The sequence below is a fragment of the Centroberyx affinis genome, unplaced genomic scaffold (assembly GCF_046629955.1).
Source record: "Centroberyx affinis isolate AG114_WGS23_722 - 3 ecotype Tasmania unplaced genomic scaffold, CSIRO-AGI_Caff_v1 ptg004190l_1, whole genome shotgun sequence".
In the NCBI taxonomy this organism is placed as follows: Eukaryota; Metazoa; Chordata; class Actinopteri; order Beryciformes; family Berycidae; genus Centroberyx; species Centroberyx affinis.
The window spans coordinates 362,779-434,867 of record NW_027281942.1 but is presented as its reverse complement, the minus strand read 5'-3'; the positions used below and the strand labels follow the sequence as shown (position 1 = coordinate 434,867).

General features: G+C 39.8%; 3 protein-coding genes across 3 annotated transcripts in view; 2 read left to right on the top strand and 1 right to left on the bottom strand.

Annotated features, from left to right (window-relative positions):
• Positions 1-12,935, top strand: part of LOC139664021 (solute carrier family 35 member F5-like) — a 14,008-nt gene extending 1,073 nt beyond the window's left edge. The window contains exons 3-16 of the mRNA XM_071542825.1: positions 251-316; positions 869-1,013; positions 2,324-2,473; positions 2,749-2,811; positions 3,080-3,161; positions 4,057-4,247; positions 5,815-5,896; positions 6,436-6,523; positions 7,048-7,112; positions 7,254-7,358; positions 8,790-8,949; positions 9,166-9,256; positions 10,402-10,556; positions 12,541-12,935. Of these exons, the coding sequence (XP_071398926.1) occupies positions 879-1,013; positions 2,324-2,473; positions 2,749-2,811; positions 3,080-3,161; positions 4,057-4,247; positions 5,815-5,896; positions 6,436-6,523; positions 7,048-7,112; positions 7,254-7,358; positions 8,790-8,949; positions 9,166-9,256; positions 10,402-10,556; positions 12,541-12,622 (1,449 nt within the window). The 5' untranslated portion in view covers positions 251-316; positions 869-878 and the 3' untranslated portion in view covers positions 12,623-12,935. The remainder of the gene's footprint in view (positions 1-250; positions 317-868; positions 1,014-2,323; positions 2,474-2,748; positions 2,812-3,079; positions 3,162-4,056; positions 4,248-5,814; positions 5,897-6,435; positions 6,524-7,047; positions 7,113-7,253; positions 7,359-8,789; positions 8,950-9,165; positions 9,257-10,401; positions 10,557-12,540) is intronic.
• Positions 12,936-18,873: 5,938 nt separating this feature from the next.
• Positions 18,874-48,956, top strand: gpr39 (G protein-coupled receptor 39). Its single transcript, XM_071542830.1, has 2 exons — positions 18,874-19,657; positions 48,460-48,956. The coding sequence occupies exons 1-2, from the start codon at positions 18,874-18,876 to the stop codon at positions 48,954-48,956; spliced, it is 1,281 nt and encodes a 426-aa protein (XP_071398931.1).
• A 2,489-nt stretch (positions 48,957-51,445) lies between these two features.
• Positions 51,446-68,639, bottom strand: LOC139664015 (ly6/PLAUR domain-containing protein 1-like). The gene is made up of 3 exons (XM_071542820.1): positions 68,591-68,639; positions 66,632-66,766; positions 51,446-51,687 (listed from the first exon to the last, which is right to left on the bottom strand). Exons 1-3 carry the CDS (start codon positions 68,637-68,639, stop codon positions 51,446-51,448), a joined length of 426 nt encoding a protein of 141 aa, XP_071398921.1.
• Between the last annotated feature and the right edge of the window lie 3,450 nt (positions 68,640-72,089).

The following is a 72,089-nucleotide window of genomic DNA, read 5'->3' as shown; positions in this document are numbered from 1 at the left end:
TCTCTTTGAATAGATCTGTGTTAGTATGTAAAATGTTGTCCGTTATGTTCTTCGTTAAGTTCTGCTTGCATGTTACGATTAGTTATAACATGCTCTAGCCTGTAAGTTATCTTATCTGTCTGGGCACCAAAGTAAGTCCTTCTGGATTTTCACCTCAATGGCAATGTTCAGTCTTGCATAATAATGTGAGGGCTTTGAGAATAGATTGTGGACCATTTGTGCTGAGGATGGCTGTTGTTTTCACTCTCAGACTCCAGCCTGACTGAAGAGGCTTCACAGAAGTTCCCATAGAAGAATCCTTTCGAAGGATTTACAGGTGCTGCCATATTTGAACTACAACTTAAAATATTTACATTTCTGTCCTACAGTGAATGTTGTGGGACAGGTTCTGAAACGCCCTTGATATATTTACAATCCTGTCTTCATTTACATATACATCACTTCTGTCGGAAAGTCATTAACAGTGTCACAACACCACATTGTCATGAATTTCTGCGGAAAATGCTGAGTGCGATAGTGCAGTTCAGGTTAAGGTCCCCATGAAATGAACTCCCATTACTTTTACTTCCTGGAAACTGCAGAGTATCTTTCATGGTGACCTCATGCTGCACCAGTAGGCGTAAATATACTGTAAATTTCTAATATCAGATTTTTGATCAATCCTGCCCCTCCGCACCCCTAAAATTGCCTTTCTCTCCCTGACTCATATTCCATTGGTTTAGAATGATCCCTCACTACATTATGTCCAGCCCCAACATCCTGTTTCAACAGGAAATGCATCAAATCAAGGAAGTAAAGATGCCATTTCCTGGGGTCTTTAATTAGAAAATGTGTGTGTGTGTTCATGCATGCGTGTGCTCTTCTCTAGCAGTGTCCAGATGGTGTGGGTGTTCATCATGAACCGGATGGGCTCTCAGAGCAGCTCGGCGGCCCAGCGGAGGCGCATGGCCCTGGGGGTGGTGATACTCCTGCTGGTGGATGTCATCTGGGTGGCTTCCTCTGAGCTGACCTCAGTAAGGACTGTCTCACAGTCAGCCAGCTTACCTCCCCCCTGCTGGGTTCTTTTGGGCTGCAGTACACGATCACCACAGCAGCTTGGGGACACCTAGCTTTTGAAAATGCTTAATAAATAAGAATGTTTTCTTTGTTGGTTTGCAACTTAACTTAACACCATTAAAGACTAACTAGGTTTAGTTTGAGAAAAATCACACTAAAAAAATGAATTAAACTATACTGTATGTTCATCAAATAAAAAACCTCCTTACCAACTGTAAATGCTGCACACACATCCTTAAAGGAATAGTTCACCCAAAAATGAAAATTCTGTCATCATCTACTCACCCTCATGCCAAATGAAACACAGGTGAAGTTTGTCCATATAACACACAGGGAGGTTGCCAGCACAACTTGGTAGCAGCCTTCTCCAAAACAACTGAAGTCAATGGGGACCTGTTCTTTAGAGTTCCAAAAAGACATGGAGTTGTGCTGGCAGCCTCCCTGTGTGTTATATGGACAAACTTCACCTGTGTTTCAACTGGCATGAGGGTGAGTAGATGATGACAGAATTTTCATTTTTGGGTGAACTATTCCTTTAATGGGAACAGTCAGTTTTTCCAGGCGTTCCTCAGAGACGCTCTGCCTTCTGCAGGACGTCCCAGAGGTTTGTGGTGCTGGTTGGTAGACAAAACTTCATACCTCTTCATACCAAAGAAGACACTTTGATGAACATGAAGTGTGAGTGTTGAATAAATCTATCCAAAGTATTAGTAAATAGCTATTTTACATTAATAAAAGCATTGTAGGCATTTTCCCCTTACATCTTAATTGAAAAATAACAGAGAAAATAAAATAGTACTTTAAAAATTTAGAAAAGGCAAGGTGTCCCCAAACTTTTGATCAGCAGACTAGGTGTGAGGTCGATCATGTGCACGAGGCTTTGCATGTTTGAACCTGGTTCATGACCTACTGGTTCATGACCCCAGCTTTGTTCCTCTCTCCACTACATTCAATCCAGCAATGAAATGCAAAAGAAAATCTTAATACAGACAGGAGTGTCTATGATGCAAAACTGAGGTTGCGCATATTTGAATTGAGAGTGCAATCCCTCTGATAGCGCCCTGTGGAACTGAACTTCAAGCTTGGTGGAATGAAAGATGTCAAGCAGACCAGTGTTTTCTTTTTGTAAACAACAGAAGAAAAGCTGAGGAGGATGTAAATATGAGGCAGAGGTGTTCCTGGCCTGGACTTTCCAGCCCAGAACACATGTAGGTTAACTAATAAAATGATTATCCTAATAGCTCTCTTTTGTTGTTTGTTCCCTCAGTACATTTTCAAGCGGCAGGAGTACAACAAACCCTTCTTCAGCACGTTCACCAAGACCTCCATGTTTGTGCTGTACTTGCTGGGCTTCCTGCTGTGGCGGCCCTGGAGGCAGCAGTGCACCGGCACCCTGCAGCGGAGGCACTCTGCATTTGTAAGTAGTCATGTCACACTTCCACCACAACGGGGCACTATGCTGTTAAGATAGGATGAAACATTTATGATTCCTGTGGGGAAATTTGGTAATTGCAGCAGCAAAAATAAAACAAAACAAAACGAATAACACATATAGAAGATAATACAACAAAAAATAACTCAGTGAAGACTAAAACAACTGCGTGTTTGCATTGAGAATTTCAGTTATGTATTAGAAATCTTGGTTTGTTTTCAGTCTGTGAGCTCATCAGTTTTAATTGCACCTTTCTACAGTTTGCTGATGCTGAGGCCTACTTTGCCCCCTGCACCACTGACACCAGTGTAAACAACTCTTTGGTAAGTATTTTAATGACAGTGATAATGAGGGTTATACCAATCTGTTAGTTGAAGGTACTACAGGTGTTATAGTAGCTCATGAGTTCAGTAGATACATGTAGTTCTTACCATTTTCCAATTTGACAGTGGAGAGAGACAATTATGTAAACATTAACATCATAACCTGCTAACAAAAATACAAAATAGATGTTCAGATTTGGTTCGCCAACAATCTACAACTCTTGAATTTAATAATAGATGTCCGTCTTTGTCTCACTCCCTGGTGCAGAGTGAACCGCTGTATGTTCCAGTGAAGTTCCAGGATGTAGCTGCTGAGCACTCGCACTGTTTCAGCACAGACTGTGATGCCTGTGAGTACATGGACGAGTTTCTTCTGCTTTAAAAATAACTTGAAGCCAAATAATCTCAGGGAATAACACATTAGAAATAGAACGAAGACCCTGTTTTCGGTTGGTATTGACTTTGTATCATCTTCATCGTCTTGTATCAACAACATATCATCTTTTGAATCTACTAATACTTTATGAATGGGTGGAAAGCGTTGCATTTTGAATGATCTGTGATAGATTACGTCTCTGTCGTTATCAATTATACACCACTCCAATAAGATACAAGCTTTGCACAGCAGAGGGCAGCGGTGAGCTATGAGAATAGATTGGCTCCCCGCATAATCATTGTTCACAGCCAATGGGAAAGCTGTATATGGCATGAGAAACCTCTGTCTGACCTTTTAAGCGACCCTCAGGCTTAGTTCCCCCTCACATACCATCATAATAAGAAACGAGAGGATTACGCTCTCCTCTGTCTAGTCTGCACTCACCAAGCAATGATCACATTTGATGATATTTTGGCTTCCAGGTTCCCACACTTTTGTACAACGCATTTCTAGAGAGCTGTAATTGAACACTATATTTGGAGCTGGCTGATAGGCAATATGGCTTACGGAGCCCAAAGAAAAGGTTTTGAGACAATAGATTAGGGTTTTTATTGGGTTTGAATTTCAAGGGTGCATATGATTGTAACCTGTACTGAAATTGACTGGCTTTGCGTTCAGCGCAACCATGCATCAGCAGCTGATAAGCGTGATATTCTGTGGAGTACAATGCATGGACGGTCTTATTGCAAATGCAAATGGGGAGTCGGAATTGCATATTGCTTATTCCATGCTTGGGCATTTTAATAAAACATTTTCTCTTTCCCTGCCTCCATCTACTCACTCCTGTCTCCATTTCTTCCTCCCAGCAGCTTCCAAAAAGCAGCGGGTGCGTTTTAGTAATATCATGGAGGTGCGTCAGCTGCCCTCCACTCAAGCCCTGGAGGCCAAGCTGTCCCGCATGTCCTACCCGGCCGCCAAGGACCACGAGACCATGCTGCGTACCGTGGGCAAGCTGACTGTCACTGACGTGGCCAAAATCAGCTTCTTCTTCTGCTTTGTGGTGAGTAGGGGCCAGCTGTCGTTGGACGTGGACTGGTTAGTTTTAATTCTGATTCGTTGCCCCAAAATATGGACATAATCGTGTGCCGCTGATTTTGTTGCTGCAGGATTGATGGAGATTTTATTTTCATTAAAAAGTAGTAAGAGAGAGAGTATTAGCAGAATACAACTTTTGGCCTCCCATCTTAAAAAAACTGCACTACTGCTGAGCAAAGTTAGTCACTGAAAACCGCAGTGTCCTTTCCAGCAAGTGCACAAGGACACATGTACAACACAACCAATGAAGGCTGTAAGATTGCATGCAGTAAACTTTTTAGCCAGTTACAGAAGCAGTTTCACCCGGGTCCTTATAACTGTTTTTCTCTGTCTCTGCCCACTCTGCTCTTTGGTTTACATTTTGCAGAGAAAACACACGGCTGGTATCAGATTCAGTCAGCAAGTGGATTATAGTTTCAACAACAGCCATTCAAAGCATTTTCATGCTAAGAGCTGTCAAATAAATCAGATAAATCATCTAAGAAGATACCGACTTGGTAATCCACAACTGAGAAGATTTTTGGATTAAAAATTTTGTTCAGAAATGAACATTCAGTGCCGTTGGCAGGGACATAACACTACAGAAAATATGGATCCTGCCCATGATCCTGCCATCAATATATTATGCAGTATATTAATTAAATAATAGCAAAATTACTATTCTACAATTCACTCGGGACTCCTGGTGGTCTACTTTTAGAACCACCGTTCTGCAAAAAACATAGTATGGATTTGGGAAAATGTTATGAATTTTATGATTGATTGTTGATCAGTTACATCGAGGTAGGCTGTTTTTCTTAGGTTTTCTGTATTTAATGTTATTAATACAACAAACATTTAAAGAATTGTTACTCACTATAAATAAAACTTTTCCCCTCTTAGTTTTTGTATCTTGCTGGCTTCACTTCTCGTAAAGCTTAATTAACATCATGGCCCTCTGATCATTCTTTTTGTCCTATTTGCAGGCCAGTTGGCGTAGACTGTTTGGCTGGTGCTCTGAAAAATTGGCTTAAGTTTTTGGCATATATGAATTTTGTAAATGAGCAGAAAGTAACATTTTATGCATGCAGAAAAGCAAGTCATTCATCTCTAAACTTTCAAGAGGTAAACAACTCTTAATTTCCTGACTCTTTGTAAGCAACAAGTCAGAACCTCTGGGAGATGTCAAAGCAGAGTTCTGATGCACGTCTGAAAGTCTTTAAAAGAACTGAAAGTGCATTTGATCGCTTCAACATTTTGAAGAGTTTGGGGATTACACTCCAAAGTTTGGAAAAGTGTTCAAAAATATTGCTGCTTTGTCACAATATACAGGTGACTACACATTATACATAGTTTTCACCTATTGTGTTTTTTACATGATTGATTTGACATCTTTTAAATGTGATGGCTAAACTTCAACAATAGATTGTGTTCAAATCCAGATTAGAAATTGAGGTCTGGGGAAAAAGTATGGTACTTTAAATGGAAGATTTGTAGGAAAGCTGTCAGAGGTTTGTCACACTTGCCATCCACTGCCTCTGTCCCTCTTACAGTGGTTCCTGGCGAACTTGTCCTACCAGGAGGCGCTGTCCGACACGCAGGTTGCCATCGTCAACATCCTGTCATCCACCTCAGGTGACTGGACAACAAATAGATACAGTAGAACTTCTGCACGCCTCAAAGTCCCAAAAGGGCTTTTAACTCTGGCCCAACTGCAAAGATAACTCTAGGCTAAATGTGTGCTGTGTGAAAAGCCCTCAAGACGGGTACGGAAGAGAAGATTGAACGTCGACAATTGAATGGAAGAAGCTCTCACACACTGTCCACATCACTTGCAGTTAAAATCGGTTTTATTGGCAACAGCGTTTCGGTACAAAGACCGTCATCACGCAGGTTATCCTACCCATCCTAGCCATCGTAATTGCAAGTGAAGTGGACAGTGTTTGGGTGCTTCTTCCATTCAGTTGTCGCCAAATAGGTAACAGAACTTGGTTTAAAGGAAATTGGCCGCTTTCCCCTCGTTTATCTCTGGATCTTGACGGTGATGTTAGCCATCATATATGCTTTGTAGCTCGAGTACTATATACTGTATCTGCTGCCTTGGCTGTTCAGTCTTTCAACAGTCTTTCAGTGTTGTCTGACTCATCTCTGGTCCTTCACCTCTCCCTCTTCAGGTCTGTTTACTCTCATCCTGGCAGCTATATTTCCAAGTAACAGCAGCGACCGCTTCACCTTGTCCAAGCTGTTAGCCGTGGCTCTGAGGTAAGAGCTTTAGAATGAAAAGTGCTGACAGGTGAGGGAGCCGGGCGTGCTCCGTTTATATTTGCATGGAGTTTATGTATTGTTTTTTTACGCCGTTGATGTCTGCCTAATGTGTCTTCATGCTTTAAATCAACCAGTGTTCAATCTGATCATGATCACCATATGCATCAGCCACAGAGGCTGTAGTTCAATTTCACTTGAAGGAATATGTTTTTTGTTTGCAGCTGTGTTGAGAAAAAAAAAGTGGTTATGTGAACAATAAATGAAGAGTTCTTTTCCAAAATGTTGTATATTTATTTTGGGAAACCAGCAGAAATTAAGCATTCATTATCTCTAAAATAAAGAGGATCCTGGCTTTAAAAGTATTATTTTGGCAACCGAGGACCTACTATCCTTTAAAAAGTCCTATAATTTTATGCTGTCTCTGTCTTTGTTTGAGTAGGTGTCATTTTTTTTGTATGTAAGTATGTAACCTTCTGACTTGAATGGGTCAGTTTATCGAGTGTCTCTTCTCTTTTGTTCAGCATGGGAGGTGTTGCCCTCGTTAGTTTCTCCAGCATGGACAATGCTGACGGGAAAGGCATCATAGGTAACCATGAAGTTTCAATACAGACACCTGTCAGTCCTTCTCACCATTGTTTGCCCTGTTCCCTAGCATGGCTGTGAGTGAAAAGAGTTTGAACCATTATGTTTTTTTATATAATGGCATCGAAATCTTTGTTTTCTGAAGGTTCTCTGTGGTCGTTGGCTGGCGCTGCGCTTTACGCAGTCTACATTGTAATGATCAAGCGAAGGGTGGATCGGGAGGATAAGCTGGACATTCCCATGTTCTTTGGTAAGCAGATGTTAAAGTCATAAATTATTTTTTAAGTATATATCAACTACAGCTGTACAGCAGTCACATATCATGTATATCATGATTTTAGTTTACATGTTTCATGTCACTTTCAGTTAGAACAAAAGTTGTAGTTGTATTGTCAGTATGTTGATAAAGAATGCAATAAAATAATTCTTCCCCAAATTATCAAGATTGATAATCATGACCCAGGATGATAATTTTAGTCATATTCATGCAGCCCTGACCTATTAGCATGTATCACAATATCATCTGTATCATGTTTTCATGAAGTTTGCTGCAAACTGAAAACATGATACAGATGATATTGTGATACATGCTAATAGGTCAGGGCTGCATGAATATGACTAAAATTATCATCCTGGGTCATGATTATCAGTCTTGACAAGTTGTCAGGATCGTTTCAACCTTCTTTGACATAATCCTAAAAATCATACTTTTTGAACCAATTCTGGATGATATCATTAGATTTAGGCTCCCTATAATTTGATTTTTTTTTATCAATTATGCCTTCAAACAAAGAACCCTATTTGATTTTTTGGGGTCTCCTTACAATTATGCAAAATTATGTACTTGACATACTAGACATTCGTACTTTCAATTTTATAGCCATTCCATAACATATTGAGTTTGATGGTTATATAGCAGCTGAAAGACAACAAGCTCTGCTTTCTTCACTATGAATGCACACCGCACTCCAACACTCTTCATATCATGCAATTTGAAAATGTCACTCATCTGAAATATCAAATTGGACTTATATGCTTCTTCATTTGGAGGCTTCAGTTATACTTAAAGTTAAACCACTTCAATTTATAGAGGCTTTGCAGTTGCGTCACAAATGTCCTTGCAGCTACGTCTGATGTCATCATCGAGGTGAAGTGGAGAACTGTCTGAACACAAGCAACAGCTGAACATATAACAACCGGGTTAGAAAAATAGAGATATCTAAAACATATAGCATAAGTAAAAGTGAATGGCCTATGGTAGATTTGTTTCTAAAGTCTGATTACTGTGATAGAGTAATCTACATTGTCTAAACCCCTCCCCCTGCGGTCCAAGTCTCTGCTCCAAAGCACGAGTTGCAGCTTGACAAGAGTCAGCTCGATAAAACTAAACACTTTTTTGGCTTTGTTAGCTAGCTAACTAGCCAGCAGGCTAATTTAGCAAAGGAACCAATGTTAATATTAACAACCTGACGACATCTAAACACAAAATCTATCAGATGCATCAGTGGCAGCAAAATTAGTTCCTAGTCAAAAACAGCACAGAAATGAACCATTTCTTTTCCATATGGTTGGGATGGTCAAGTCACAAGTTTATAAATGCAACCAGCTGTTGCAACCGTCACTCTGGTCGTCAGAGTCTGGTCGTACCTCTGTTGACCTGGAGCTGCTGTGTGTCTCTCAGGGTTTGTGGGTCTGTTCAACCTGCTGCTGCTGTGGCCCGGCTTCCTCCTGCTGCACTATACGGGCTTCGAGGCCTTTGAGCTCCCCAGCCAGCTGGTGTGGACCTACATCCTCATCAACGGCCTCATCGGGACCGTCCTCTCAGAGTTCCTGTGGCTTTGGTGAGCACCCCACCCATAATCTATTGGAACATACGCCAAATTGTCACAATTTACATTTTGCAAGTACCTAAGCACTTGAGTATAACAAACTACTCTTAGTTGAGCAGTTTTCTATGTATGTGCTCTCACTCTGACTTTAAGCTAACAGAATTTCAGCTTGAGTAAAATATTTCAGTAATGTTTCAATACTTTGACGATGCGGCGTTCTGTTCACAGGGGCTGTTTCCTCACCTCATCCCTAATAGGAACTCTGGCCCTGAGCCTCACCATCCCTCTCTCTATTATGGCAGATATTTGCATGCAGAAGGTAAGTTTCACAATTGGGCTCAGATTTGGAAAGGTTTTTTTTCTTTACATTTTAATCGGAAAGTGAGATTCACGATAATGCCCTCAAGTTTTTTTTTCATCTTGGCCATGGAGAAAACGTGGATTTTTGTTGCAAACATGTTTCTGCCAGCTGCTTTGAGAGATGTTTGTTTGGTTAAGTGTTCACTATTTATGTGATGACCCTGTTTGGTTGGCATTGGTGAGTCTCCAACTTAAAGAGGAAAGGTCTGAGCAGATTATGTAAAAAAAAAAAAAACACAGGTTCACTTTGGCAGCAATTTCAATTTTGCTTAAGAAATGTTTATTGCTTTTAGTCAAATTGTATTCTTTTCATCCAGTTTTTGTCCTATCAATTTAAAGGATAAGGCTGTTTTTTTTTAATGCATTTCTTACCGTCAACAAATCCTATGAAAATAACAAAATCAACAATGCGTTTGCTCTACTCCCGTTACTTTCTGACTTCCCACATACCGTTTTTAGCCTTCAACCCGGGAGTCATTGGCTCCAATTGTAAGCTAAAAACCTTGAAATACAACTCACAAAGACATAGTTTCACTTTTAAAAATCGCTAACTATTACCATGAAAAGTCAGACTGTTGTAGTTATTACCAAATCAAATTCTTCTACTTTCCTGATATCGAAAATGTGTTTACAGCCGGCTTATTAAGTTGTTTGAGGAAAAAGTCGGCCGGCCCGGTGCATTGTGATGATGAAATATGCTGCCAGAGCAGCAGCATGGCTCTTTGACGTGTTTTTAATCGTTTTTTAATACAATGGAGTTCTATGGCTGCTGGGACATGGCTGCATTGGGCACCGGCTACATGGACGAGATTTGTTGGCAATTGCTGATTTTGTTATTTTCATAGGATTTGTTGACGTAAGAAATGCATTAAAAAACACCAGCGTTAACCTTTAAGTAATGTCAGTCCTATTCCAATCTCAATCTGCCCTGAATCTGCAGGTTGGCAGTTTTACTCAAATTAAAGTAGGAAGAGTAGAGTAAATTGTTGTTTATTTAAGGAACAATCAAGTTACAGATTTAAATTTTCTTTACTACACCCAATCTCTGAAGTACAGTAATTAGATTAGTTGTAACTAGTTACTTTCCCCCCTCTGTGCGGGCAGGTGCGTTTCTCCTGGCTGTTTTTTGCTGGAGCCGTCCCCGTCTTCCTCTCCTTCTTCATCGCCACGCTCTTATGTCACTACAACAACTGGGACCCCGTCATGGTGGGGCTGAGGAGAGTATTCGCCTTCATTTGCCGGAAACATCGCATTCAGAGGTACAGAACAGTTCAATGTGGTGTAACTCAAACTCCATGGCGGCCATGTTGGAGGTCCTCAGCTCTTGGCAACAGTGGCTGTGAACGGCTGATTGTGTTTCTAACTTGCCCGTCTCAACAGAATTCAATAGACATGGTTAATTTCTGTGCTGTTTTTGACTGGGAACTGATCATTTGGCCACTGATAAAGTATCAAGTGGAAGCTAGGGTTAGTAGTGCCGGCTACTAGTTGCATGTTGCAACCTAACTCTGCATTGGAGTAAAGACTAAGACCAGAGGGGCTAGAGTTAAAGACAGTTTCCTAACCACATTTTGGACACAAATCTGCCTTATCAGAGTATTCACTCTTACTTATATCTTTGCTGAATTGACCTACAGCCACACCACTGCAATCCTTGGGTAGGCTACCTCTCTTTTTCTAGACTGGTTGTTAAGTATTTAGACAATATTTGCACACAGCCTGTTCTCCACTGGACCGCCATGAGAGCAGCAGCCGTGGTTGCCAGGAGATTTGTGACACAACTGCAAAGCCTCTATAGCATAGCCTACTGTTAAGAGTGTAAACATGTAAACAGACAATGTAATGGAGAAATACAGCAGGAACCTAATTATAATGGAAAAATACAGCAGGACCCTTGTCCCTTTCCTGACCCTGTCCTGACCAGATGTCAATTCAAAGAAGCTTTATTCAAATCAGAGAGGCTTTATTGGCATGACCATATTGCAGTACAGTATTGCCAAAATGTCCCCATATGTGACATGCAAAACCTTGTTCCTGTCCTGATTGGATGTTCCTACATGTGATGTGCGACAGAGACTTTATTACATTTTCAGATTTTATTACATGTTTGACCCTGCCTCGACCTCACCATATGAATAGTTGTTTTGTACTTCTGTAATGCAATAGGCGTAGGGCTGGGCGATAATTCAATATTATCGTTTATCGTCTTTCCGTGGAATCATATCGTGATGATATGAAGATATTTTAATATCGTGACATACATTTCTGCTGTCTAAATTGATGATGACAAGCACATTTTTCTTAAAAACTCTCATAAAATGAGGTATGGTATATATGGTATATTATTTGAATATTTCAGTTTTGTTTGACACCACACCTAACATCACCATTCGGTTCAATGAGATGAACATTAATTTGATTATTTAACGTGATTTTGCATACAGGAACCATATCGTGATATATATTGATATTGAGAAAAATCCTTGTGATTATCATGATATTGATTTCAACCATATCACCCAGCCCTAAATAGGCGTGGAGTATGGGTGTTAAGGAACGGCGAAATGTATAAGAGGGAACTGAGAGAAGAGGAAGTTGCTCACTCAGCCTGAAACTCTGTTGAAGGTAGTTTGTGCCCACCTGCAGGTGTAACGAATAAACCCAGAAAGGACACTCTCTTGTTTCTCAACTCTTTTTTATTACAGAAAACTTCTACCACAGACACACATACAAAATAGGGGGGAAAATACTGGGTGAGATATTCAATTCGGGGTGGGATGAAAAATGCTATTAAAGGGATTTATATCCAGTCTTCTAAAGTTTTGATTAAAATGACTTATTAAAATAATTTAAGAATGAATGCTCTATCATTACAAAGTGAATTGCTGTTTAAGTACATTCTGGCTTGACTGATTAAAAATGAATTGACCCCAACCCTGACGCACTTACGTGTACACACACACACACACACACACACACACACACACACACACACACACACAGAGAGCCTTTTCTCCTCTGACATTCTTACAAGGACAATGGATTTCACTGAAGCTTATAGCCTTGCTAAGTTAAGTCTGTAATCAGATGCACATGCTTGACTGCCTATCCTCTGCTTGGCAGTTATGTTCTCTATTCTTCAGTGAATGCTTGTTCCCATTTAGAGGAGGATGATTATCTTAATGATAGTTGTCAAGATGATGACTGTGATGATGATTGACACCCTCATCCCTCCGCCCCCAGATTGCCAGAAGACAGCGAGCAGTGTGAAAGCCTTATCCCCCTACACACCGTCTCCCCTAATGAAGGAAGCTTCTGTTCGTGATGCAACAACCAATCACAAAGTAAGTGCTCGCCCAGCCCCTCCTGTGTGTTTGTGTATGTACCTGTCATTGTTTGTTTGTATGTGAATGCTAATGTGAATATACCTTAATCGGCTTGGTTGGTTGAATCTGAAAGCTTGAAAACTCTGAAACTATTTATCATCTTTGCCTCTGAACCATAAATGTTCAGAGAAGAAATGAGTTTCAGATGGAAAAGAGTTTTGCTCCAAAATGAGATATCAATCATTTGAAAAAAGTGACAACTTCTATTACAAAATAATTCATAAAAACACAAAATTAAAACAAATTATGGTTCTTTTTGAAGGATAGAGGACAAACAAAGTCCTTAGTTGACAAAAACAATAACATTTTCACAGATTGCATCCTCTATATTTTATAAATGTATAACAGTGAAATTCAGATTAAGTTTTTTTTCCCCCCAAAACAGATATATAGGGTCTTGGAAGGGAACTTTTTAAAATGCTGTCAAGGCTCATACCAAGGCTTTCCTCCCCACTTCCGCTGAGTGTTGTTTCTCTTTGAACATCTGTCACGCATCTATCGGACCTCAGTGTTTGGACATGGCGGTCAGCGAGAGAGACCGGACACGAGCAAGACAGGATGGTCATCACGTAAATATTTTAGATCAGGGTTTGGCCACCCACTCCACAAAGTCTGGACTCATTTCAGCATAGTGGCCTGTCTCCTCACTATTCATAGGGTTAGTCAGTCTTTTCTCATCTGCCACCCACAAAGCAATCGGCAGCAGGGCAGAGAGAGATTTTGAAATCAGCATGTGGTTTCTAACAGAAGTGTCAGTTGGGGGATGAACACTGTGCAATTCAAGACAAATTTAAGCCTGTCTGCTGGTTATGTAGCTTCTAATCAAGTCGAGGCCTATGTGTGTGTATGCGTCTGTGTTTGTTTCTGTCTGCTTCATATCTGTTAGTACTGTAAATGCCGGTCCGATTCCATTTCCTCACCCTGCTGTTTGACTCGTTTTGTCTCCCAAGGTGGCGAACGTGGAGCTCGATGAGGTGACAATCTGGAAGTTATCAAAACAGAGACGTTGAACTACCCCAGTGCCTCTTATTAAGCCTATTTATTTTCTACAGTGTTGAGATGACCCATCCATTTCTACAAGTCATTTTTATTTCACGAACTCCAGTCCCGGTCGACTGAAATTCTCCGTTTTGTGTTTTTTTTTTTTCGACGTTGCTGTGTGAAGAGGAACTTTATGGTACATCAAGGTGCTGGACTTTATCAGTGGTTATAATAGCGTCATGTGACCAGTTGAAATGGTACAAGTTGAACCTGATGAATAACACTAACAGGGGGAGGAGCGTGTGTGTTTCTTCCTGGATCTGAACCAATGGAGAGGAGTTCTTCCGGTGGTTTTTTACGGAGGGACGGGTTCTGGACATCGTCACGTTTGTTCGTAGGCCTTATGAAGCCTCGCTGCTTGTTCATAAGTGGACGTGTGACGCAGGCACAATGCAGATTCACAAATTTTATTACATTATGGACCAGTCAAATAGATACAGAAGATTTTGCTTTTCATTTATACTGTCCAGGTATTGATCCTGATCAATTTTTAAATGAACAAGCCTCTTTTCCCAAGCACAGAACAGACCTAGTCCTACGTTTTCTCCTGGCAGTATTTGTATCACCAAGGGAGGTTGTTACCTAAGTACCTCCTTGAATTTTATACTCTGGAACCAGGCTGTCGGTAGTTTCAACACCTGCACCCATAAAAATCCTACATGACAATCTTGTATTTTCCTTTTTTTTGTAGAAAACTATTCCAATTTGAGGTGTCACAGTGATTTCTAGAAGAGAAATTGTCTTGTCTTCAAATCGGCTTTGCAAACGCACAACGCAAGGTGACACACATGACAACTACATGACACGGCAGTGATTTGATAACCAATAATCTGTTAGAATCAGAAAGGTGTTGGTGTCTGAGTCACTGCGGCTGTGGCAATCCGGTGACAAGTTCACGGCAGCCAGCCTGGGCACCTTGGGTAATAATCCAAACTGTTGAGAGCGACCTCGGCCATGATGGGTGAGATATTTTTCCACTTCCCTCAGTCCTCCAGGTGATACTTATACTGTCTGGAGGGATTTTAATATCTGTCAGCAGAAAATATCCATCAAAGTTGTTTTTTTTTTTTTTGTACGTCTGGGACTAGGCTCGATTTATTTGTCAAGGAAACCGTTGTGAGTCTGAAGTTGGACATGAAGAGAATTAGAAGCGTCACATCCTACGGACCAACGCTTTTTAAGAACCACCCTCTTGTTTTCTCCCGGTCCCGCCTCCCTCCGTCTGACAATGCTGGATCATAAAGACAAACTGTGATTAAGACAATTTTTACACGTGTTTGAATGTGAACTAACAAAAACCCTTCCACTATAAGCTACAAAACGCTTCGCTGCAATATCGGTTGTCGGCTTGAATGAACAGTTTCTGTTTTTCAAAATGGGTGTAAATACTGTACACAATGAAACATTAACAAAGTAGTTATGTTTTGTTTGTGGATTTCAGATGACCACTAAAGATTCCTATTCTGAGATTTTATTGTTTTGTCATTTTATATTTTATGTATTCAGTGCAAACACTTAGCAGTCATTTAATTGACAGAGAAACGGTTTGTGTTATGGCCAAATTATCTTTTACTTGCAACTGAGATTATATGAACGGTTGTATATTATGTTCATTTTCAGAAAAACAGCAATCATTCACTGTGTATGTGTGATTTCATATGATGAAAAAGAGCATTTCTTTTACCTCATTATTATCCTAAATGTCTGTCATATAATCAAGGATGCACACTACAATTGAAGGCGAGTTATCAATGTTATTCCACTCTTGCTGTTAACTGTCAAATCTGTATACATCTTTATGGAGTGTTTTTATTGCACTCGCCGTTGACTGGAGGCTGTTTATGACTGGAGTTGAGTGGAGGAAGTAATAGCGCTTCTGTAAACTGAAAGTAAGAGATTGAGCACTTAAAGTGACAGCTATAACCTTGTCCAGTCCATTTTCATTATTTTACACCCTATGTTTTTGCCAATCAATCCCAATGTCTGTTATGACTGAAGTTACAAAGGCTTGAGTGTTTTAGGAAGTAGAGATTGACACATGGCAACAATCCCCATGTTTGGATTAGACTTCAAAGAAAATGATTGAAATCTTTTATCAGTGGTGCTTATGGAAATATCGATATGATTTGAAGAGATTTTACTTTGCTTTCTCAGGTACTTTAATTTCTTTGTCCTTAAAGTGTCATTAATGAATTTTTATTTTTTAAAGATTTGAAAGAAGGCCAATGGTGATAGTAGCTTCCTGTCTATCAACTTAAGCTCTTGATTACTCTATTACATTACATAAGTTTGTTTTCATACTTACACTGCACTATTAAAACAATACGTCTTTTTAAACCTGTCTCAAACGGCATTATTCTGTGCTACTTTATCACATCCTTTTTAAAGAGACGCCTTAAATGTGGAAAAGACAGCCATGCTTCTTTCTGAGATGTTGCATTGTAATGAGCTTCATATTATGGTCATGCTATCATAAAGTTTACCTTTATCCCCCAGAAAAACATCCTATGGTTTCAGACACCTTTCCATCTTTTTCACTTCAGTCTGTATGGAGCTGTAGATGGGTATTAAGTTATAGATTAGGGCTGAAACAAGCTGCTATTTCTTCATTGTGGATGATGGAGACAGGGACAAGTTCATTAATAAAGGCCAAACTGTTTTAGAGTATAGAAGTAATATGTTTGCCTTTAAACGATTAAGCATTCGTACTTTCTACTTTGTTTTACATTAATCTTCAGGGAGTGTCCCGTCCCACACGACCAGATGATCCAGATATACACACAAGACAAAGTGAAACTGGTGTGAAATTTGCTGACCGACCTTAAACAAAAACAAGTGTGCAAGCGCATCCCCTGCAGCTACCGATACGGCCTATGACCTGGAATAATCGCATACCAACAAAACTAGACTTTAGGAGACGAAAGGTGGTGGAAAAATCTGCTTGTCTTGTGGCCACGATAACTCTAAAAAGGTCTTGCAGAGTATTTTTTGTCAAAATACAGTACATTTTCCCTGTGGCATTTCAAGTAGCTGCTGTGCAGACCTCCTAATGTGTCAAGTGGCAACTCAGGCGAAGGACTCAGTCTCCTTGTCATCCTTTAATTTCCTTCATTTGCATTTACATATTTATATAAAGAGAGCAGCAGCAAAGTAAGTAAGTAAAATGGGTGATCATTACCTGTCTAATGCTAGTCTATTTTCAATGGCTCTATTGGCCTACTGCAGAGAATTAAGCATTGGCTGCAAATGTCCAACAACTACTACTAATAAATAACTACTTTGGGAGTTAGAAAGATGGACCTTGCCTAACACTGTTTACAGCCCAGCATATAAAGCAATTACATCATCACAACTGACAAAAGTATTCTGTTAAATTCTGTTAAACCATTTTATATAGAGGCATAAATTAGCAGTATCATCAAGCCATTTGTAATTCGAACAATTAGACCTCCGAACACAATAATAGATAATTTGAGAGAGATCTGGGGGCATAGATGAAGAGGCTGCGGCATTATAATGAACAATCAACCCTGATTTTTACTTTCTTCGCCCTTCGCTGTGCATCTGGCTGACAATGTGACGCCATGCAGCTCACAATGGTTTAATTGACGGTATCTGACAATTTTCAATCACAGTGAGAGGAGCACTCAAAGCTTTTATCTAATCAGGATCAACCCGGTCTTAGTGATTCCAGCTCCCTCTGCCTCTGTCAAAGGAATGTGCCTGATGAAATCTGGGATAAGGTTCTTTTCCTCTTTCTTCTCTCTGTAGGGATGACAAACCTGCGCTTTTGGAGGATTACCACAGTCAATCCCTGTCTCACTATTTGAAGGCCGGTGCTCCAAAAAGCTACATATATATCCCTTTATGAAAGAAAATTATAATACATAACACATAAATCATTCAATATCTCTAAACTATAGAGAATCCAGTCTCTAAAAGTATTCCTATTTTATCAACCAGCAACTTAAGTTACTTAACATCCTTAAAAGTCATATCACCGAATCCTAATTTGTTTTGATTTTGTGGGAATAGAAGCTGCATTTTTCCAAAGAGATATCTCTTTTTGGAGCAGCATCACTCATCTGTTTGAAACGATGCAGGCCTGGTGATGATTCAGCCCCAGTGGAAACTACGTGTACCTCATGCACAGCTACGCCTGGCTTATTTCAATACAGCTTCCTTCCCGTTTGAACTTTTCAACTTCCCTGCACTCATCCTCAGTTTTTTCCCCTACCTCCCCTATGCTACCTTGACCACTTCTGTTTTCACAAGGACTAGAGTTTCTGATGTAGTGCTATTTCATTTCGGTCCGTTTACGGCAAGTGTCACTTTGAGATTCTTCAAGTGCGACAGGGTCATATCTGCACCATTATCTTATCCAAACAAAACTATTACCTTGATATGCTGTAAGTCTTCTCATACTAATTGGATTATTTGGTCAAAGTCAGGTATGTTTTTCCATTTTGTGCTTGTGTAATCAACTCGCAAGTTGCAGCTAGTTTGATGCGTGTTGGAGTTATATATGTGGGTGTGTTGCATCTAATCTCAGCCATAAATTGCCAATTGGAGTAAAACTAAGCAAGTGCTTGTATGAAAGGGAGGCATTTAGTACTGATGATAAGAACAGAAACCTGGCCTACGCACTCATGCTCTCTCTCAGTGTTTAATGTTTAACTGCCCTGCCCTCGTAGGAGGGAGGAGGAAATGTGTGTGAGCGGTATGTGAGCTTGTCTGACACTTGGCTCTGCCTGAGGAGTGAAACCACCCTGCTTTGGACCAGGACCTGTGAGGGCTCTCAGGATCCCAAACGCGTGTCAGAAATGGGTAGAGACGGACCCGGCTTGGGGCCACACTCTGGATTTTGACCTGAAGACGTTGAACTTTAAGAGCAAACTTAAATCTAGAATCCTAGGTGCCAAGGTGATTTGGTGTTTCCCAACCTCTGGGATAATCTACTGGAAGAATCAGCGAGAGTTTTGGACAAGGGAAAATCTCCAACATAGTATGGTTTTATCTTGGAAAACCTCTCGTCTCTGGATCTTGGCTGTGCCGCTGGCCTAATCGCAGGGACTGTGCCCTGCAGAACTGATAAGCGACAGGAAAAAAAATCAATAGTTGGAAAATCAGAGCTCACCACTCAGTAACCATGAATGGGGAAGCGGAGATAGCGGACGAGAAAGACTGGAGGGATCTTGAACCCAAATACCCCGTCAAAGTCTTCCTGACAGTCCTTTACAGCCTCATCCTGGTGACGGGTATTGTGGGTAACGCGGTCACTATCAGAGTGACACGGGTGCTGCTGCGAAATGGCTACCTGCAGAAGAATGTGACCGACCACATGGCGAGCCTGGCGTGCTCGGACCTCCTGGTGCTCCTCATCGGCATGCCGGTGGAGCTCTACAGCGCCATCTGGTTCCCCTTCACGTCCGCATCGGGCGACGTTTACTGTAAGATCTACAACTTCCTGTTCGAGGCGTGCAGCTATGCCACCATCCTCAACGTGGCCACGCTTAGTTTCGAGCGCTACACGGCCATCTGCCACCCGTTTCGCTTCAAAGCCCTGACCGGAAGGCGGACCAGAGGCCTCATCGCCTTCGCCTGGCTGACGTCCGTGCTGGTGGCCCTGCCGTTGCTGGTTGCCACGGGAACCGAGGGCCACATTCCCGCTCGAGCAAACGCCCCTGTTCAGAATCTGACTTTCTGCACCAACCTGAGGGAGCGATGGGTGATGTACAGGGCCAGCATCTTTGTGGCGTTCATCGTCTACATGGTGGTGGTGATCTGCGTGGCCGTCATGTGCCGGGCTATGATCTTGGTCCTGCGGAAACCCATGGGGCTCGTGGTCGGAGGGGTCAGCGGAACACAAGGAGCACCCAAGCATGAAAGTTCAAGGGTCAAGACAGCCAGGAAGCAGACCATCCTCTTTCTTGGTAGGTTGTTGGTCTAATACCTCAAAAAGATTCATTTTTCCACCGACTAATTGTGATCAAAGAAATCATTTGGTCCCTAAGAGCTGTGTATGCATGTATGTGTGTGTTGTGTGTGTGTGTGTGTGTGTGTGTGTGTGTGTGTGTGTGTGTATGTGTGTGTAGGTGTGTGTGTGTGCGTGTGCATGTGTGTGTGTGTATGGTTCAGTGGGTGGTCTGAGTTTTAATATCTTTTGGGGTCCAAATGTCCCCATGAGAATAGAAAACCATGAAAAGTGATAACAGAAATCATTATTTATAGCATTATCTTTGGGCTAAAGCGTATGGCACAGAATGTGTGTGTGTGTGTGTGTGTGTGTGTGTGTGTGTGTGTGTGTGACATTGCTATATTACCACCACTGCTTGAGCTGTCTGAAAGTGTCAGACAGCCTCCTCATCTGTTTACCCCAGGAGTAAAAACATCAGTCTCACTCTGTCCCCTAAGTGGCAGCGTGAAACACAAGTCCAAACTACTTTTCCAAGTTATGACCACTCAAATGATTGATTTCACACACACACGCCACTTTTGTTTAGGGCATGTTCACTGAAGTAAAAGTAACAGAGCAGATAAATCAACTTGTAATAGTAAGTACTGTTTGTCTAAGTTTGTTTGTATAATGGTTTAACCTTGAGGATAGATCTGTAGCCGTTCAGTCCTTCAAGTGTGACACTGGGCAGAAGCCAAAATTCTCAGTGTAATAATTTTGCTTACTGAATTTACTATAGGTATAGATAAGTCAGGTTTATTTATATCACCCTTAATCGCAGTTACAGCCTCAAAGGGATCCACATGCCCATGTTTTAACATGAAAAACAAAAAAACAACCTTAGACCCTCAATGAGAGCAAGGAAAGATTCCCATGAAAACCTCATTAGGAAACAAAATGGAAGCAACCTTGGGAAGGGCCTCACAGAGGGGGATCCTACTACCAGGACGGGCCGAAATGCAATGGGTGGGTAGAGAAACATTAAATATTGATACCAAATTGGAACATAAACAAAACACGCAAAAAAAAGAGAATATGAACGCTGGGGTCGACATCGAGAGCTAGTGCAGGGACGTCAGTGCAGCCTCGGTCACCACGAACAACAAGTAGCACCGGAGGCGAGGAGGGAGGAAGAGTGGAGGACCATAAAGCATGCTGATACTGCCAAGCTGCAGCCACAACCTGAAATGAAAAGAAATAGGAGAAACACCCGTACACACAGCATACAAACTCAGCCGCTTACTCACACAAACAGGCACACAGCACATGAATAAACAGATACACACAGACAAGGAAGCAGGACATGTGAGCTAAATTCCCATATTAATATTCTGTACATTAGCAGAAGCACTTTGAAGTTACATGGGTGCATGGATTAGGAGCCAGTGTAGGGAGGACAGGATGGGTGCTTTCTGGTCAAATTTTCTTGTTTTGGTACAAAATTTAGACTGGCATCCTCAAACAGATACCAACAAAAACCAACATCTTTGTTTTGTCGGCATTGAGGAGCAAGAAGTTTAAGGGCATCCATCATTTGACTTCGGATAAGCACGCTTCTATGTTTAGGAATTGCGAGTGATCAATTGGTTTAACAGGTGTATAGAGTTGAGTGTTGTCAGCGTAGCAATGGAGATTACTGCCAAATTTACACAGGGGAGCATTAAATATGTGTGTCATTTTATGACCCTAAAGAATACATCATCAATTCTTATGCATTTCTCAATAACGTTCATATCAATGATTGAAAGCTGTAAAGAATTTCTCAGTGTGTCCTGTGCTTAAAGATGGCTGCCTCCTGCTGTGATGACCTGCACTACAGCATCGAAATGTTAAGCAAAGCATTGGACTCTCATTTTTAACAACAGGACCGAGAGTACTGCTGGCTTTCTGTCCTACCAGCTAGTTAATTGAAGTTAATTGCATTCAGCTGGCATCCCAGGTGTTAATCAGTCCCTAATTAAATGGCTAGAATTAAAACCAGCAGGGCTCTGAGTCCTGAGGACCAGGATTGAGAATCACTCCTGTATAAAATAAACCATGCTCATTTAAAATTGGACCTGAGACACCCACCAATTCAAAACAATCTTGAATTTGAAGATGATAAGGCATTTATATTTACAACTGCCCTAATACACAACAAAAACTAGAGCGCAGACCTCCGCCAAGGCCAATAGTCCAGTCTGCTATGATATGCAAATTTCATGAGTCGGATCCGGATCCGCTCCAAAATGTAATGGGTTCTTCCTTGGCCCATGCTACCTTCCACAAAGTTTCATGAAAATCGGCCAGGTAGTTTTTCCGTAATCCTGCTAACAGACAAACAGACAGACAAACAAACAGCACCAAAAACATAACCTCCTTGGCGGAGGTAACAATGCAGTGTTGCATTACTATGTGCACCCACTCTTCTCTAAAGACCACAGTACCTCAGCACAGCCAGAAAGAAAAGCTCTTGCATTGCACCATTAAATCTGGACCTGGGGGGGGAGAGCTGGGAACTACAGAATGTCAACCCCGTTTATTCTTTCACATGAATTTTGATGCTTAAATTCGATCACAACATCTTTTGAGCATAAGATATTATTACTGTTTTTTGTTTGAAAATAATGGTGTGTGTAGTAGCTGCAGGAAGGCCCGGGATGACTGAATGATGTGGAACCAAGAGGCTGCTGTTGTTGAACAGCTTTCCCATTGCCTCATCACATATCCATGTTTGCCATTCTGCAGTGTTGATGTCCCAGACCAGGCCTTGAACCTGACGTCACCTGACCACTCTTTGTTTGAATTCAGTCATTTGGGAAGTCATGTTGGATCAGTCTGGCAGTGAGCATATACCAAACACTCACAGCATTGAAATTCATTATGTACTCTCTCTTTCACTTTCACACCTATTGTTTCACATTAAATCTAATACATTTGAAGAGAGTGGACTGTCCACTCTATTTAAAGGTGAAATGTTCAGTACCTAGTTACAGTAATCATACAGTATGAGTCATACATGACGTTTTTATCAGCTCAGCTTTAGCTATATTTATACCTTTACACAACTAGGAAATAATAACTACATACAGTTGGGCAAATCACCCGCAATGCAACCTTGCTGTCATCTCCATCACTTTAAGCACTGGACACTTCTGGACAGCCTTTTCAGAGGATGACTGCCCCATAAGATTCAAGATGTCATCTTAGTTTCCATTACATCCCCAGTTCAGTGCCTGCTGGAAGGTAAATGCTCATCTCATGGAGGCTGAGGAACTGTGTTGAAAATGATTGCAAGGTATTGATTTCAAAACCTTGCTGGCTCATGGAGTAGGGCGCGTACCATAAGGCTCAGTCCTTCCCGCAGCTACTCGGGTTCGAATCCAGCCCGTGGTCCTTTGCTGCATGTCCTCCCCTCACTTTCTCTCCCATACCTTCCTGTCTCTCTCTCACTATATCTCTCAAATAAAGCATAAAATGCCAAAAATAAATCTTACAAAAAAAAAAAAATCAGTCAAGCCTTTTGGGATTCAGGCTCAAATTTCCACCTCCACCTTCCATTATCAAAAAATTTCCCAAAAACATCAGTTTCTGTGACACATAACTCTACCAGCTCTCACCATCCACTGTGATATTTGTAAGAGTTGAGGAAAAACTTCATCATTATTGCGTCTGTTCAACACTTTGGCAGCCATGGAACACGATTAACATTTTATTGGAAAACATTTTATTGCTGCTGTACAAATTTTCAATGTTGTTTGGGGGACTAAGTGTTGCTGGTTCAATACATAATAATAGAGCCCCTGAGGATACCTATGGGTCTATCTGATGGATGGATGGATGGATGGATGGATGGATATTGTAAATAAAAAGATGTGCACACTACTTATCATGCTGCTCCAACATGTAGGACAAGGCAGAAAACAGGTGTTATACATGTTTTTAAATGATTGAAAATCCATATGCATGGAAATATTCTGAACTCATCCTCAACCCATACTGTGCATGGACATGACATAGCTGACTATCAAATCAAAAACGGAACTCATAATTCTAATATTGCTGAAGGGCTGAACAGCGTTAAAGATAGCATTAATGCACAATGCAACATAAACAATACAGCCAATAGCTCTATCGCATATTAATGTTGTTCTTATGCAGGTAACAATAATTTCTCCAAACCAATATGGTGTTGGTCGACTTAAGAAACATTTCCCGGTACATTGTGCCCAGAAAGATAATATTGCTAATATCCTTCACTTCTCATGCCACAATATCTCTATAGGATCTCTGAATATATAATTTGGAAATGCAGTGTAGGCTTATACGTATATTTTCAGATATGTGCATAAAATTTAACTGACACACACTATCTGAAGTCCCACTGTCACCTCAACTCATTTCTCTTCCCTCTTTTCTAATACTGGTTGGTTCGGTAGCAGAGCTTCTGGTTTCATAACAAGACAAAGGTGGGAAACTGTGATATTTTCCAGGCGTGTTCTTGTTACATGGAATAAAGCAGCACATGGTTTTATGTGGCCTCCACCACATAATATGTATGACTGATAATGAAGATTGCCATGTCTGTATTTTTGTTTGGCAGACTTTATTGATATTCAAATTTCTACATTAAAAAACAGAAGGCAGAAGGAGTTGGTCACTGAGGTTGCATCACAAATCTCCCAGTAACCAAGTCTGCCGCCATCATGGAGGTCCAGGGGAAAATTGGCTGTGCGCAAATAATGGCTGAATATATGATAAGCTGGCTAGAAAAAAAGAGTGAAAAAGAGTGTTGTGGTGTGGCTGTAGATCCATTCAGTATTTTCGGTTACTGTGACACAGTAAATGTCTTGTCTTTGACCCTATAGTCTCTACTCCAAAGTATCACTAGTTGTTGCTTGAGAAGAGTCAGCTCAGTTAACCAAAACAAACAGTTGGTTTTTGACTTTATTAGTTACTTTGTTAATTAGCTAGCAGGCTAATTTAGCAAAGCAACCAATGTTAATTTAAAAGCTACATCCAACATTTCACCTTGAGGCAGGAATTATGTTGTTTGTCCCGCCCTCCTCGCCATCAATTGGTCAAGTTCCCACCCCAGCACCTGTCAATCATCTTGATGAGACGTCTACCTTGAAACATCACCTATCCTGAGGCTGTGGTAACTGGAATCCAAACAGCCTCCGCATGGGTTGAAAAAGCAGATGGTAAACGCAGCCAAAAACAGCTATATGCAATATTACTTTTGCTGTAGAGAAAGCTTTGGAGGTTTAGCGCTGGATCACATACTCTTCTTCTAACAGTTATGATTGTCTCTTATTATAGATTAATACAAACAATCAGGTTTTGTAGTGTGAACCATTTAAAGAAAATCACCCGTGTTATTGAGTTTTCGCTCAGCTCTATCATTTCTGAGTTCATTCAACCCCTAGACCTACTTAGTGTTGTTAGATAATATGTAATTTAAAGACACATTACCTTCTATTACTCAGAGAATCCTATTCATTTAGAAATTCCATCAAATTACCTCAATATCTAAACATCATCATCAATCCAAAGCCATAATACATCACTGCAGCAGTGTCAGCTTTCAGCTGGGGAATAGCTTGTAGAAGTATTCGAACAAGAACATTATGGTTCACATTAGACTTGACTGCTGTAAACTTTAATTCGGCAGATTTCAACAAAACACTGCAAAGTAACTTTGCATTCTCACTGCATTCACCTGACAATTGATATTTCAAAATATGAATTTCCAAATCAATCCAAATCTAAAACAAGGTAACAGTAAACATGTTGTCGCCTGCTAAAGTCATGATCTGGATCATCAAAATCTTCAACTGATCCTTGAGCCAAGGGCTATCTGTCTACAAAATTTAATCGAAATCTATTACTTTTTGAGATATCTTGCTAAAAAACAAACAGACGAAAACAGACTGTAACCTCCATACTTCATTGGCGGAGTTAATTCTGATGATAGAAAATACCCACAGAGTTCCTTAAATGCTGTCAGTCTTTTCTAAGTTAATTTTACCTTTGTTTACTGTATGTCAGCTCTTTGTGATTGTGATTCTGATCCTGATTAACAAACAGGACCTGATGTTTCTTTGCTTAGCATTAAAGAGATTGGGGGTGGAGGTCCTGTGATTGGCTGCCTGAGATCTAAGTACATCAAGTCACAGAAACAGCAGATAAGTCCCTGAGCTATGAGTCACCTTGGGTCAAACAAAACGTAATTAAACACTAACTTGAACATTATAACTCTTAGTGGGAGCCTTCGTTATATCTGGCATAACTGCTCCCTTCGTCATCATCATTATTATTTTCCTCCTCATCATAATCATCATCACCATAATTACCACTGTCATCATCCTTCTCCTTTTCCTCCTTTTCCTCCTTCTCCTCCTCCTCATCATCACATCACTATCATTGTCCTCCTGCTCGTCATTGTCGACATTATCACCACAATCACGATAATCATCATCATCCTCAACCTCCCCCTCCTCATCATCAGTATCATCTTCCTCCTCCTCCTATCACAGTCATAAAGGCTAGTATCATCATCATATTCATCATCACATCACCGTCCTCATCGGTGAAGAACAGTCCCTATATGATGTGTGAAACAATAACATCCATACAGCTGGACAGAATCAATTACACCCTATCAAGCAATTAAGCTGCACAGTGATTGGGACTAATGGATGAAAACCCATTTCATGCCTTGTCTGTAATGTGTCTGACCCCTCCCTCCTCGTCCTGTCTGAGGTCATCAGAGCACACAAACTCAATTTGATTCACACGCTGTCCAATCCTAAAGACATAATTAGACCAGTGAAGATGTACGAGCGACTGGTAATCGAATCAGGCGGCGAGTGGATTCCTGCACTCAAACGACCGGCCTGAGAGCAATCAGACGAGTATGTTTGAGCGTGTCCACTAGTTCTGAGTGTAAAAAACACAATATGCTTATTCATAATTTGTTTGTTTGTTAAAAAGAATGCAATGAGGAAAGAATGCCTGTCACGGTGAATCAGATAATAAAGCAAAGTGTATTATCTGAATGGTGTTATCGTAAAATTGAGTTTCCGCTGCCATTCTGCGTCTGAAAATACAACCTTTTGTGTCAAAGTGTTTTATGTTATAGCAGCTGATGTGTCAGTGTCTTTTTAAAGATGAATGGCGAAGGAGTTAGCGAGAGTCAACGTGTATCCATCATTAGTTTTTCTGCTACGGGATGTAAAAACCTGCGAGGCTGATTGAATGTCTCTCGCCCCTTCTCAGTGTTGCTGATCCATGGCTGTCCCGGGGACTTTAGCTTAGTCACTTTGATGCTAATGGCATCTCATAGTGCCAAGTTTGCCAACCTCTCAGCAGTATAAAGAATATGAACCGCAGCTTTTTCCATGATGAAAAGAAGATAAATATCTTTCAGAGTTTAACCTTATGATAAAAAGGAGGACCTAAGATTTATTCTCAGTTGACTATGCATATGAAGATTTTACTGAACACAAATGTGTTAATTATATCATTTGTATACTTTGTCCAGTTTTCTACATGTATTCTGTTATTACTCCCTGGCTGCAACCCATATTGCATATTGGATAGCCCAATTCATGGATATGCAAAATGGAAACTCTACTTGGCAAAACTAGTCCACGATGGTACGAACTCCTGCTACACGCAATAAACCCCCAAAAAAAGGTATATAATTACATAAAAATATTTGTCACCTGCCCAGCATCAGCAAGCCAGGGCACCCCAGCTTGACTGATTTTTAAACAGGTAACATGAGATGGTGCTCTGTAGTTGTGTGGCATGTTCCCAGTACATATACTCCAACACCAAATCCCTTCGTTTGAGTTTTATTGCTCCACATATAAACCAACAGACTAGAATATTGATGCATCTATAAATATAGATGAAGACAGATTCTGAGTGGATTGTGTGTTTGTTTGTGGTTGATATACAAGCCATGATGGTGTGATCTGTAGGCCTACACTACACACTTGTATTGCACCAAAACAAACTGTAATGACTGCAAGATAATCAAAACCGCTTTTTAGTCTGACAGCATTTACTCACATTAATTTTGAATGGCTCTGCTCCACTATAAGAAATATTCCTAAATTATAATATTACACCAACCGCCCAGGCTGTATTCTAATCAATCCCACCTCACCTGCCCTCCTCTCCTCTCCAGCATTATCATATCTTCCACAGCTACTTCAAAATTCATAACGCTTCAATATTGATAAACAACCACTAGTAGTAGCAATACACTGTGAATTAGACTTCATCATTTTCGTAATGAAATATTACTGAACTACGGGGGTCACAAGGCAGTTTGCTTGCATCAACAATATTTGCAGATTTATTGACTTCTTGTTGCAGCTAAGTCTACCACAAGAATTATGATCTGAATATGAATTTGAATGTGGATTGAGTTGTTATTGCTGTTGACAGACAGAAAACTCTTGAGAACCTGCGCTGAGTTCCACTAGAACGCCCTCTTGAAAACAGTTTTGTTGCAGTAATCACTGATGTCAATTATCTCTGGGGGTAAAGTGGCCGCGTTCCTGTCACTGCTCCGCTTTACCTTGAAATAACTTTTAATCCTGGTTGGGCTCGGCGACTTTGGAGAGTAATTAAAAGCAGTGCACAGACTTGTTAAGTTGCCCACACATCACGTCTAGGACAGAAGGTTAATTGCTTTAGATACTTTTTTTAGTCACCTGGAACACGCAGTTGTGAAATGAATATTAATTTTGTTTTGCTGCCTTCAGCCTTTTCACTTTGTGACCTTTTACGGCCAATTGTGATGAGAGCGCTCACTGAGTCACACTCTGAATAGATGTGGTTTCGCGAGAGAAAGAAGCGCTCCGAGGCTTAACCATAACAAGAGGAAAAAAAAACAAAACAGGAGGGCAAGCTTTCCTTTTGGGAGTGCTATTGTTTTTCTTCTTCTATCACTTTCAGTCTAGTTGGGATATGCGCTGCGATCATCCTTTGTCTTCACCTGTCAAACCAACGCTGCTCAGTATCAGACGAGCTGCACGAGTCCATCTGGAGATCTGGGGCCGTATCCACAAAGCTTCCTAGTACTAGGAGTTGGTCCTAGTGGTGAAATTCTAAGAAAACTCTGAGAGTGATGACATTTTCTAAGATAAACGCTATTCACAAAGCATCTTAGCCCTTAAGAGAGCTCCTAAGGTGGAAAACTGTTAAGAGTAGAGAGGAGGACTTTTAGGAACTTAGGAGTTTCTTAAGGAGAGGAGAAAATGGCTCAAAGACGCAGAAAAGACGCATTAATGCTATTATTATTATTATGAAAGTTATCACAATGTTAAGATATTTAGCAACAGGCAAACAGTGCAGCAGTAATAATTTAGGTTTATGCAACCACATAGTAGAACAATCACACAAACCATCACAGCTCTTTCACAGCCTGTGATGCAACCTGTTTAATTCCCCTTGGACGTACACCAACAGAATGGCAGCTATGGATACAGCAAGTTTTCTCTGTATTGTCTGGTCACTGATGGGACACATGTCCGCATCATCTGCAATATACTCATGTACAAAAATCCTATTCATATAGGCTTGCCAATATAGTCTATAAATGATACTAATACTACTGAGTCTTGAGCCATTTTCACCAAATCTTAACATCAAATTAGTAAAGTATAATAACATTACTGCATTTGCCCAAATAAAGGCATAATGCGTCAACCTGTGAGGACCGTACAAGTATTAAAAAGTACCGTTCGTATGGTTTTCAAAGATTTTGTCCAATGAGCTCTATTTTTATATTATTTTTGATAGTATAAACAAATCACGCGTTAATATCGAGTAAATTGTGTTTTATCTTGTGTGATTTCTTGTGTTCATTCTGGATGACAAAAAGAGGCGTGTTGATTTTTCTTGATCAACCAATGACAGCGTCCAAAGAGAGCATCGCAACGGGGTCAACCACACCTCCTCACTGAGATAAAAGTTCTTGTCCATTCCTTGCTCAGAGTCGCTCTGAGAACTTTCCTAAATCACTCCTAAGCTAGGACTCCTTGCTGAGGAATTTTAGGCTAAGATAAGACTCTCTGAGTGGACTCTCAGAATGTTTGTGAATACGGCCCCTGAAGAACGCTATAAATGCTTTGTAGAAGAAGTCACACAGATACCACTATCATGTTGTTCTGTAAGATATCACCGAAACCTTTGTAGTTTTGTAGTTCCATTCCTCACTCCAAAGAAACGCTCAGACAGCTGACATACATGAAATACCCAGATAAAACTGTTTGAAAATGTCATTCAATCACGATTATTAGAAATTTGGATCTCTAAAGATTATATTAACAGGGTTCTGGTGTATTTCATATTTTATAGCGTAGCATCCACCATGTATGACTGGAAAATACTCACTTGAATAAAAAAAAAAAACACTCAATTATATGGAGTAGACCTGGGTCAACCAGTAAATAATTTTGTTTGTGCAGCGCTGTGTTGAAGTACCAGATGGGCTGGGTGTGCTGCATCAGGACAATTCAGATAGTGTCAAGTAAGGTGTTAATCACAGAAAAAATAAAACTAAATTAATAACTGTGTGTCTAAAAGGCACTCGTTTCATTGACCTGCCTGTCAAACACCACCCACATGGCACTCCATGCAGGTTCACACAAGGAAGGAGAGGAGACTTAGTTTTGTTATTGAATTGCACAGTCAGTGAAGGATTTAATTTCTATTTCAAAGACATTTTGCTGTCTTAAGTTCTTCAATCAATATTGATGATATTATCCTCAAAACTATTTCTGTTTGTTGGTGTATTTTTCTTTGACCAAACACAGATGGAGTGACGTCACATTTCCATCGCAGTTATACTGGAGTTTGATAGGAGAAACTTTTTCAGCTACTTAAAACATCAGTGGTGAGCGTCAGGTTTTGGTGTCAGTCCCTCAGAATCAAAGAGCGAGGGCTTCTTTCTAGAGTCGCCATTTTGCACCAAGAGACGTTCCACAATCATACAGGGAGAAATACTAGCAGTAGCCTTAATAGACCAGAATGCAATGCAGCCACAAGACGTTGAGTTTTGAGTAAGGGGCGCGACTGGAAAATCTCTCGCTCCATTGTTGCTATCGCTATCCCTCTCTCTCCACCTGCACATACTGTATAATCCACAGCTGAGTGCAACAAGTTCACAGCTTCTCTCTGGGGGGTTGTCGAAAGGCATTCTGGGAAAGTTTAATGAAGAAGTAGATGAGGCAGGTTGAGGGGAACCTGGATACATCAAACAAGCAAATCACAACTCTTCATCACAAAATAACTCCTGAAATTGAACATCATAAATTGATGACATCTAACAGTTTTTCCTTTTAAGAGGGCTCATAACTTCAACAGAATACGCTTTACTTTTTCACACCACAGCAGTCATTTTGTCGGTGCTGTGCCACAGTGACGGCCGCATCGCCTCCCATGAACCCCCCTCCTCTGGATCGATGGGGCTTATTTATTGTGTACGGCTCCAGACGCTGCACCCCCCTGTCTCTGCTGCTCTACTGGGCTCTTGTAAACCATTTTACAGATGGGGGTGGTGGTGAGTATAAAATAAACCTTGGGGAGGATTTGTTGCCGGAGATGTATGAGCCCCTCCAGGCTAGGTCGATTAATACCTCCACCCTCCTCCTCCTCCGTTCACTCCTTAGCTATATCCTCCTCTCCTCCCTCGTCTACCCACACACACACACACACACACACCCAGCCGCTGCTCTGAATGACAGCCGCATAGTTTAATAATAAGCTCCAGAGCTGCATGGCCCCTCGGCAGCCATCATAGCTAACGGCAAGACCTTCCTCGCGAGTGACAGCCCGCACTCAGCGAGCCCCGTGGGGAGAGGAGCCTGTGGATGGCCGAGGGGAGAAGAGTTCGGCTTCACAGTGAGTCAGCGCTCGGAGAGGAAAAAAAAAAATCACAGGTTATACTGCGTGGGTTTGTTTACTTATCCGCCTCGCGCCACACCGCACATCTGATATGTGCCGACACCTGCCACCGGCTGCCAGGGTTTGAATGATATTTTGATAATGTGAGGTGATCTGTTTCAAATCCTGTTCCCCCGCTATTATTCTCTGGTTTGACGAATACATGAGGTGTTCACTGGTTTGAAAAAAAAAAGTTCGATTGACACTTACACAATGATTGATAGCACAAAATTGACACAAATTGTAATTGTAGTAAGGAGGTATAGGTCATTTAAATCCTTGGTTGACAAAAAAATCACTTCTACAGACTGGACCCTCAATATTTTAGAGATACTGAATGATAAACGTCAGGCAATGAATATTTTTCTTATATAATACAGTATACACTACCAGTCAAAAGTTTGGACACACCATCTTTTTCTTTATTTTTACTATTTTCCATCTTTTAGAATAATAGTTAAGAAGAATTTGCTGCATGTCCTCCCCTCTCACTCTCCCATACCTTCCTGTCTATATCTCACACCGTCTCTATCTAATAAAACATAAAAAAAACTGCCTAGAATAATATTTAAGACATCAAAATTATGAAATAACACAAATGGAATTATGCAGTGACCAAAAAAGTGTTAAACAAATCAAAATGATGTTATATTTTAGTTCTGTAAAGTAGCCGCCCTTTGCCTTGATGGAAAGGCAAAGGCTTTGGAAAGAAATTCATACATAGGCATCAACTTCACTATTTATATTTGTCTAAGAAACACATTTTAAGCATTTAAGCATAAGCCTTTAGATCAAAATGGCTTTAAGGTAATGAAAAACATTCAATCAGGTGTGTTCAAACTTTTGACTGGTAGTGTATATGCGTATAATAATTTTGAAACAAACAGTTCAACTGCAGCTAATTAAGTGACGGTTATAATTGTCCCCTCATTAAATATATATCTCGCTATCTTTTCAATAATAGATGACCTTTAGGTGATTCCTTGATGAAATCTGAACTGATGTTTCTCTCACTTGCTTCCAGTACAGACTGCAGTTATGCTGCCGAGCCGCGGCACAGTGTGCAGCGCTGAAACCTTGAGGAGAGATTAGATGATGACTTACTGCTGTGGCTGCTCTCTCTCACTGGACAGAACTCACACTGTGGGAAAACTGTGGGAGACTCATTGGGATCATTATAGGGGAAATTATTTGCGTTGTTCCAACCCAGAGTCATTTTAACTGAGATGGGATTATATGTCCTTTGAACCTGATGGTACCTCCTACCTTGTATTTATTTGATTTTTTTTAACATATTTAATATTGACTATACATGTAATCCTGTAACCCTGACGAAAACTATTGCAGCCGAAATGTGCTGATTTTGATATTAAGCAAGAGTAGGTAGCTGAATTCTTTTCACTCTTCTGTTTTTCCAGTACCTTGGTGGAGCTGCAAGGCTGCGGACATTTTCAGGAAATGAGCATGAACTCTGAAACATAGATTACATGTTGCGAACACGAAGTCTGTGAACATTATGTTCCTCCACTACAAATTAAATTATGGGACAATGGCACAAATCAGATTATTGGAAATGCCATTTCCTCTCATTCGTCACATGAAAAGGTTTGCTAACAGTTAAATTATTAAGGCAAGTAAAACAACTTTGTTAAGGTTAGGGTAAGGTTTTGGTCATGGTTAAATAAGAAACATTTTAGCCAAAAAAGAAGACTTTACTCAGTAGAAAACTTCCTCACAAGTTGGGAATTGAACCTGTTTCCAGAGTTGAAGACACGTATTTCTCACACTTTTCTTGCGGAAGCATGTATTTGCATTTGAAGATGTGCTCATTTTACTAAATTTTGGGAGACCGTGCTCAATTACAACTGCTGTGATTAGTATTTCATCCTTTGAGCCACCTAAGTCAAGACGAGAAACGCTGGGTCAAGTCAGACCTGAGGCGTTAGACGTTTGAGGACCTTTACAATCTAGAGTTAAATCGTTCGTAATGCTCGGCAGAAAACAAACAAGGCGGATTAGATGGAGAAATGTATTTTTGAAAATTCTGAGTCAACATCTAATAGTGGCCGAGACCAAGATGTCAGAAAAGTGGTCTGGAGACTGGATCCAAGACCGACAGCGGACTCAAGTACCACAGCCTGAATATCTGTATGGGTTTCAGGTGGAAATACGACCCTTAACAAAAAAAAATGTCCCAAGACAATTAACAATAAAGAAGGTCAGACTGAGAAAGACTCAGGCTTCCAGACTAGCCTTGAGATCAATACCGAATTCAAGTACTACATCTTCACTTCAGGAGTCTGACACGGTTCACCTGAAGATGGAAAATTGCTTTCTTCCTAAACGAGCAGCCTTTTTCATTTCATTCAGCTGCGGGCGGCCGAGCAGGTGGGGATGGAGGAGCGTTGTAATGTAACGTCCTCTGGGACCGAGCTCTTCGAGGAGCTTTACCTCAATCAACACAAACAATTGCATGTTTTATCACGTTCGCTCTTAAAAGGCAATTAAAAAAGCAAGAGGCGAGAGCGGAGGATATGCCCTCCAGGTTGATGAATTGGAGAAGCATCTGTAATTGTTTCTGAAGGGTCTTTTTTCCCCTATATGTGATATAATCTTACTGTAATGTATACATGATGAATTTTGATATTTACTAGCCCACACCTATGCATATATATATCATAATTTTGTATGTATACCGACTTGGTGTAACTGAATCACTAGGCACAAATTTCATATAATTCCAAACAGAAACTTATCTTCATTGAGTTTACTGATAATTTGTTTCACAACAATGCAGCAAAGTGCAACACATCTCCAAAATCTTGCCCCAGCAAATGATATACGTACCCACTTCAGTTTTTCATTTATTTATTTTTCAAGAGTATATAACAAGCTGAGATACAGAACAGGTATCTACCAGGCATCTTCATCATCATCCTGTCCTTCACTTATCATCCATACTGCTGGTGTCAGTCCGCTTAGATGTGAACACAGTCCATTTATCTCACTTTTCCTCAAACTGGCTCTCTGTCCATAGTAAATATCTCTTGATGTATGTCCTATCTATGTTCCTGGTAATAGCTTTCTTTACTGGCTGACAGAAGTATCCTGATCAGATATCTATCATCACCTGAAACAGTATCCTCATTTATGTTTCCAAGATATAATACAGTGCATGTTTTGGGAATCTCATATCCAAGAATACATTTCATCGCCTCACACACATTGTCCCAAAACAACTATAGCTTCTGACAGTTCAAAATATGTTCAATATATGAGTTTTTTACCAAAGAATATGAGAAGTTACACAACAGCAGACAAGAAGTAAGGATAAGATTGTTTTTTATCATGATTACAGCATCCTATTTTTCAATTGACTAATTGTGAGTTCATGACTATTTGCCAACCAAATAGTCATAAAGTGTAGTAGAGTCATAAAGTGGAATATGACAAATATGATGAGATGATAGATCACAGCAAATTTCCTAGGCTTAATTCTGCCAGCAGTGACCTTGATACCACTCGGAAATCAGAGAAAAAATTTGTCCTTTATAAGAAGGTTAAAAAAAGGTTAAAATACACCATAACATCATTACCGGACAGAGAGAACAGATGGCCAGCTGCACTCATGCAAGACCAAGCCCAGTCTTGGTAAACCAATGATTTGATCCATCATTAGATAGAGCAGAGTATTAGCAGTACTTGTGCTGCTTGCTCTTTTTCGTGTTCATTTTGCAGAGGTGAATAAGGATAACATGCATTTATTGAGTGGAATTCATGACAGTAAAGTGGTCTTTTAAGCCTAAGGACACTGTGTGACACTTCTCTTTCAGCTGAAATCAACTGTAAATTCCATGCGTTAACTGTAAATTAACTATAAATAATAGATGATGGGATTATATGTTTATCTCAAGATACGATTCAATACACAATATGGGGTTCATGATTCAATACAACCACGATACGATGTAATAAATAAAAGTTCAATGACAACAAAGTGTGACTGTACAGATTTATGTTTATTTCTGAGCCACAAATCTTTCTAGCAATGGCATCGGCTTGCTAGAATGTAAACAACAATTTAAAAATGTCATTACAAAGTGCAGATAATATAATTCGGATGGAGAGCTTGTGAAATTGGGCAAGCCGTCGCATTTATGATTACTACAGCAGAATAAAATGCAGCTAATATTGGGATTCATTTTTCTGCCCCACGATATGTATATTGCCACATTTTTGTATTGCGATATATTGAATTTCGATATGTTGTCGTCCCATCTCTGATAAATAACTATACATGCCAGCGGTTCTGGAAGTAATACTGACCCAACAAGGTGCCGTTTCCAACCAGCCTACAGCAACATGAACTACTCTGCACTCTCTCCTCATTTCTCGCCCCCTCAAGGTACGATACAACCTGGAAAATAAGGATCTGCCCATTCCTTATGGTTGGCTCTGCTGTGTGAAAGCCCACAGGAGTAAAAGGGGTCATTCTGCCAAGATGAATAGAAAAGGGGAAAGTGGAGACATTGTTTTGGGCCTTGGTCTACCCATAAAGTATTGTTATGGCACCTCCTTTTTAATCAGGGTAAAACCAAACAGCAGCTTCAGCCCGGGATCTTCACCAGCATTAGTGTGATTGATGCGGACCTGCGGGGTGGGTGGGTGGGTGGGGAGGGGTGTTAGAAGTAAGCTTTGTGCTCCACTCTTTTAGCTGAATTCATAGAAAGGAATCCAATTAGGTGAAAGTATTATTCTGGGCTGCAGTTCTTCAGTCTGGTCACTCTTCTGACATCTTGGACCTGTCTTGGTCTTGTGCCGATTTTTGTATATTTTTCTTCTTGCACTGGACAGTTTTATGAATGATAAATGATCATATTTTAGGGATGCTTATACGTTTTTTATGCGTTCGGTTTTTATCCACAGTGTTTGTTCTGTGTCGTTTTTACCCTTGTGTTTACCTGACCGCGTAACAGACTTCTCTTTGGGACAATAAAAATATTGAACTCTAACTTAAACTCGATTTTGACTCAGACTTGTCTCGGCCGCTATTGGATGTTGACTCGATCTAAAAATATGAAAATACAGCTAATTCTAGTGATGTTTGGTTTATCGTTTCTCCAGTAACACAAACAATTTAAAGGATTTCACCTGTAGAAACGTGTATATAGTGATCCTCAAACTTCTATGCATTGGTAAGTCAAAGTCTTATGCATTAATTAGTTGGATGTCGAAGGGTTTAGTACAGCGCTCCTGCAGGTCTACATCTCTGTTGATCCTTAAGAAACTCCTTCAGCATTATTTTACATTTGGAAAGACATGTAGGCTACACTGTTTATTGCCTATTTGGTCTTGGTCTTGAATAGGACTTGATTTCCTTCGACAGCTGAGAAAAAGTCAAAATAATGTTATTTAACCAAACCTCCTGATATTGCTAAAGCTACTGGCAGCTAATGAATTCTAACTCGAAACATTATAAAAAATATTACATCTTGTACAGAGCACTATTACTAAATTTAACCCCAAAATGTCTTTTCTACACAAAATCTACACACTGTGTTCAGCAAATATCAGTTCAAAATGTATTTGTAGAAAATGTGAATCTGCATTACATTTAAACCACATCTTGACTAAAAAAAAACATCTGTGCACATTGCAGTTCAACAGCATCATTTTTTTTTTGTTTCCACGTTAACAAACACAAGTCCCCAGAGGAGGATTATCCATCAACAGATGCCGCAGCTCCATGAGAAAATCTCTTGTAAGATGATTAGATTAGTTGCATTACGAATAATATTCCCCTGTGACTAAATGAAGTTATTCAAGTGGTTTAATGAGTGAGGATTTTCTGTTAGCCTTCAAATTAATTCGTTCACACTCTTCTTGGATTTCAGCCCAACATTACTAATAGTCACTTCTTTTTCCATTTGCCACGGCAGGCTAAATCACTCTATTTGTGCTTGACAGACTTGTTAATGACTTCGATGATTTTCCCACTGAGAGGCTCCTGCTGGATCAGTACTGAGATGTAAATAAGATTTAATTAATTCAGTGTAGTTGTTAGAGAGTGGGATGAAACCCTCGGGTCAAAAAGTATTTGCAAATCCTTTTCACGGTTGCCAGAAAATTTAGAGAATCATCACAAAATGTTTGACTATTTTAAATTTAGTACACTTTTCTGTGATTGACATCTTACCTGACACTATCAGAATTGGTCTGATGCAGCGAAACAAACCCATCTGTCACTCCAAATGCTGAGAAATATGCAAATACTACCCCAAAATTCAAATCTTTGATGTTTCAGAGCACACGAGTGTCTCAAACTCTTGGTTTCGCTGCTTTCCTTGGTTTTAAATCATCAAACCACTCGCTTCTGACAGTGCGTGGGTTCAAGGGATGTTTGTATTCTCTGTCACTGGCTTTGATAACGTCTCCCATCATCACAGTTTGCTTATTATTACAGACTTTCAGTAGAATTGGAGGGCGAGTCTGGCCGGATCAATTAGCTGGCTGCTAGATTATTTTACTCACTTGTTTGTGTGATCTGCATGACACCGACTCCTCCTCACTATTACAGAAACACTTTGTTTTAATGTGCAGATGAACATGCATACACCTGTATTCACACACGCACACATATGCTTAGTGCTTAAACACACACCTACATGCACACAAGCACATTTAATGCTGAATTTGGTATTTTTTTGTCATTTAATTATTCAAATAGTAGGCAGATGACTATATATACGACAGTGGTAGGTTTTGAATTCTGTACAGCTGAAGGCTGTATTGTGATTCTCCTGTTATAGGTTTCTTAGCAAAAAGGCCTGTGTTTGCTAATGGGTACAGTACAAAAAAATCATCAATATGCTGATTTCTATCTGATATCTTTTTTCTTTTCTCTTTGAGTGCCCAAAAGGCTGCAGAGAGTTCAGCACCAGGTTTAGCCAAAATGTTTTAGTACATTTTCTGTCATCATTCCTGTGTAATTTTCTGCTAATGCTGGAGAATGAATGAATGCTTTGCTCTATCTGAGCAAGAATTTATGCTACACAAAAATCTCGGCCAGGCAACTATCATAACTAACTCTTATTTATAAATTAATTTAGAAATGATAGTATCGGTTGAAATATGAATTATAGATAAGTGTTCACTGATTCAATCTTGCATTCATTTAGAATTACATAGATGAACAATAAATGTGTTTTGTAGGCCCGTAATATATGATATGCTGTAAAAAGATTGGAATGAACAACATCTGAGAGTTAAATCAAATGCATAAAACATGTTTTGACAGCGTCCAAATGGCAGGGCTGCTCATTTCTTAACTCGCCATTACCTTCATCATCTGAATGATTTCATCACCCACCGACAACATGTTCCCCATTATTGACTCGTTTCATTCTGACAATTTTGTGGAAGATTTGACACGTTTCAAACCGAAACGCAATCAAGACCACTATAGTTGAGGCTGCTGACGTGACTCAGCCCCCAGTCAGACAGCAGCCATAAATAAAGGAAGAAATATTTCACTTCCCTTGATTATTCAGTCTGAAGCCGACATCTCTGGAGCAGTTTACAATCACTGGGAAAAAATGGATAGGGCATCATTCAAATGGTTTTCAACAGTGACAAGCTCTTCCCTAAGTGAAGAGAGACGTTCAGGATTCACATCGGACCTGCAGTGAACATTCATATGTTAAGTTCACCCAAACTGGTGAGCGGACCTCGTCTCCACATCCTGCCGAGGGAGTCAATTGGAATGAACCGCTCAGCTGCAATAGGCACAAATTTACCAATTTCGGTGTCTTCGCTTATGCCGGTGATTCATTCATTCCACGAAAAAACCCTGTTATTGTGATAACTAAACAGGTTTTGACCCGGACTCTGTCGGGGGGGTGAGAAGTTTACTCCGCTGGAGTCGCTGGGTCGACCTCTTCATTTCTGAAAGATTGATTAAAAGTAGATGTGGACAGCAGCTTGATTCCAGGCTGGCCGGAATAGCCTGAAGGCACGCGCAGCATTTCAAGTTGAATAACTAAACTCTGGAAACACTCGTGCTCGCCACCAGAGGGTTGTGACTTTTGAGGAGAGGGAGTTTTCATAGAGGCAGGCAGACTGGCAGCCCGTCTCTGAAGTTGTGCGTACAAAGTGAGAATAAAGAGGAAATAGGTGTCTAGAGAAAATCACACAAAAGGTGTGTGAAGTATAACAATATCTTAGTATAGCCGCAAGTGGCGATTGAGGGGTCCAAGCACAATTTGATAAGACAGACAGATAGACAAAACATTACAGAAGGTAGAAAGACACACAAAAACTGACATGTTGTGAAGATCGAACATGCAGTCAAACACCGGCTTTGGTGTTGGGCTGTGATTTCTGTCAAGTTAATCTTTTCCTTGCAACCACATTGCTTGTTGTTCACAATGGCCAAACTTTCTATTATTTGTCCTTGATGACTAATGACTTTGGAAAGGACAAGTCTGGATTGGAACCCACAACCTTCAACATGAAAGGCTGATGCTTTACCTACTGAGCCAAACACCTGTTATAGGTTTAATGAGGAGAAACTAATTAAAGGGAGAAGTAGTGTGATACTGCAACCTATGATTGACAAAATGACAGTGCTAATCACTTTATAGAACATTGTAGTACTCTCCATTAACGAATAAATCAACAGTCAAGTCACATGGGCCAGAAAGCAGCTGCTGAATTGATCTCTATGGGTTGAAAGGTCTGGCCGCACCCCAACCAGTGATGACATTCAGGTTTTACCATTGACAGATGATGTCAAACACCTGCTTTGAGTTTTCTGCACAGTGTGATTTAGTCTTTTCATGAAACTTCAAAATGGTCACAGTTCATCAGGGACTTAAACTCACAACCTTGTGGTCCAAAGACCTGAGCTTTACCACTCTGCCAACTTCCACTTTGGTGAGTCTCACAGTGGGGAAACAAAACAAAGAGACAAGTGATAGGTCACAGGTGCTACTCCAACCCATATTGAGAGTCTCAGAAAGAATATTACAACTGTACTAGCGCGCCACATAGAATAACAGTTATGTACGCTTAAGTTTGTTGGGCATCCATGGAAATCAAAACATTTTCTGTAGCTGATACAGTTTTAATAAGGCTCATTAAAACTGTTGACTGTCTTTTGGCACAACTAACATAACTTGTTAACTTCAAAATAACATGGTGGTCATTTCTGTGTGTGTGTGAGTGTGAGTGTGAGAGAGAGAGAGAGAGAGAGAGAGAGAGAGAGAGAGAGAGTCAGTCTATCTGTCTGCCATACCATATTCATGGTACTTCTCCTTTGTCGATTTTCTCAATATATCTCTTAATTTCTTCCTAAATCCATGATCACATGTTTATTTCGTGTACAGTTGCCTAGAAACAAGGGGTGCCACATTCTAGCCACTGGCTCAACTTACCCCGCTCTCCCCTACTGTTGCACCGTGGCAACGAATTGAGAAACTCAATCACATGGACTCCAATTACAGCGAAGACAGGGAATTAATGGCTCTAATAATCTGGTTTTAATTGCTTTCTAATTAGCAGACAGTTATATTTTGCCCATGGCACGGTGACAATAATTCTTGCTGGTGAGTGTGTGTGTGTGTGTGTGTGTGTGTGTGTGTATGTGCTTAGGGACATCACTGCTGAGACTGTCATGTTAGATTGTAGTTTTGGGTGGCAGGCGCATCCAGCATGACAGCAGTGGAATTATAATAATAATAACGATTTATCAACAACAGGAGAGAGTTTCACACACACCCGAGAGTGGAGTGAACACACACACACACACACACACACACACACACACACACACACACACACACACACACACACACACACACACAATCACTCACAACTTTGAGGGGATGTCACTGTTCTGACACAGTGCCAATTTTCCAGGTGACTGCTTGACTATGAGCAACGGGCCGAGGGAAGGTGGACCCAAACCAAAAAAATCCATCTTAAAGGGCAATGCCACCATTTTTCACATGTGGGCCCTATGTATTTTTGTTGCTTTGATCAGAATCAGTATCAGTTTTATTGGCTAAGTAAGGAGTCTGAAATGCTGTTGTGTATGTAGATCACATTAAACATAATGCAACACAAAAACTCTAAAAGTAGCATATAAAAAATTTCACGCAGAAATTTTGCCAATAGATCTCTTTCAGAAGTAGTATGACAAAGAAAGTAGTAAAGGAGTGTGAGTAGAATATAAACAAGTACACATGTTGTGTTGTCCCCCACGTATGATGCAGGCACTCCTTGGGCCAGTCAGATGCATCGTTCCTCAACTTTCATCAAAATTTGCCAGAACGCCAGAACACAGTGCCAAAATGCGTCATCCCTGCAACTTTAGTCAAAATTGCATCTGAGATATTATGTTTGAGTTAAAAAATCCAACTTTAATTATAAAGCCCCCGTCAGGCCAATCAGTGTAGGCTATGTTTTTAAGTCCTGAACACAGTGGCAAAACACATCATCCCTTCAAGTTTTGGTGTTTGAAATATCACATTTCATCGCGTGAGGGACAGAAAGTATATTCAAGTATATATATATAAAAAAGTAAAAATGGAAATTTAGGAATCAGTCTTTTTTCTATTGAGTTTGCGCATGGTTTTCTGTTGGAACCTGACAGGATGAAGCTCCTCACTGCCATAGGCTTCCAGTGTAGCTGAAAATGTCCTTTTTAAAACCATGAAAGCCCAGAAAACATTTGATCAAAGCGTCAAAACAGCCTCTGCTAGCCCATTAAATACACAGCTGAACCGCTTTTCAGAAGAGGAACTGACACCTCAGGCTTTGGCAGGGCATCCAAAATGCGTTGAGTTTTTGTGGGTTTTTGTAGGTCAGTCACGATTAGGATGCCAAACAATGGTGTGAAGTATACCTCCTGTCAGGGCAAGGACACCCACATGTCAAAATAATGGTCAGCGCTGCCCTTTAATTACAGAAAACGCTCATCAAACTGTAAATCTGGCCTCATCACGGTTTGAACAATGAGTGTTTGGGTTTTGAAAAGGTCATGAGGAGAATACATTCAATTACTTTGGAAAAAAACTCCAGTAAAACTCATTCATTTGCCATCAGTTATTTATTAAACTTAGAGGGGAAATAAAACGAAGCGTGGGAACATTGATTAAGAGATTCCATATTCATGCAAAGTGGGTTTTTATCATGGACAAGCTGCCTGCATAGCTTGCTTTCTCTCTGTTTATCAGTTTCTCTTCTGCTCCAGCGCTCCATTACTCTCTCTGCTCGTCTTGTCAAGTACATTTGTATTCCATACTTGTTTGCTTTCCCTCTTTTGTTCTCATCTCCTCTTCGTCTCTTCCTTTCATCACACTTGCTCACTCTTTCTCCCTCTTTGTACTTTCACTGCAAACATCATGCCCTTCTCTCCCTCCTTCTCTCCCTCGTTCCCTTTAGCTTTTCTTTGCATCTGTCTTTACCTGTGATGAGTGTCAGTCTGGTCTCAGCCGCGTTCAGTAATGATTCATGCCATCTTATATTACTGAATTTGAGATGGTGTGGTACTAGTAGTCTTAACGAACAATACATTTATATGTATTGTTGATGTATCCAGACCCATGTTATTTTGGAATTTCTCTATTCTCAGCCTTCTCTGCTAATGGGTTTTAATGGACAAGTACAATACAAGTCTTTGCTTTGTTACAGTCGGCGTTTTTATTAATACGATTCCTTTGTTCCTTTTATCTTAAAGCACTTACAGCATCAATTTCAGATGAAAATATAGCCATGAAAGGGGTTCAAGTCTTTTCGGAATGGTACTGACATGTAAATTGAAATTGATTACATTTATTTATTTACATACCACATGCATGAATTGTTACATTGTTGGAAAGTAGGATTGGCCATCTGGGGATTTGAACCCTAGACCTTTGTATTCTCACAAGTTGAGGCAGTGACAAAGAAGTTAACAATGAAGCCACAACTACCCAGGTGCAGGTAGTTTCTTGATGCCCTCTCCAACCCCGCCCACTGGCTCCTGAGCCAGGAAGCCAAACCAAACTCACAAGCAGAAGACAGAGAGAGGGATGTCACAAAAAGATTCACAACAATTTAACTGTTGGGTTAGATAAAATAAAATTCTGAAAAAAATCACACATCAACCTGCTTTTCTCGAGTGTATTGTCAAATATTTTGGTGAAATTTGTTTAAAAATGAGATGAAATAGAAAATGTTGTGCATACAGTGTAAATTACAGCAAGATATTGAATGTCACTGCGGACTCACCGTTTGACCGATCTGAACACCCTTTGAAACACTTGATATCTACCATCTAGAGAATGTCTCTGACAATTTTGGTAGCATATGAATGAAGACTTGTGGAGATATAGATGTTAATTGTTTTTGCATATTTTGAAAAATATAGTGACGGACTTCTGAATTGACCATAGGTTGCAGTGAGGCAAACTTTTGTCACAATTCAGTGGATGTGCTGAAAGATTTCAGCTCTCTAGGACATATGGGTGATTTATTTAGATTTTTTGAATTTTGGAATGTGAAATGTCAAGAAATTTAGATTTGTTGTCACACCCACTTTAATCAATCATTACCAAATTTTATGCATCGACTGTATCATGACCCTAGATCGTACGAATCCATGTAGCCGATTACGAGATATAAACTTTTCGGATTTGTGGCCCCCCCTACTGTTCAAGATTAAAACAGCTGTGCACATGACACATAGTCATTGATGATATCTGAACAAGTTTTGTGATGATTGGACAATTGGTCATGAAGTTATGACAATTTAGCTGACAGGCCACGCTGTCTCTCAAATTGAAAAATTAATATCTTCAAAACGACAGTAGATATCAACAACCTTTTAACAACTTTTAATAAGATAGGTCTGTAGATGCTACATAAAAATTTTGGTGGTTATTGGTCACACGGTGTAGGAGGAGATGTTAAAAATGTGTTTTTCAAAACTTTCAAAATATCTCAAAAACTTTCCAGGCGAACCTTGAGGGTCCAAATAGCAAAGTTGTAGAGTATGATCACCTGTATAATGTGGACCAAGTTTCGTGAAAATCGGACTTATGGTGTGGAAGTTATGGCCTTTAAGGTAAAACCTTTAATTATAGCGCCACCTTCAGGCCGATTGGGTTCATTTTTCTGGACCTAGTAATGGTTAAAAATATCTGTCATTGAGCCAAATTTGATGTCTCTGTGATGTACCAACTCACAGGAATTTGCGCCAATGTGGCAGGAAAATAATAATAACAAACCGGCACAAAAACAAGAGGGTTTCAGCCCTACGGGCTTGAACCCCTAATAAACTGCTAAAATTGTGAGAAATGCCAAACTACATTGAGGAGAAAACTATTTTGACTGGCTTGTAAACACAATTTTAAACCTGTTTATTTCAGTTGTCCAATTTTTACATTGATAACTGTGTGATTATTTTGGGTGATTTTGAATATCGGCTATACTTTTAAAATAGCTTGCCAAGTTATCAATAAAGTGATTCTTAAAATTTCTGCTCACTTTTCAGCCTGGTGCAGAGTTCTTATTGACTCTTATTGAGAAAACAGTGCAACTAGTGGATCAAAGTGGAAATTTCTGTTACTGAATGCCAACGATATTTTGTATAAACCAAATTACATAATCCAGAAATATTAATACTCATTGAGTGCTTGCTTATCTTGTATGGAGACATTTTTCCTCAGTTGCTGGACAATGGAAATAGAAACTATCTTCCTAAACAAGGAACTAATTTGGTTTTTAGTTTAAGTTAGTAAAATTCAAATTGCATTTCATTTTATACCTGTAATTTTTAGATTGGATTACAGAAATGCAAGTATATTGCATTTTCACCCTTGAAATGGTATGTATATGCCACAGTTCAAAACTCATCTGAAATTAGTTTTTAACGGCAGATTTTCAAAAATTTAACAAGATACAACATAGTGTGTCAATATGTGTTGTTAAATGTTGCGCTGAGAAGTAAACCACGTGTGTGTTGTCCCAGACTAGACAAACAGATGTGTTGAAAAAGAGTGCTGTGTTTCTGTTGGATAAATCTTTACCCCTCGCTGACTCTGTTTGAAAACCAGCTGGACTGAAACCAAATCAGTGGTAATGAGGCGACTGGGACCGACCTCTCCGCCGAGTAACCAGATGCAGCAGCGCTCTGCTAACGGGGTAATGGGTAGATCTCTGCTAACGGCTAGTATGCTCGAATCACATCAGCAGGCTAATGGTTTGGCCTGTAGCCCCACAATGAAGCTGTGTCTGCACATGATGAGCAGTGTCATGCGGCTGCGCTGCATCGTGAGAAATCATTGCTGTGTTTGAGGAAACTGGAACCTGTACAGAGAAAAAAAACAATTCACCAAGACCGCTTGTCTGCAATTTGTCTGCTGCTCTAGGGCTTCAAATGTTTTGTGGGCCTGTAATTGTGTAAAATCTAATTGCTATATATTCATATTGATGAACAAAAGGATCAAGAAGCACATCTTCACTATGTATTTGGACAAGTTCCTATCAGGAGCTTCCTGAAGACCTTTATCCTTAAGCTTTTCTCTTAAAATGTATTGCTGCAAGGAAACCTTTTAGTGACAAAGTAGTGAACGTTCACACCTCCCCAATGTCTGCAGCACAAACTGCTTTTTAAGGTTTAATGAGCATTTTCTCCGCAGAAAACAGTCATTAATTTGTTCTGCAGGATGGCGAGGCATGAATCATCATAACAACCATACGGGAAGAATGAAAACTACCTCTGAGGATTATGAAGATTCTATTCAATTACGAAATAAAACTCACGTGGCCTGAATATAAATCTCCATGTCACATTAACAGCAGTTTCATGAAATCACAGTTTCATGGAATTTACTCTTTAAAGTCAAAATCCAACATGAAGCAGAACTCACATATGTTACGTTATTCTTGGACTTAAGTGATTCTGATTTGTGAATGGTGTCTCTATATGCACTGAAAATGCATTGAAAGCGCAATGCACCACTTAATGAAATGTCAGCTTACTATCTTGGAGACACTTTCTCCAAGTTACATTCTATTGGCAACTTTTTAGCCATTACTTTACCGAAAAACAAGCCGTTATCACCACAATTCATCACCTCTGGCCTCATTAAAGCAAACAAAGCTTCGAAAACTTTCAGTACGAATATTATGTGGGATGTTTTCATCTGAAATATCCCCACAGTATCTATTTTTTATTTTGTCTGTAATGAATAAAATATTTGAGTAAAATAAACTGGCGTTTCCTTTTCTCTCTGTGGTTTCTGTTTTGAGCTTGTGGATCTTGCCAATTTTTATTTCACTGACACTGGAGTCAAATGGGGAATCCAAGCCTGTAGACAAAGTGAAATTTTGAATGAAAGGTGCGTTCAGTCTTTCACAAATGTTCATACTTGGGGCTGAAAATGTCAAACCTTGGACCTAAGCATGATTAATTCAGTATCAAAAATACATTTCAGTGTGAATGCTGTCTGCTGTGCGTCCTTGACAAAAAAAATCTCTATAAAAACAAACATGAGCCAAACATTAAGCCGAAGTTTGCTTTTTGAGCCAAAGTTTGCTGACACCTGAGATTAGCAGAAAGTGAAAATCTTTGTAATTGAATTGGAGCAGTAGACCTGAACTAAACTCTTATAACTCTTAATAAACTGCACTAGCTAAATCTTGTGTCTAAATGTAAACAAACACACTAAGAAGTACTATTCTCCACACACTTGCCTCTGTGTGGGGAAGGGTTTCCACAATTGTCCTTCTGTTTCTGGCTATAACCTGGCTTGTATGACACTGGGATTTAAAATGTCAGAATTATTCAGATGTAATTCTCTAACAGCTCGTTTCCTCATCCGGCCCGGATCGCCTTTTGTAAATAAGTGTGTGGATATCTGTTTTCCTCAGCAGCAAATGATGTCCCAAGCAAAACAATTACCGTACATTCTGAAAGGCTGTTTAGTCACAGTGTGATTCACATTAAAAGCATTGCAGGAAAATGGATAAACGCTAGATGAGACTGACTAACGCGTGACTCAGGCATGACAGATGAGATGAGTCAGCAGGTACTAACTGAAAACGTCTGTGCGACTACCTGCTCAGTCCATGTAATGTAATTTATCACATAGCGTGCTGATTTTTTCTTCCCTTAATTGAGGGGAAGGATTGATTGAGCTTTTCCTCCATTTTGGAAATCATCACAGAAGTTGTTTTTCTCCAAGTTCAGAGCGAATGCACCATAAAGCCATTGGAAGGTCAGCGACTGGGGGGTTCAAAGTTCAATTTGTTTGAACTTTGAGCGCTGGGTGATGTGTGCCGCTCACTCTGGATTCAAGGAACCTTTTTTTTTTGTATTTTTGAAACATAGAGTATCACTGTATCCGTTTCAACACATTAGCAATCATGGCTTTTTAAAGAAAAAACAATTAACATTAATCTTGTTTGTTTCTTTCTTTCTGTCTTTCTTTCTTTCCTCCTTGCCTGACTTTCCTTCTTTCTCTCCTTTCTTTCATCCTCTGAATTTCTTCTTTCTTTCTTTTTCTTTCTTGCCTTTTCTGCTTTCTTCCTTTTTTTCTCTTTCCTCCTTTCTGACTTTCCTTCTTTCTGACATTCCCACTTATTTTCCTTCATCCTTTCTTGCCTTCTCTTTCCTTATTTCTTTCTTGCCTTCCTTCGTTCTCTTTCTTTCTTTCTTTTTTTTTGACTTTCCTGCTTTCTTCCCTTCTTTTTCCTCCTTTTTGACTTTCCTTCTTTCTGACAATCCCATTGACTTTCCCTCTTCCTTTCTTTCCTTCTTTTCCTTCCTTCCTTCCTCATCTACAGGTCTGATTGTCGGCGCCTTGATGGTCTGCTGGCTGCCCAACCAGATCCGTCGCCTGATGACGGCGGCGGTGCCCAAGTCCAGCTGGACCATGTCCTACTTCCGCAGCTACATCACCCTTCACCCGGTGGCCGACACCTTCTTCTACCTCAGCTCCGTCCTCAACCCCTTCCTGTACAACCTCTCCTCCCGGCAGTTCAGGGAGGTGTTCGTCCAGGTGCTGCGGTGCCGCCTCACCATCCAGCACGTCAACAGGCGCACCGTGCAGAGCGCCGCCTCCGCACGCTCCCTCCGGCCCCTGCTGCTCAAGTCGATGCGTCGCAGCAGGGGGAACGGCTCCACCCAAGGAGAAGAGAAAACCCCTCCGTCCTTCACCACCTTTCAGAGCAACAGTGACTCCGGAGTGGCTTCAAACACTCAGGAGTCCCTCTCTCTGACCGAAATGTCGGATTTGACTCCCCAAACAAAGACAAACGTACCAACAGAGACTGAAATATAAGGTGCTGCACAGTTTAATTCAACACTAGAAACAGGGGGAAAGAAAACATGACACAAACCGCTGTGTTGTGCCTCCAGAAACAAAGATAGGGATATTCTTTATACACATCTTTAAACACAACACAAAGAGTTAAATTTGTGATTTCCATGAAAAGACCACACTGAGTTGACAATTTGGCACAATAGAAAAGCATCATGGGACTTCTCAAGGGCATATTTAACTTATGGTTAAGAAACCTGAAACTGTCATCATTTCAGAAGAGTTATACAAAAGCTTAAACATTTAGGGGTTAGGTTAGGTTAGGCATGAAGCCCCAGGGGTTTTGGTCAAAGTTCAGGTTAAAGATACCTCCAAATGAAGAAGAACTTTGGGATCAACTGCCCAAATCAGCAACACAGAAATATTTATCATGTTTTTAGCTTAAGATTAATTCACAGTTTGAACCATGGCCACACCAACTAAAAATAGCATAACTATAGATTGGCCCATTGGTCACCTTACCAAATATGTGATGAGATGATTGACACATCTCTGTGAGTCCAGTAGTTAGCTCTGTCCGGTGTTCATGCTAACACTTTAGCATACAGTAGGCCTATGTTACATAATCATAGGCAAACAGCATTGACTTACAAGTGAGATAATGCCTGCCAAGCTTGTTTAATGGATTGGTAAAATAGACATTTGACAAAAACAACACACTTTCAATGCCAGAAGATCTCTCTTCCTATGAGACTTTGACTGTAACTTGTTTTGTTTACACAGGAAGTGAGCGTAGTTAGCCAGACAGCTAAAGGTTTTGCACAGTTGTAATGGACTTCACTAATGATGAAGATTGAGATTTTGTTTTCAGAAGTTATGAATCTACAGGCCATTGAGTAGGCTAAAAACAATTACCAATTTTGGATTACTAGTACTTTGGATCATGCCATCGCCTAATGATTACTTAACATACTATGCTAAAGCGTTAGCATGTGAACTGGACAGAATACAGAGATGATTTTTGTGCCAATCCTCTCGTTACATATTGGGTAAGATGATCAATGGGACAAACTCCCTGTGTAGTCCTTTAAGTCGTCCATTATCCCAGACAGTCCTAGACATTACAGATGTCTCCAGTGTAGAAGTCCCACATGTTTCTGCATGCTTGCTGCACTACTGTTCAGAAGGAACTGTTCGGAAAATTCAGACTGTGTTCCCTTTTCAGCCATCAGAAGGTGTAAAGAATGATCTGGTAAGTAGTTTGAAAGGGGTTGTGTGTGTTATAAAAGCTTATTCAGCTGTATCTACAACATTTGAGGACAGATACTGCAGTGGCTGCTGCAGAAGTGGTGAAGGAGCAACATGATCTCATAATTAGTTGTGAAATGAGCACAAACTTACTGTGGACAAAAACTTTGTGAAAATTATGTTCCTCCACCACAAATCGGATTCTGTGACAAGAGCAGGATTTGGACACGGCATTTTCAGCTAAAGTTTGGTTAAAAATGGTTAAGTTTAGGCAAGTAAATCCACTTTGGTTAGGGTTAGGGAAAGGCTTTGGTCGTGGTTAAATAAGAAAAACTTTCACAAAAAATTAAAATTTGGTAGAAATTTCCGTCATACAAGTTGGGATTTAAACCCGGAACCAAACTTATCCGCCCATCCACCACCCTGACAACAACTTTTTGTGCCACCAACACCTAATTTGGTGTTAACGAGTCATGTTCATTTAATGTTTTTCTGTGAGATCAGGTTGTGGAGGAGAGTTGCAGGGTAGAAACTTTTCTGAAGGTACAATAGTTTGGTTTCTCCTCAGAATTCTCAAATGTTTTGCCAAGTAATTCAGTTTAATATATGGACTGGCATGTATGTTTTTGTACAGTCTGCACATATCTTTCCAAGATCATGAAACACTATCATTTTATATGCTTTTTTTTAAATTCAGAAATATACAGCAAAATGTGTGATTGTTCCATTTAATGGTATTCATATAACTTATTTAACAGGATAAGTCTATGCCACTGAGCGTGAATTATAAAGCTCAGCTGTACAGTAAATCTTCCCTGCAAGACGCCTCAGTTGAGCTCCTGGTGTATGTTAAATAAAGACAAATGCGGATGAGCCACCTGCTGTTCAAAAAACTAGCTGGAAGCCGCATCACTCTGCGTCTGTTTGATCCACGGTAATGTCCTCCACCTCACCTCGCCTCATCCAGTCCACCATGTAGCTGCACCACGATCTGTTTGTTGACACATCTGATGGTAAAATCCCCCGGTCCCGTCTACATCTTTTGACCTTTTAAACTTTGGAGGCAAGCCGCAACGAAAAAAAAAAGCCCGGGGAGAGGGGTTGGGAGAGCAAATATAATACATGCCTCACTGTTTCAAGAATATACATTTCAACGTGTGTCTTCTTCATTGTCTCAGCAAATTCAGTTCCAATTCACATCTTCTCCACTGTAATTCCTTATGCATTTGCGATACACTTCTCACTCAGTGTCCAGAGGTCTGTCAGCACAGAGTCGAGGAAATTACAAAGAGGACGGAGAGAGGAAGGACGGGGAAGTGTGGCTGGTTCAGGATGGAGGCAGTGGACGGCAGGGGTCGTTTCTTCTGGCGTGGCCCGTTACACAGCGGCGTGTTACAGCAGCTGATACACACCGAGTTGAGCTTGCCGGTGCAGAACTGCTGGTAGCCAGAGGAGGCGATGAGGCAGGCTCCAGAAGAGGCGCAGGACTTGCGGTAGTATATTCCTGCAGTAAGGACAGAAATGGACGCATTAGACTTGAGTGGGTTAGAGCTTGTGTGTGTGTGTGTGTGTGTGCGTGTGTGTGTGTGTGGGTGTGAAAGAGACAGGCAGAGATGGACACTTGTAATGAAAGCAAAATTAGATCTATTCATGCTTTCATCTTGAGGATCCCCTACTAAAACTTTAGCAATCACATAGAACTATATTTTCTCTTGTTCAATAGCTTGTCTACGGCACATACCATGTACTCAGAGGTTTGAGGAGTAATGGATTACAGGAAATTAATTAAATGTTTAAAAAAAGAATAATGACTCTATTCGTTCTGCAAATTGTTCTCAATCAAACAAAGTTTGAAATCCTGGCATTTTCAATATACTAATGTAAATTTATCAGTGCCCTTTGATCTGGACTACAGCTCCCAGAAGGCACCAGGCACCGACTCAATTGTTTTTTCTACCTTTTTAAGACGGTAAAGAGGGATCAGGGAGGGACATTCAAATGACCACTATTTTCTGATCTATTTACACTATCCAGTAATGCCAAGATGCATTAAATGACAAGTCTGGACTCACAAAAATCTGATTTTGTCCGCAATGCTGTTAGATCTTCAAAATTAGATGGTCAGGCTCTCACTATAATCATTATTCTACATAGTCTGGATGTAATTTAGCCACAATGTGCATACAAGCAATGTGCAGAGAGTAATGCAGACATACAGTAGATTTAGGTAAGTAAATACAGCCACAGCGGACAGCCATGTGATCTAATAAAATCAGCTTTTTTGAATAAAAATCTAAAAAATCATGTTGAAATGACAAACTTAGGTGTAGCCTAAGGTCTTGAGCGTCTTCATATATTGAATGAGAACGACATACTTGGCCACATTCCCAGAACATTTACATTCTCTGTCCTCAAAGCACCTGCACAGACCTGAAGATGAACAAATTAAAGGGGCATTACCTAATCTATAATCTTTATCGACCTCTATTGGCGAACAGTAGGACTTGCTACTTGCTAGAACTTATCTCCTCCTGCACAAGTCTCTAGAACAGACCCCCCCCCCCATCCCTAGGCTTTTATTTGACACAAACAACAAAGTTACATTTCAATAATACAGATTAGTAAACTAGCTCATCAAAACAGAGATCCAACAGAAGCATCTGGAGAAGAGGTAATATATCACCATGCAAAATACTGTAACAATAATACTGTTTTGTCATTTGCTTTTTTGGCTTGAGAACGAGGCTTTTTAGCTTTTGCAGCTGAAATATGTTGTGATACTGGTCGCTTGCTTGTAGCAGCGTCCGCCATTATTCAGCAGTTGAAAATGCCAGTAGGGTGGACTGGGAGAGTCTTGAAATCCCAATGGGAAATGAGAAGCTTTTGTTCCAAAACAAGACTACAGGCCAGAAAGTGAGTTTTAAAAGCCATAAATCTCAGCACCCGCCGAAGTAATGGTTGAGTCATCGGTATTGATCAACAACTGTGTTAACCCCCCGCAGAACTATTATGGTCATTTTGTGCTTTGGGGCAGGAAAAATCTCACTTATTGCCTCTTTAAGAGTTTCATTCAAAAATGAGATATCCAACATTTGAAAAAAGTGTCCTATTGTGCTACCAATCACACTTAATTACAACATGACTGTAGCACAATATTAAATGATGACACATTATAAAGGAAACTACCTTAACTTAAGTTTGTGGATGATAAAATAAATTTGCTAGAGACTGGATGATATGTATTTTGAGTAATGGAGTAATAGGTATATACAGTAGCATATTGGAATGGAACTCAACTTTTGTCTTGTCTGAATAACTTCTTTGTGTGACTTACTGTAAATTTGTGCAAAAATGTATATGGTGGTTATAGTATAGGTGAAGGACAAAGCAAAAAGCGCAAAACCTACATTAAAGTCCCACTGAAACCGAAGTTAGAGCGTCCTTAGCTTCTGTCCTGTGACGTATTTCCCAGTGAAACGGAATATTTGAGTGGTGTACAGTTACAAGAGGGATTTAAATCTAATCCTTCGCATTTGATTGGACCGCTAAACAGTGGGTGGGGCTTAGAGTTCAGCGGGATACGGAGCTACAGAGAGAAACGGAGCTACAGAGGACTGTTGGCTCCACACGCACCAGGTTGAAGAATGATTGATGGGTGGATGTCATGATATTATTGGTTGAAATTGGTTGGTTCATGCTTACGTAAGCACACGGCATATTTTGTTTTACAGGAAGAAAACATGATTGGATTTTGATATAAGAATACAAAGAAATTGATTTTTTTTAATTTTTTTTGGCATATATTGTTAAATAGGTGCACAATATGACCAGGGATGTGATCTAAAAGGGTTAAAAATGCATTTTTCATTTCATCTCGACTTTAAGGGCCATTTCCACTGACCTCATCCCTCCTCTGAAAAGGGTCCATCTCAAAAAAAAAAAAAAAGTTCAAATCAAAATGAGGTTTGGTTGTGTAGCAGGGTAATCAGGGAGGTGATGTTCAGCCGTGACCATTTCAACTGACAGGATCAGCTTTTAGCCCCATTTTGAACTGTAAAGCAATGATTTTGTTTGTGAAGTTACTGGAGGGAGGCTTCAGCATTTGGCTTGACATTTTACTCCAAAGAAACTGAGATACGAGCACATAACACTTCCCATAACCTTCGTTGTGTTTCACTATTCTCTCCCACTGAGTGCCAAGGATAGGCAGAGCAACGCCCAAAGAGCTGCATGTTTATTTAATGTGTGCATCCTCCCATGTCCCACTGCAATACTACTGCAAATGTCACTGGATCTCCCAAAAGGTGTTGAGTAATCCAATCTTAACAAAGTGTGAAATGTTAGGTTTTCATGTGCAAAGCTCTGGAAGGAAAATTTTCCGTCATATCACAAAGCCTGGAGATTAAAACCTGACTCATACTGGCTTTATATCTTCGATGTGAGCGTAGCTGTCAGACGAGGGATGGGAGACCTCTCGGTCTTTTCCATTGAGAGACTGGAGACAGGACCTGAACCAGGCAATTACAGCTTCTGAAGGCTACAGTTTGGCTTGACAGCTGTTACAAAGGATCTTTGTAATCCTCCCACATCCAAAACCATAACATGATTACTGACATCGCCACAAGTCAAAATTAAGACACAAACCTATACAAGAACTTGTGAAATAACTCAGGCCGTGAATTCAACAGAGAGATTCCTATGGGTGTGAATCTGTTGGTCTTTATCTTGAGCAGTAATTGGAAAATTGCAAGAGACTATAGGATAGACGGTAATTGGAAAATGTGCTGCAATAAAAGTGGAAAGTGTCACTGGCAGAGAGAATGTATAGAGCTCTTTACCCTCAAACAATCACTGACTAATCACATTAAATATTTTTACTGCTTTGAACCAGTCACTGTTTATTCCTATTTATTTTATGAATCCATTTTTAATAGAATTGATATCTAACTCAAGTTCAACATCTAGCTTATGATCATGTTAATTAAAATACAATGAAATCCTTGCGCTCTGTTCTCTCTAACATAAAAAGACGAAACAACCTAAAAACAACAATCTTTCTACAATCACATGCCTCAAATGTGTTAGTAGATCACAAAACAAGATTTGTGTGTCTGGTATTTGGTTAGCGCTAGCATAAACCTTTCATAGATCCATATAAATGAATAGGGTGGCTTGTGTTTTTGCTTACATTTTGAACGTTCCTATTACAATAGGTAATATAGATATTATAAAGCTATGGTGATGTTATGCTAATGATTCTAGATGCAGTCTTTACAGTCCAGTGTAATGATTTGCAGTCCTAGGTGGTCAGGTTGTCAAACTAAACTGTAGTGCCTCCAGTCAGATGCTCTCAATGATGAAATAATAAAAGTCAAATAAAGTTCACCAGTTTTATATCCCTTGCCAAAGTTTTTAAAGCAATATGTACGATTTTTACTGTTCCATAACACAAAATGACCATAATATATCTGCAGGGATTTGATAAGGTTGCTGATCAATACCAATGAATCAACGATTATGAGATTTCTGGCTGTCAAAACTCACTTTATGGCCCATACTCTGTTTTGGTTTGAAATCGCACAGCCAGGCAGCAGGGTCGGCCAAAGTGTCCTTGAGCAAAACAATTAAACCCTAAATCACTCTGGATAACAGCGTCAACTAAAAGTCTAAAATATTAAATGTAATTCCCAACACCTCATGTGTGTGACCAACACAGCAATAGAGTAACAACCTTTGTAGTTAGAATTTTATCTGGTTCGAATTGTCATATATGAAACAAAGGCAATTTTCCATTTTGTTAGAAAATGTCATTTTTTAACCTGTATGCTTCAATAAGAGGTTAGCAGCAGTCCTGATGATCTGCTGTCAACACCAGCATTTTTTTTTCAAGCAATTAATATCGATAATTGCAAAAAAAAGCTGCATAAATTCTTTAAAATGAGTGTTTCCAGAATGAAGTACTATTACCTTGGCCTACTTGCATGCTTCTATGTTAAAAGCATGATTTTTTTTAGATTTAGGCTTTCAAATAACTGTGGTCCATGAACTCCTATAAAAGGTTTGTGCACTAAAAATGAAAAACCAAAGTGAAATATTACTTTCACAGCGCTTCCACAAATAGACCGGAGCCGTCCCGGCAGATAAATGTGCGGCGACAGTGCTGCTGCTCTGCAAATACAATGCTAAACCTGTGAAAAGCATTCAGACAACACCTCATCCTGTAAACACCCAGAGCAACTCCACTCAGGTGAATATTTCAGTGGAGCGGACGCTGTCAGGGGCTCTGAAGCAACAATAAAGCATCTCTCCTCTCCAACTTTTAGTTATCACAGTGATCAAGTAAACTAAAAAACAGAGAAAAATCTAATCCAAGTGGGAGAAGGAGGGAAAGGACTTTTTCTGACATGTAAAATAAAGGTGCCGAAAATGGTTCTTCGGAGTGATGCCATAGACAAAACATTTCTGGTTCCACAAAGAACCTTTCAGACCAAGGTTCTTTAAAGAACCATTTCTGCACTCCTTTGCTTAGACACCTGCATTGTGTTTTTGTTTATCTGCACTTATAGCCTCATTTGCAACTGCACAATATATACTATGGGGGAGTTTGGTTATTTTCCACATTTATGCCATCACCCACCATCCAATAACTCAGAATTAAGAACCTTTCTTCTTGAAAGGTTCTTTGTGGAACCAGAAATGGTTCTTCTTTATGGGGGAACCATTTTTGGTTCCAGTTCACACCTTTTTTAAAAATGTTTTATGTGTACATGATGGGAAGACAATGCCAGACTCTACTACAGATCATACAGACTTCTCTTAGAACTGTAAAACTGCATTATTAGATTATAATGTTAATTTTCTAATGAGTTAATTCATCACCCTGAGCTTATGAATTGCCAGAAGCACTTGTATCTGCCATTGAAATTCAGGAAGCGTATGCAAATATCATACTGTGTAATGCATGGTGATTGTATTCCATACTCAACAATTATATGGCTTTTGAGCATGGAGAATATATGCAGTGATGGGCCGGATTTATTGGGCAAATATCACTGCAATAAATCTCAGACTGTGCAACAGGGAAACACTCAATTCATATTGCATGAGGCACGGTTAAGATTCAAGATGCAATTGCACTGGAGAGATTTTTTTTTTTTATCCGCTGGGAGGGATTTCATTTAATTTGTGTGTGGGAATTCGAACATTCAGCACTTCAATCTAAATTATCCTGTTGAGATACTTTATGGGGGAAAAGAGTGAAAAATTCTAATCAGCTCGCCAGCGCTGAGAGAAAACACACACTTCAGTCTAATGAGAACCGCCATGGTCGGATGCACGAGGAAGACTGAACAGTCCGGCATCTCAAAGTCTCTGGAGAACCTTCCGGATTTCTCTTGTAAATGAGATTTCAGCCAACAAATCAAGCAAAACTTGATATGCAGACGAAGACGCTGGCAGCACTTCTGTGGTTCTGACAAAAGCCCAAAATAGTGTTACACCAAGCACTTCTATATGTGGGGATGTTGCCATCTCAGGTTAGATGTCCTTTAAAGTTAAGAATTCATGCAGTATTGTATTCCTACTGACTGACAATGACAGTCCGATCGATACCTGCAGCCATGAAGACCTTTCTCCCAGTCTCACATATCATCAAGGTATAAAATCTGGAGCTGCTCCATTGACATTAAATGGCAGACTGATTCTGTGAACCCACAACATGTTTGTTTGAGTTATTATACTGAAATAAACTGTATTCTGCAGTGGTGTTATCAATTCTCAACCAGAAAACATATCATCATCCCCAGAAAACCCCCCTGGTCTCTTTAAGTTTATCGTCATTCCCTATTTATTGTCTATGGAGAAGCGCCAGACTTATCTCTTTACATAACTGGTTCAAGTCATAGTTCTTGCTTTGGGACAGAGGTGTTAATGTTCATAACACTGACTGGACTGTTATCGACATCAGTAATAGAGTTGTTATTAGAAAAAAACATATAAATTACACATTACTAGTTATAGTTTTCTTAAAAGTAATGAATTACTTTACTTATTACTCCCAGAAAAAGTAATGAATTACACTACTGGTTACATGACTTTTGCGTTACACCCTAAAACGATTGTACTAGGCTTACTTCCGTTCATTGGGTCAATAAATATGGTCGATACAAGCCACAACATTACCAGCAGAAGTATCTAAATACTGACTGATACTGAATCTTTCTTTTAAGATTTTTAATAAAGATAGAGCCTACAGTATTAAATTGAGACTTTGCGACTTTGTTGGCTCGTTCATGTGAGCTCTACTCGTAATTCTGATATTTCCAACATGACTTGAAAGCAGGATAAGTGACAAGAGGAATCATAGATATTCATAGATATTACGCCAATAAAGAGGTTAATGAGGCTTAAGAATGAAACACAAGTAATGACCTGTCTGTTAGATCAGTAACTGTAATGTGATTACTGAAATTGGAACAGTAATGCCTTACTTTACTCTGTTACAGTAAAAAGTAATGTGAGGAATAACACTCAATTCCACTTAATAATTTGAGTGAAATGTCCCTTTAAGAGGCTAACAGTCTTGATGAGGCTCATATATTCCTGCTGCTGTAAGTGAACGTAATCTCCTATGTTAGACATGTATCAGTCTGCAGTATGGGGTTTATAATCCATCTATATCAAACTTGACTAGGCAGTGAAATTAGATGACAGTCATTACATGAAGCAACATAAAGACGTCATCCAGATAAATGGTCTGTATGGGCGATAAACTGGTTAGAAGCCATTTCCAGTGATAAAACCCAGTAAAGATTCACCCAGAAATAAAGTTATCAAGTTATATAGCAGCTTTCAAACACTTAGGGATACATTCCTTTAGACTGGGAAAGACCATGGAGTGAAGTGAATCTAAATTAAGGCCCTAATTTATTTGACCACGTTTTAGATATATTCACAAATCTTCTTCAAGAAAATATCTTTAATCCAATAAACTAGTATGTTAAACAGACCATGGCCCTTCCAAAAACAGAAACTGAGTTTTGAAAGCCAGAAATCTCAGGATCAGTAATCAGTGAGTCTTTGGTATTGATCAACAACCCAATCAATCCCCAGATTTATTATGGTCGTTTTGTGTTATGGGGCAGTAAAAATATTACTTATTACCCCTTTAAATATCATTGAAAATGTCTGACAATGTCAAGGAACAACTTCTACCAGAGGACACAGATTTGACTTTAAGGTCTGTCTGTCTGTCTGTCTATCTATCTATCTATCTATCTATCTATCTATCTCCCTTTTTTAAAAACCTTGAGTATCCAAATCAATCTCCACTCTGCTGACAAACTTCACAGGAACGCAGCATTCCCAATCATAAACCGTACGAACTTCAGGAGCCATTCAGAGTCCTGCGCTATTAAAGCGAACTGTGAATGTAAACCGCTGACTAACCGCGTTCTCATTTCCTTTTTTCCTGATACAGTAAATTAACTTTCATGAATAGTAATAGCCAATTTAGATAAGCAGTGAAATTGGGCGGACACTGCTGCATTCTCCGTTCTGCTCCGTCCCGCTGTCTGTTCTGTTCTGCGACTATTAAACAGGAAGACGGTCTCACACCAGTTGACTACCATTATGCAACTGCAACTGGTCCAGGATGCTGTTAGCAGGGGTGGAAAAAGGACCAAAATATCCTGCTGAAGTAGAAGTATTGTTGCTTTTTTGGAATTTTACTTAAGTAGAAGTAAAAAGTAGCTCATTTAAAACCCCTTGCACCCTGGTTTTCCCCTTAAATTTCCCCTCAAGTAGCTTCAAAGTTATAAAAAAAATTTTCAACATTTTTGTCCATACTGTAAGACACTGTCACTTACATATTCTGTATCTGCTTGTTCCAACGCTTGTTCCATTGTTTTTATGGCTGCACCATTACACGTGGAAAAAGTCTAGATGTCTTGTGCATCATTTTATACACATTTCCATATAATTCAGCATGACATATTTAGTATCTTTGGAAACCTTGGGATCTAGACTAGAATTTAAAATAAAGTTCTGTGGTTTTGAACAAAGCTTGGCCACAAAACATGCATAATGTAATGATGATTCCACCAGCGGGACCGGCAGGGTGGAGGAGGTTAAAATGCACTCAGAGTAAAAGCATTTGCAGATTTACAAAAGAAAAGATTGTTAGATGTGATCTTTTCCATGCAATTCTAAAACGCAGAGGACCCAGTTAAAATGACTGATTCAAAAAATGCACAATTATGCAAAAAAGCTACTCAATTACAGTAATGAGAGTAATTGTAATTCATTACTTCCAGCCTTGTTAGTGATTGTGCATCAGCGACTGCCATCTTTGAACACCGTGCCTTTGAGCAAGGCATCCAACAGCTGCATTACATAAGCAGCAGAGCCTTGGCACTCCAGTCTATCTGATGGAGCAATTTAAATTCTCAAGAGAGGAATCCTCTGCTGCATGTTGCTTCCAATTCACAGCCGGTGCAAAGCTGTTCATACCTCTTCTCGACAAGCATTCATAGCATAATAAAACCAAAAAAAAATAGACCTAGTGCTAGTAGGATGACAGAAGTTTCAACAAGTTACGATCTTATGAACAATTAGAATGTGTTTTACATGTTGAAGCTGAATGTACTCCCTGAACAAAAACCCTTAAAACAGCAGAGACTCCTCACCCTGTTTACACATGAGATACAGTGGATTTCAGCCGGGGGAAATCTTTTGACACGTTTCATCCCTACTCAGTCTCATATCTGTAATATCCAATCAAAGGGAAGCAAACGGGAGACTTCACAGCCAAGCAAAGCATCGTTTTCTCCTCGGCCGTAGTGAGAAGGTATTTACCGAGTTCTTATCAGCGTCACCTGCAAAGCGCCGTGCTGTGACACATTCACTGCATATCGCTTGATATTCAGACTGCCTTTCAGAGGAATCTGAGGGGAGTCATTACGCTTATTTGTCTTGTCATCGCCGCCCCACTTAGCATGCTGCCTCTCAGAATACTGTGTGAGGATAACACATCTTCAGCGTGAAGAGAAACCGCAGGAGAGACTGAGGCACACTAGCAGTGACAGATGGGAACTGTGACATATTTATCTGTGTGCCTTTAAACATTTATCTTAAGGTAGTTATTGGGACCAGGCAGTTGGTTTTGGCAGTTGCTTTTGTGTGACTTTGTGTCCATCGCTTGCCCATGTTTCATGAAGATCTCACTTAGCATTTGGGCTTCTTGCTTATGCAAGAAGTTGTCACACACGTTACTGAATGCTTTCTAGTTTTTTGACAACATAACTGCATTGTGCATTTTAATTTGTTTTCTTACCTTTGAATTTTGGGATGCTGTCATGATGGCGTCACTGTCGGGTGAAAAACTTGTATCTCTAAAATGTCAGAAAAACAGCCTTGCTTTCAGCTTGACCACCAGGTACTTTTGTGTTTATCCAATGGGGTTTGAAGGGTGAGATGAGCCGAGATGACTGATCCCATGGCTTTTTTTGTGTGTGTGTGTGAGATTACATTCAATTATTTACTATCTCTTGGAAATGGCTTCTGAGAAAAGAGAAAAGGGTGAAGGGTGAAGGGTGGCCAATCCCACATCCCTAATGACAGAGCATCTGAGGCAGTTCTCAGTCCCTCAGGTCCATCACTTGTCCACTGACACCCCCCCCCCCCCCCCCAAACAAGGCAATCATCTCCCCTTGGAGGATTGTGGGAGAAGAGCGCTCTTCAGCAAAGTAAAAGCGCACTCCCTTGTCATTTCTCAAGACATAATCAGAGGGGAATGATGATGATAGTGATAGAAGATGGGTTTGGATGGGAGGCCAGGTCCGCCCTTCAGTGCCCAGCAGAATAATAGCCTTCATTTGAATGGAGAGTGTGTGTGTGTGTGCGCGTGTGTGTGTTTATCAGAGGATGTTTTGTCTTGAGCGATGCTCCCACTTCAGTGTTCTGCCAGCCAGCCACTTTCCCAGCTAGAGAGCATGGTCGTTTGTGAAATCAAGGCAGCAGATGGATTGTGTAACCCCTCAGGATGTGGAGGGACTAATCCCTCGGCTGGGGGAAAGAAAACAGCCGAACTGAGGATGTACTTCAGTGCTTCTACATATTCTGCATCTATAGCATAGAGCTGCATGCGCAATCACAGGCTTACAGAGGCAATCAAAGGGCAAGTATACTTAGGAGGAATCAAACAGCTTCTCTGATTTTTATTCTTATCACTTGAGCCCAAACCACTGAGGTGGCGGTGCAATTGTGAATGTATCTATTACATTTCAAACAGCGATAAGGTGCGGTCAGTTGGATTTCCAAGCCCTTCTTTTTATGTAGAGGAGAATTAATGATAATGCCGGGAGATAAAGGCATGGATTTACATGAGCATTCATGCAGAAATTTTCTTATTAAAGAACTGTCGACTCTATAGAACGGTGTTCCTGCCCTTTGGATTGGGAACCACATGTCATGCATCCAAAGACAGGAGCTTATTGCTTTTACTCATCTGGAGGACAGAAAAACCCCAATTTCACTGAGTGTGATAATGAAGTGACCTGAGACAGAGAGTCACCTGCTTTTGCTGGGTCTAACACAAACAAGCATACAAACATACACACACACACACACATATTGTACATACATACGTACGTACATACATACATACATACATGCATACATGCATACATGCATGCATGCATGCATACATGCATACATACATGCATGCATACATACATGCATACATGCATGCATGCATACATACATACATGCATGCATACATACATACATACATGCATACATGCATGCATACATACATACATGCATACATACATACATACATACATGCATACATACATACATACATGCATACATACATACTACATACGGCCCTGTAACTCATCAAAGCTGGTGAGCATGATCAAACATTTTAGAATGATATTCCAAACACACATGCACGATGGTTATAAGTCATTATGGGATGGGTCGTACCCACACACAAAACAAAAGCAACCTTCAGAATGTGACTGGCCCCAGAACATGTGTATCAAATCTGAGGAAATCCAACCTGCCAGTTGCAAAGATACAAATCTGTGGCGTTTGTAGCACCACCTGTTGGTGGATTTGGAAACACCTTTTCAGGCATTACAGTTTTTTACAATCACTTTGGCACTAATTTCAGAACCTTGATGTCATTTTTCAAAACTCTAGACACAAAACTCACAACTGATGATCAAAATGCACATTTTTCAAAACTCTAACACTTCTTCCAATTGCTTGGATACAATACACATAAACCTAAGATCATCTGTTCATAGCGGGATGGGGGTTGGAGGGAGGGAAGGGGGGGTAAAAAAGTTACGTGTATTGTGATGTATTTTGTTGATTTTCAATAAAAAACAATTGTTCACAAAAAAAAAGATCATCTGTTCATTGAACTAAAATCACCTGTTCAAAATGACACAACTTAACATCAAAGTATTTCCATTTCAAAATTAAATTCACACATTACATCTGAGATGACTGTCTATTCATTTCATTACAATGATCTAACTATCAATTGATACAACTGCTCAAAATGATAAGTAACTGTTGCATTACTCTTAATGCATAGTTTTATGGAAACTGACGAACAATATTCCATGTTTAGATCATGAAAGTTTCAGGATAACGACATCCATTGACACTAATTAACGTGGAACATGAACCAATTGGACTACATTATCTATGGATGTAATATTTCATCATCATTCTTTATCGGAAACTGTTTCTATGGTCCCACGTACCACTTTTCCAGACCATGTTTTCAGATTTCAGAAGATTTTTCCCAAGATGTTTGGCTAATGAAAACATCCATTGTGATGTGGATGAGAACCTGTGGCCAAATCCACAAGACAGGGTTGATGGAAATATAGAAGTACAGGAATCAATCCTTTGTTTTGCTTTTTACAGTAAGCCAGGTGAGGGAACACTGCAGTTGACGTTTTACAGTACTGTAGTTTTTTTTCTTTTTTGTAGCTAATTATTTTTGCTTTGATTCACAGAATCAATACATTTCAGATTTTGTTCGATGATTCCACTGTGTCTGTAGTATTCTCTCTACTAGTCCTTTTACAGTGATGTATTTACGTGTAGTACCATAATGAAACATGTGTCACATATTTTGTACTACAATATTTAATGATTGTACGAACAACTAAACAGTGAAACTATCGGTATCTTGTGTGTGGGTGATCTAAATTAATGTTCCTATGGTATTTCATAATAAATGAGTTATTTGAACCAATGATTCTGCAAGTGCAAGGTTTCTTTAAAGATATGAATGCACAATGCAATGTTTTGAACATTGGACAGCCTGTGTTACAAGTGATGACCGTTTTGAGTTTTGTGTCTAGAGTTTTGAAAAATGACCACAAGGTTCTGAAATTAGTGCCAAAGTGATTGTAAAAAATTGTAATCCATACCTGTCTCTGCAGGTGCCTGGTTCTTGATGACAAACTAGATAAACTGTTGTGGAGTTATGGCCATTATTTTGTGATAAACCACACCCACAGTAGCACCCTAAGAGTTACTGGTTAATGGCAGCCATATATTTATCTGATATTTATCTTAGAATGGTTCATATGTCACGCCACTGATGTTATCCTCTATATTTTTTTGTTTTTTTTCCCCATTTCATTTAATGCCTTATTGTTATTTATTTATTTCTATGTACATACATTTTGGAAAATTGTTAAAAAAGGACCGAAATAAATTACTACTACTACTACTATATTTGGTGCTGATGTCAAATATTGAATTGGTTTTCTGAAAACTGCAAGAGGATTTGTAGAGCAAGGTTAGCTGTATATATATATATACAGAATTTCATACCTATAGAAGCCACAGTAGTTACAGTCTTGTAAACTGTTAAAATCGCCTCTCTAGACACTATAATCCACAACATATTCAGTTGTGGTACATTGTTGTCCCATGGCTCCACTGATTGGGCTGGTTTTTGTTTCATGGCTCTGTCCTGAACGGTTGCAAAGATATTCTGATGGCCAGGAAGAACAGAAACTACAACAACGACACTCCCACAGGTGGATTATAAAGTTCCTATGCTAGACGGCCAGATAGTGATAGCTGTACTGTGCTTGACACCGGGGAAATTTGCAACATTATTTTTATTTGCTGAGAGTCAGAAGAAGTTTTTCAGACTGTCTGCAGATTGCAGAGTGGCCTTAGGCTGGGAAGTGTTTCCTTTGAGACTGAAGGTCACAGCCGTGAACAAATGGGACACAGAGAACAGTTGGAAGTCTATTATTATCTGAGCAGTGCAGCTACCTGTGTCACCATATTGTAGTAAAATGTCCGGGAGCTGAGGCTGTTAGAAAAGCCTGAACACACAAAGGATACTCTACAACTCTTACCTATGTATGCAAAGCATAAGTCAAAACACTTTCTATACAAATGGAAATGAAATAATTTATAGCCCCGACTGCTATTTCAAACACTGACCTACAACTAAGACTTTCATCCTCTGATAGTTCTGCTGCACCCAAGGGCCAAAACCCGTCTGTGAGGCCTGTCTACGCTGACCTCAGATCAGCTGGTAACTGGGTTGGGATTCTGGGTGATAGTGTGCATTTAAAAACTTTCTTTCCTCCTTTTTTTTTTTTTTTTTTCAAATTAAAGGCATAAACCATTATACAGGCCAGTGATATAGCCTGTTCCTTTTGTATAATTTCCAACCATCCTTTTGTTGAGAAAGACATCAATATCTTCATCAATAATTGCTTGTACAATTCATAACATACACAGGGCATCCCGACACTGTAATTAAAAGACTATCACAAACTGTGCTCCTACTTAAGATTTCTATAATAACTAGAAGGCACTCGGAGTGTGCCAACCTTTGCCAACACTAAACTGTTCTCCAACTTGCTATTTCACCCAACAACATCATTCTTATCACTTTTCTTATTAAATTTCAAGTTAAATTGATTTCTTGACCCCGCAAACAGCCTTAGGATTTGGAATCAAGTCTCTATCTCTGTTAGCTTCATAGTTATGGCTAAAAAAGTTGTAATAATTATCTAATGGCGGAAATCCCAGATCAGGATCACCAAAATTGAATCAGTTGATCCTTGGCTCAAGGCTGATCTGTCCACCAAATTTCATTGAAATAAGTTCAGAGATTTTTGACATATCCTGCTGACAGACAGACAGACAGACAGACAGACAAACAGACAGAATGACTGACTGACTGACTGACTGACTAATGGGTGAAAACACAATATACAAAAACAAAATAATCAAAGATAAGTGGAATCATATTTGTGTACTCGCCTTTAGCATTTGTCTCCACTGCTTCCCATATCTTCCACAGTGGCAGGGTTTCATTGACATGATTGTTTCCAAGTTGTCACACAGAGATTGTAAAAAATTGAGATGAACTCCATCTGACTTACCGTCCTCCTTCACCAGCACCTCCTTCTGGCACATGTCCTGCACATTGACGGTGCAGTTGACGATGAACTCTGGGGTGGAGCATTCGTTGTGTGTCATCTCCTCACACTGGTAGCACTGGATCTGCAGAGCCAGTCCTGCAACACACACACACACAATCAATGTTCTATCTATCTATCTATCTATCTATCTATCTATCTGTCTATCTATCTACCTATCTGTCTGTCTGTCTGTCTGTCTAACAGATGTTTTTGGAGCTCCCCCCCCCCCCCCAATTCTGAATTTCAGATGTTTGTCAGGAATATTGGCTTTTGTTAAGGAATATTTTGGGGGTTTGAATTCGCCACCACCAATAACAACAACACCTTCACTTGCACATTTTTATGTACAAATTGCATTCATTTTCTGTAGTATCAATGATGAAGAACTGTTGTAGATGAATCATCTCATCATGAAGTGTCCAGTTCAGTTCAGTATTCTTTCTTCCTTTTAGTCTTCTGCACTGCTAACATTTTGAACTGATATGACAGGAATGCTGAATTATTTACCCACATTTGAGTTGTAGGTAGTAAATTTTAGCACCATGTTCACTTGCAACATTTCATGATGATTTCATTCTTGCTTCAGCACCCTCATTATTACCAATTATTGGTATTGTAAAACTGAATGGTTTATAGTGGGCTAGCATTTTTCATTTTCTTTCAGAATATTAATTTATTCAGAAGTGGAAACAGTTTTCATTAAATTATGGAAATGCCCTTAGGTTGTCAATAAATTAACCAAAAACAACATATTGAATGTGGACCACCAATTTTGCTTAAGGTTCTTGTCTATTGCTCTGATTGCAGTCATTAACATGTGATGGTATTTAATGTGAACATCACTATTAACCCCCTTAACACTGCTAAATCATAGCCTATATTCATTATTTTAACTGTGATACATTAATATGGTACATTAATCAAGCTATTATCAATATTCTTCTGACTGAAAAATATCTAGTAAACCTTTAATAAGAGACACTTCTAGACACTATCAAATGTTGACACAAATGTTGAAAATGCATTGTTGCATTTGTTGCAAATTGCAAATGATGCTGGCATGGAAAAGGCTAACTTGATGAGATTTTAAACCAAATTCTCCTATGTTACCATTTTGTCACCTTCAACAATTACTCCAATGCACTGATATCCCAGATTCAACAGCGCTGCATTACAGTAGCCTTAAAACACCTATAGCACAATGCACATACTCTAGACCTAACGAAGTTATTTAGAATATTAGCCAAGTAAGAAATCCTGGAGAAATAACAACTGAAAAGAGGTCCGGCGTGTAAAAAGGCTCCAAATCCCATTCGCACACAGCGCGTATTTGCTGTTTCACTGCGATGAATGGGCAAAGATGGGAGGTGAAGGAGAATAAGACAAGGTGAAATGAATCCAGGTAGACACAGGACAGGGTAAGGTCATTTTTATCCAGCGCTGCTCTTATTGGCTGATTATACGGCTGATTAACTGCCTCTATCAAAACTTCACTGGATCATTTCAGACAGTTAAGGCGCAGCGCTGTGTGAACATTTTGGAGAATAACCCCACATGGGCGTGAATTGGGTTTGGCAAGGTGTGGCACTCGCTATACTGAGTCCAATTTTCAGTTTCTGAGCTTTATAACGAAGAGCAAAAATCGGATATCTGCTTGCATCTTAAAGAAATCACATCGGGGGAGCATCCAGGACCAAGCCTCCCTCTAAACTGTGCGCGTCCGCTGATCTGCGTCCAACAATCAATTTTTTTTACCATTTACCATAAAATTAACATGTCAGTCATCAGTCATCAGCCGCTTCTGTCCGAAATAAGCGGGTGGGGAAGTTTTGATGGCAGATGATATCTATTAGACGCAGGGAATTGACGCGTCTATTTAAATCCCATTAAGTTGTAATTTAAAAAAACCCTGTAACCTACCTGACTTGAGGAAGAACAAGAGCAAAGTTGTGACAGTAAACAGCCGCATTGTCTGCTTAGTGTCGCGCTGGAAAGAAACATGAATGATGAGCGATGCGCGCTGGGTCTAAGGTCCAGAGGAGAGGAGCTGGCAGGCTGGCATGGTGGAGCTGACATCTCCTGCGACGCTTCACCTCTCTCCTCCAGCACCACACACACACACACACACACACATACACACACACATGCACACACGCACGCACGCACACACACACACACACACACACACACACACACACACACACACACACACAGCACAGCCGGGCTGGGATGCTCGGCTGAGGTAAAGCCTACGTTTCGTACCATGTGATCAAAAAAAAAAAAGAAAAAAAAAGTGTTTGGAGTAAATGGCGTCAGACTCTTTGATATCGAGGTACTTTCAACCTAACAGTCTTCATCATCTCTCTTTCATCCAAGATTTCAAGTAATTATCCCCCCCAACAAAGTTAAGAATCTCATAAAAAAGGCTTTAATTTGCTCTTTTGAAGCTTATTTCAAAATAACCATATACAAAAAAACATTAAAATTACAGTAAGCTATAGGCCCTATAGTATAGTATATGCTATATATTACATGATTGTTTTAATTTCTTTAAAATATCCCTTTAATTATCATCTGTATGTAACAACTGTAACTTAATCTATACATACTATTCATCCAATACTCCCTCTCCATATTTCCCATCAATACAATCTACATAACATGTATTCAAAGTGTCACCAGGTATAACTCTGCAATTGTTTACATTATATTTTAAGGCTTCGCTGTTTTTAACATATTTCCTTGTTTTATCACTTATTTTGTATTCTCTTCACGTGCTTTCGTTTTCCCTGCTGAATCCTATTACTAATGCTGCTGCAGCGACCTAATTTCCCCACTGGGATCAATAAAGTTTCATCTTATTGTCAAAAAGAAGCTAGAAGTCAATTATCTCTCCCAGAGGGCCTCACTCTGCTCTTCTGCAGCTTGTCTTTTTTAACCCAATATCCTCAGACAAGAGTTTTTTTTTCTTGTGCTAGCTGCTCACTCCATACAGATTAGACTATATATTGAAATATTGGCTAATATAGCACTGCTCTCCCTTTTGCCACCCAAGCCTCAGCTGTCCCAAATCCTTCTTTAACCTACAGTATGTGTCACTTTTATACCCATTTCCCACCTAATAGCTGAAATCTGTAAAATATCACAACTTTATAATAAACAACAGTTTATTTCATGAGATGAGATTCTTCTTTTTTTTTTTTTTTTTTTTTTTTTTTTAAACTCAGTGTATGGAGAGAGAGTTAGAAGGAATAGACAAACATAAAATCTGGGTTGTGGCATTATCCATAAGCTTGGGTCACAGTTAAGAATAAAGGCAGAAAAGTTGGGAGAATCATGATTAGAACTAAAAAGTCACAGCTAAATAACATTTGACAGTGAAAGTTACTCAGAGATGCTGAATTTATGTCAAAACATACATCAAAATGATATGATATCTATGTATTTATATTTTGACCATAAGTTCAGCATCTCATAATAACCTTCCCTGTTGAATAATACATATATTACTGTATAATTCATGTATTATTCAACAAGTTAGTCATGTTGAAATCAAGCCTCTGTTCAAAGAGAGAGAAAGAGAGACAGTTGCAGTAGCACATGTGTGTGTTGCAACTTAATTAAAGCATCTGCAACATTCAGTAAATGTAATAAATCTTTACTGCATGCTCCTGTAGTCTTGGATAATGTTCACTGGTGTGCAGTCACTTTAAACAGATCATGTATCATCATTTTTTAGGTTGTCAAAAAGTTAGAACAACTCTCTTAGACCAATCCATTATAGGGAATCATACTGTTTAGTTAAATATGTCAAAATAAAAAAATAAAAAATAGCATAGGCCTGTTGCTAAAACTTTATATTATGTAAATTTCTTTAGTGTTGATGAGAAAACTTCTGAATCATTTTGTTCACCACAAGTAGGCTACAATAAATGTATGATAATTTGTCTTAGTGACACTGGTGCAGAGACATGTAGCCTAAACAACTTAAAGCCCCTGCATGAAGAATATTTACCTCAATATATCATCCTCAAATTAATTTTGATAGCACAGTGTAATGGCGGTAGAAAAATGAGACCACTGGCATTCAAATTGGTTTCTTCTCTGTGTTGTTTTCTGTGTGTTTTTTCTGAAATTTAAACTACTGCAGTCCTGGAATAATCAGGATAAGGTTAGCTGTATTCAGTAGCATGCTAGCCAAAATATTTTGTTAGCATTGGACAAACTTAATAGATTCTACACCTTTGCTAGCTCTATTTAGCTCTAGCTAAAATATTTGCAAAATATCTATTTTTTGTCACACAGATTAACCACTGTAGTTGCAAACAGAAACATTGCAAGGCGAGCGAGCATCACCCACTACGAGGTGAGAGAGCGTCGTTTCCTTAGTACTGGACAAACTGAATAAATTCCACGTCTGTTACGCAAAGCTGAAATCTAGCTGTTAATGAAATATTCGCCGGCAAAATATCTGTTTTTTTGGTCACACATAGATTAGTCACTGCAGCAAAGCTTAATATGAAGTGAGAGAGCGCCATTTGATTGACCGGGATTTGGTTCCTGATGAACGTGGAAAGATAACTCGCCTCCTTACTCAAGTTTCACATTACCTCTTCTGGTAGCAGCTTTAAAGAGTCTCACAGCACACACTGACACAAATGGCACAAGGGCCACAGGAGCTTTCACGCAGTGCAAAGGCAACTAACTCCACTAATGTCAGATTGAGATGAAAATTGTTTGTAATAGGATGTGGGTGGAGGGAAAAGGGAGCCACACAAAGCTGAAGACAGGGATGAGTCAAGCAGAGTTTATCGTGGGACACCCGAGGCTCTGCTTTTCACAAACAAACCATAAAACGAGACTTAAAACAACATGAGCCTGAAGAAAAAACCGCAGCCAGTTAGATGCATCATAAGTTGGAGGTAAACAGAAAAGGCGCGCTGCAGTACACTTCAGCATGTGGCACAAGAATCTGTCGCAAAAGGCGCGGCGATAAGGTTCTGTGGAGTGAAGCGTTTTTAAAAAGGCTTTTCAAAAACTAATAACACTGTCTGTGACACTTGGGGAAAAACCAGTTGGATACTTTTTCAAAAATTCAAAAGATGGATTAGCCTTTTCAGAAGTGAACAGTGTGGGCTAATATTTAATATAGGGTTGAAACCTGGGTCTGCAGTTTCTGGTCAACTGTGCCTCATGACTGTGCTCCCCGCCGCCGAGCCCTGACACCATATCAACCTGTTCTTTCCAGACTCCAAACTAATTTGTACTGTATATGCCCGACTACACCTGCCAGCACACTGCTGCGTGAAGAGTAAGAGGATTTTCAGTTCAGAACAAAACCGAGATGAGGGCGAACCGCTGATCTGCAACAAAGGAGGATGGCGTTATGCTTTGTCATTGTTTACTAGTCTCAAGACAA

Excerpts from the sequence above, each read along its gene's own strand:
- gpr39 (XM_071542830.1), top strand. The coding sequence starts at position 18,874 with ATGAATGGGGAAGCGGAGATAGCGGACGAGAAAGACTGGAGGGATCTT. Across the intron at positions 19,658-48,459 it reads GCAGACCATCCTCTTTCTTG|GTCTGATTGTCGGCGCCTTG; the intron begins GTAGGTTGTTGG and ends CCTCATCTACAG.
- LOC139664015 (XM_071542820.1), bottom strand. The coding sequence starts at position 68,639 with ATGCGGCTGTTTACTGTCACAACTTTGCTCTTGTTCTTCCTCAAGTCA. Across the intron at positions 66,767-68,590 it reads CTTGTTCTTCCTCAAGTCAG|GACTGGCTCTGCAGATCCAG; the intron begins GTAGGTTACAGG and ends TGTGTGTTGCAG. Across the intron at positions 51,688-66,631 it reads GGTGCTGGTGAAGGAGGACG|GAATATACTACCGCAAGTCC; the intron begins GTAAGTCAGATG and ends TCCTTACTGCAG.